This window comes from Augochlora pura, chromosome 3 (genome assembly GCF_028453695.1).
Source record: "Augochlora pura isolate Apur16 chromosome 3, APUR_v2.2.1, whole genome shotgun sequence".
NCBI classification, from domain to species: domain Eukaryota; kingdom Metazoa; phylum Arthropoda; class Insecta; order Hymenoptera; family Halictidae; genus Augochlora; species Augochlora pura.
The window spans coordinates 15,164,409-15,235,693 of record NC_135774.1 but is presented as its reverse complement, the minus strand read 5'-3'; the positions used below and the strand labels follow the sequence as shown (position 1 = coordinate 15,235,693).

Here is a 71,285-nt window from a genome sequence, read left to right as displayed (position 1 = left end):
CTCTCCCTTCTAACAAATTATATTTATTGAAAAATTCCTAATCGCAGTGACTGTGAAGAAAATGGTACGGCAAGGGTTTAATATTTTTAACATGTTCAAATTGGTACAATTCCTTTTATTTCTTAATATCTGTAAATTATCTAGAATTACAATTAATACCATTCTCATATTTGTTGAAGTACTTCTTTTGCCTTAAATCACATTTGATTTTCGCAATAAACGCTCGAAGTAATAATTACGAACCTAAGATCTAATAATTGCGAATCTAAAATCTAATAATTGCGAATCTAAAATCGAATAATCGCGAATCTAAAATCTTGAAATTCGCAGCGAGCTCCGAAACACTTTTCAATATCGTTCATACGTGATAGATAGCCTCTACGGGATAGGTTCTCGCCAGCTAGCCGATGCCTATTTCATCATCAGAGGGGGAGGGGTGGCGTCGCTATAGGGGTCGGAGATTCATGAACTGGCCGATGCCTATTTCATCAACGAAGCGCCGCTATGGGATAGGTTTTCGTGAACTAGCCGGTGTGCCTACTTCATCACGGAACCGTCCATTTCACGAGAAATGAATGAAATATTTCGTAAAAAGAAGCAACAGACTTCACGCCGAACCTTTACAACTGTTTAACCCTCACATTGCCGAGAACTCTTAACGAGACTTGATACACGTACTATTTGAAACCAATGCCAAGAGATTCGGTATATTTAAACTTCACGCGATTTCTATAACAGAGCGAGCTTAAATAGAGAAGTTTATTTGAGAACGTCTGCTAGAAACGTTTTTAAAATATCAGAATAAATTGTAATAAATATATATCATAGTAATATATATCATAATAATATATATATCGTAATATATCATAGTAAATCGGAAATCAATCAGTAGGATTTGTGACCATTTTCCGGCGCCATAATTCGCCTCTTTTCCTCAACCACCGTGACCTTTGCATTAATCTGAAGAAAATATATAATTCCTTCGATTCTTTATTAACCCCTTACCGTACTTTGACGAGTCCGACTCGCGATGGAAATTACTAGTAATAAATTATTAAGTATCGATGTTATTCTGTTCTTTAAAATTGGAATAAAATTCGAATCCCTTGTTATTAATATTTAATCATTCGAGTAAATTCAGGCACAGGATCAATGTTAATGTTCTGTCCATTCTAAGAAACTATGTCAATTGAAAGATTCGTGATCACGGTAACTGTGAAGAAAATGGTACGTCAAGGGGTTAAGAATACTGTTCTCTCGGTTTACCGTGCAACTCGATTTCGACCAAGAAAACGCGAATGATAATCGAAGAAACGTGGCACCGGGACACGACTCTCTATCCAACCGCTTCCACGTTTCGCTAGATCGGCAAACCGGCCTTAGATTAGGCGATTCAGCAGAAATAGAAAGGGCACTGACCTCGGCGACAAACAATTTTTCTGTTTCTCGCAGCAGCGAAATGAATCATAGGCGTCCATTAAGTCGTTGCGAAACAGGAAGATCCACATCGTCGGGGCAACAAATATCGGATCAGCAGATAGCGCGACCGAGATTTCACGGCGGCGATAAGCGGCGGACAAAAGATCCCGGTCGATAAGGGGGGCCGTTGTGTCGTAATCGCGGAGAAGCGGCGAGCGCCGCCGCACCGCCGCGTTTTTCTTTTCTTTTCACGGTTGGAAATCGCGGCGCGAAAATGCCGCCGCGGGCCGTTCCTCGGCCGAAAACGCTCGCTCGCGCCCGGATCGACCCAGTTAAGAGGCGTTTTGAAAAATAAGGGGGGAAGGGGGGGAGAGAAGGGGTCTAATTAAATTTAATGAGCGTCGGTGTCGGTCGTCGCCGAACAACCGTTCGGCGAGTCACGCTCGCTTCGACGACTAGTCGAATTTTTCGATGATAGTCCTCTCTCTCTCTCTCTCTCTCTCTCTTTCTCTCTGTGTGAGCAATCGCTCGCTCGCAATACGTGTACACAAAGAGAGAGAGAGAGAGAGAGAGAGACGATCGCGACGAACAAACACGTACACACGTACATCGTCGCCGGCCCGACTACGCGCAGGTATGCATGCACATAATCCGAATCGACCGATTAGATTAGACGCCTAGTAACTAGATTACGCGACGGCCGTGTTATCTGCGAAATTAGAGCCTGGCTTGAATACGTTATTTAGGCGAGCCGGATGCTAGAATAACAACGGCCTGGATTTAGCGGGCGACGCGATCTACGATCGTCCGAGATCGCCTTCGATCCACGCTCGCGTATCGTTTCTCGGTTTCGTTCGCCGCGCGAAACAATGACCGAGTCCTCAAGATCATATTCGGGCGATCGTTGCAAAAATTCTTACGTACGACAAATATTCTACGTACGACAAGATGGCGGCGTGTTCGTTAGAATTGGACACGACCGTCGGCCGGCCGATCGTATCGTCGCCCGATAAGGTCTAAGTTTAGAATAAAATGTTTAAAGCTTATCGGACAGGCCATTAATAAAAGCAGACTAGAGCGGCGTGCCGCAATTTGTCTCGCTGTCCGTGCACCGAGTTAGGGCCGCCGGCGAAAAAAAATTCGGTTGCCCTGCGCGAGCCCTTGCTGCGCGATCAATCCCCGCCGTCTTCGATTGACTAAAATTGGATATTACACCGGGGCATTGCAATATGCACGATCGTAACGGTTTTGATGTTCCACCGTCACTCCTCTGTCTGATACCCCCCGTCCCGCCTGTAAAAGTGTAGAGTTTCTCTGGGACGCGAACGATAACGAGCCGCCGAGCGTGTTTATATTTTTGGCCGGGGCACACTTCCACCCGACACGAATCCGATAGAAATTAATTGGAGTTTACTTAAAACGCTTGTACATTTATTCGCGAACGCCGCGAACGGCTGATTGGAAAGGAGGGATTATAAATATTTAGTAAAACCGGCGAAGACACGTAACGCGGACGCAAATAGTAGAGCGAAAGGAAAAAGAAAAGTGTTTGTTGTAATAAAAGCAAATGGAAGGGCCACGTGTCATTGACCCTTTGCAGTCGAAGCCATTTGAACCGGTGAACCAAAATTCTTCTTATTTCTGACCTGCGATGATACCTCCACTTTCTACCCGGCGTATTCTATATATATATATACGAATTTCATAACTCTCTCGACCAGTTTTTTCTTTTTGAAAACACAAACAAATTTGCGTAACGTTAAAAGTATTTTAAAACGCGATGTGCAATAGACTGCCCGTAACCACGACTCGACTGCAAAGGATTAATTTATATTTTTATATTCCTTTCGAATCGTATGGTAATGGCGGTTACTTATTCAAACATTTGATCAAAGTCCGGCCCCGTGAATAATCCCGTGAAAAATATCGAAAATTTTCGTCGGCCTTAATTCGACGGCAGATTTCTACGCGAGCGTCTCGTGGAGAGAGAGAGAGAGAGAGAGAGAGAGAGAGAGATAGAGAGACAGTGGTATTCGCGACGTCCTCGTCGATGGCGAAACTCACGATTAACCATGAATATATTTCGCGGACCATTTGGTAAATTTTTTTATCGGGGAACAAAGTCGGATACAATGGCGTCACACGGCCGGGCGTGCATTTCGCCCGGCGCTCATCGGGGATTCATCGCGCGGCACCGTGGAGGACTAGCCATTACGAGAAGCGGTGCGCCGGAGACACGAGGCGGCGGGCTGCGTTCGCAGGAAGGCGTGCGCGCGGCCGGCAGAATGCGTTTTTCGACGCGCGGCGTTGTTGCGCCGCCTAAGCGCGCTGCCGGCTTGTGTTTCGCCTCGCGGGCCGAAGGACATAGAAATCTGAATTTAAAATGCGCTCTCGGCGAACCGGGGTGGAGGGAAAGGGGGGGGGGGGGGGGCGGCGATGCGAATTCGCGCCTCCACGGCCTCACGCGGCGGAACTATTTTTTTCGACGGTGCGCAACGTCACGGAAACGTTCGCCGAAAGACGGAGCGAGGAGACGATCGTCAAGGTTGACGACGGCCGTCGCTCGCTCGCTCGCTCGCGCTCTCTGATCATCGACACCGGCGGGAATTCTTCGCGCGCGAACGCGGCCGGACGACGCGCGGAATCCCGATTAATTAGCGGCCGCGGCGGGCGTCGTGAAACGCGACGAATTCGAGGGAAGACAATGCCGAAGAGCGAGTGAAAGCGATAGGGAAAAAGAGAGAGAAAGCGATAGAGAAAAAGAGAGAGAAAGCGATAGAGAAAAAGAGAGAGAAAGACGAGGCGATGCATCGTTCGAAATCACAGCCGGGAAAAACCCGGGTATTCGCTCGCGATTCGCTCGAGCCCATCGCTACCGGCGAGAAAGCAGCCGGGTATTTATGCGAACGGCCGCGCGCGGTTCTTCCGTTGCTTCTTTGTTTCGCCGTGTGTACGCGCGCACATGTGCACCGCCGCGCACCCACTAACGGACCGATGGAAAAAAATGTCACCCGTTTGCTCTCGCTTCGACAGAGACGGGATCAAGAGACCGGCCGAGCGTGCAACCGTGCCGAACAGACGCGTGCCGTTTTCACGCGATCGAATTTCTCGCGGATCGAAAACTATCCTTGCGTTTAGTATTTGAAAATCTGAAACTAGCGAGAATCTAATTACGTCGGGGCAGTGCCTTTCTTTTTTGTTTCAGGGCACAATTAACCCTTTGAACACCGTTGTCCCCTCTCAGGGGACATCGTAATTCTAGTATATTACTAAACATTAAAGTTTATCAGCGATTTGCAACTATTTCTCGATGTCTATATATTCATATAAATCGAATATTATTATAACAATATTATGTATACTATATAATAATATAAATGTTCATAAGCGCTGGTAGGTAACATCAATGATGGCGCGGAGTGCAAAGGATTAACTTGATGATTATTCTGTCTCTTTTTGAATTAAAAAATATTCTCGTTCGCGTAGTTTGATTACTGAAACATTCTTTTATTTTAATGCCTGAAACAAGTTTTTTATTCTTGTATTTTCTCCATTTTTGAGTAAATAAAATGTAGTACGTCTTATTCGATAAATATGAAATTAATTGTGCTCAATTGATCGCTTCTCTTATTGCTCCATTGATCAAATAAGACGTTCTATATTTTTCTATTCAAAAATAAAAGTAACAAGATATATTAACCTGTCAGCTGCGTACGATGTATATACAAGGAAATGGTAATTTTATATCTTATAATAAATGTATTTCTACGGTTTATGACAGAATGCTTATAATAACATATTCGCAAATTTCGCACGCTTCAGGATAATTCTAGAACAATTACCAAGAAAACTATACTCGGTATAATTGATAAAACGCATAACAAAATTTATCTTCTAAATATATCGACGCAGCCAAGTGGTTAAAAGAATATAATATATCTATGAAGACACTTATGTCAGAAAAGAAACCAAAGACAGCAGAATTAAACCTTAACGTGACCGTCTCTTTAATCTCAATCGAATATTCGTCCGTAATTCGCGTTGGCCGTAGCAAGCGTGACTCGAGGCCGTCGCTGGAAGCGGTCCGGGTCGCTCGAGCGCCATTTACAGATCGGCAAGGGGAAAAAACGGCTCGTCCCTCGTCGGGTTCGCGCGGGCTTCGGGTTCAGCTGTGCCGGCCGCGCGGAGTAACGGTATCCTCGTGGAAGGTGCAAGAACGATTCGAAAGTCGATTGGCCGACGCAGTCGGTTGTGCATCGCCGGCTCCTCGCTTCCGGAATTCCGTGGAAACCGATCCCGCGGTTTTTGCCGGGAATCGGAGGAGCCGGGGAGCGAGAAAGGGAGAGAGAGAGAGAGAGAGAGAGAGAGAGAGAGAGGGAGAGAGAGAGAGTCAGGTTGTCCGTCCCGCCACCGGCTTGACTTAGCCGTCGACAAATTCGCCGTCTACGCAGATACGTCTGCGGCACAATTAAAAATACAACCGGCTGACCCATTTTCAGTATTTTTAAGCCGGTGGAGAGAATATATTCGACGGGAATATATATATTCGGCGGATCATCGTGTCTCGATTAACCGCGCGCGATGGAGAAGTAGGTCGTTGCGAGACACGCGGGGACAAACCCCGTCGGGGGAAACCGGCAGCCCGAATTTTTACCCCGAACCCGTCCCTACCGTCTTCCCTCTCTCCCTCTCTCTCTCTCTCTCTCTCTCCCGCCCGTTTGTTCTTCGCGGCTAATTCTATTAAGCAGCTCGTCTAAGGCTCGATCGATTCGTTCCGTCGTCGCAGGATTCCGCGGAGGATGCATTTCGAAGCACCGCGGACGGAGCGGCGTCGCAGACGCGCGTGCCGCGAGGCTGCAGTAGTCGGAGTGCACCGATAGTTGAACCGTAGTTGCAGTGGAACGGGACGATATGCACCGGCGGACTAGACACGCGCTAGACCCGACAAGTAGCGCGCGCCTAGTACTAGTCAGACAGGGAGACTGGCCCTTGCTGATCAGCCGCTGCGCTCTTCCCACGGATCTTCCACATTAACGCAGAGACATAATCGATTCTGATCCATCACAATTTCACTAAAACAGACTACAATAGATTCAAATAACACGAATATCTCGAAACGTCTTCTTCGCTTTCTTCTCAATTTTTTTCCTCGCTAATTTATCCCCATTTTCAACTTGGAAAATGTCTCGTAGCTTGGACTATCCCTCCGATTCATTTACTAATTTATTTATTTTATGCGAGGAAACCCATTAATGGAATATAGAGTGTAAATCATATCCAGTCGAGATACGCGGGCGCATTTTAGCTCAACAGGAGGTATCCAGCAATTTATTTCATTATTTCACGGGAAAAACCCATTAGCAGAATACAGAGTACAGATCATATCGAGTCGAAGTATGTAAACATTTTAGCTTAACCGGAGAGTGCAGATTACGGTTGACAAGGAAATTACGGGGACCTAAGATGTGACTGTAGTTTCGCGGTGCGATAGTGCTGGAAGAATAGATCTAAAGGGTTAGCCTTGTTTACGTTAACAAATCTTAAAGAATATAGCATTAAGCAATGTTAAAATCATATATTAACATAAAAACAAAAGAGTCTCTATAAAATTCTTTAAACGTACCGAAGAAGCCTAAGTTACCATTAGCCACTTTGCATTAAATTTATTTCGCATTGATAGCAAAACTTTGCTATTTATTATATTATTTTATAATTGAAAATATATATGATAAACCGCAAATTAAGGGACATTTACAAGCAATAAAAGGAAAGAAAGAGAAGAGAGTAGAGGCGAAAGAAAATAAGAAATGGGAGACAGAGGAACGAGCATTGCAACGAACAGTACGTCACATCGCGTTCGCCTAATCGTTCGTAGGCAGAGAGAAGTTGGAGGGCCCGTATGCCGGGTCCTCGACGGCTCTCGAACGATCGTGGAAAATGTGGGAACCCAATTCTTCTCTCTACCTGAACATCGGCCGAGGGAGAGAGAGTTTGTTCGATGACTAGCCGCTGACGCCACCGCCGGTTATTTTGGTTCGGTCAAACACTGGCCCGTCGTCATCCTCGTTGCTCGCTAAACAGCGAGGTGAGGAGACGGGAGGGGACGGGTCTCCGAGGGTTTCTCTAAGTCCACCGACTCGGTCAAGAAAGCCGGAGAGACAGAGAGAGAAAGAGAGAGAAGGAGAGAAAGAGAGAGAAGGAGATGGAGAGAAAGAGAGAGAAGGAGATAGAGAGAAAGAGAGAGAAGGAGATAGAGAGAAAGAGAGAGAAGGAGATAGAGCGAAAGAGACAGAGGGAATGGCAGAGCGCGAGAGCGTGAGAAAGAGCGAGAAATAGTCGGCCGAAGGAAATTGACCGAGCAATTCTCACCTGACGTCGCCGGTGCGTCGACGTCGGTGGCATCGGTGGCCTGGCCCCCTAACACATTCCCAGGTCGGCGTCGGTCGTCGTGGTGTATCGGCCCGGGACACCTACTCTACACCGACGAAAAGAAATAATTGGTTGTTTGGCTGTCGGCGGATTAGCCCGTTCGAGGTCAACGGCCGCCAAATGTTTGCGAATGCAGTGGCGGCGGAGGGACCCGTGGACGGCGCGGCGAGGGAAGGGGGGAGGGGGGCATACACACACACACGCGCGCGCGCGGGGGGACCAGCGGGGCGACGAGGGGAAGAAAAGGGTACCGGTTCGAACGAAACACTGGCGCGAGAGACCGGAGGGATGAGGAACGAGGGAGGTGACGGCAGGAGGTTGGTAGGGATCCGGCTCTCTCTCTCTCTGGCTCTCTTTCTCTCTCGGGGTGCGAGAGGGACGGGAAGGAAAAAGGTGGCGGGAGGGGAGAAAAGGCACGTACGATTGCGGCCGCGTGGAGACTCGAGGCCCCGCATATTCTTGCCCCTGCTCTGCCACACCGCCGCTCTGCCACCGCCGCCTTTGCCCTCCCGTCCTCTCGCCCTCCGGGGGTGAGCCCCTCGCGTGTGTACGGTGCATTTAGGACGCGCGTACACGCCGCCCGAAGAGGATGATATTCTTTATCGCTGCAGTTTCCGTCTATTGGGACGAATTCATGCGGCGCGTTCATCGTTGGCAGCCGCGTTACCCGGCAGGTGAGCCACGGTTTAATGAGCGGCCGCATGCATAGACACAACGAGCCACCGAGACCGCCGAAAAAAGGGCCGAGGGTGCCTGGCACGGAGCGAGCACTCCCTCGCGTAGGAATCGCCGTTTCTCGGGTGCTGGCGAAAGGATTGAGAAAGAATCGTCGATCGTGTCTCGATTGGTCGAAACAATCATCTGGCAACGAAAAAGATCTTCGAGTTTAAATCCCGATTTAGAGTGAATTCTCCCAAATCTCAGTATTGCAACCCTTTGCACTCGATGTCATTCTAACTGCAATGCCAAAGTGACTTTTCTGCCATGCAACATTTTATATGGCAAAGTATATTGTGTGTAAATTGAATCTTGTCACTCATGCAAGAACAGCTACACTTCTAATAATTATATAAATATAAATGTTCTTAATAGAAATATCATTTAGGAAAGCAATGTAAAAATTGCAGTGGTGCTTAAGAGTCACCACTCAAGGGTTAAAAAAATGTACAATCTAGCAGAAAGAAATACGATTACTCAAACCTTCAGATTCGTTTCTATAGTTTCGGAATATCGGTGATTGTAAAAGCGAGGCACGGATAATAGTATCTTCTATTCTCCAACTGTCCATTTCCTTTTTACAAGTCGCGAGATAATTCGAGAGAATTTACTGTATGCCCCGCCATTTTCTTCCACACTTATCCCTTCCTCTAATTGGTCCGACGTTTCCTCGAACGACCCTCCAGTTCCCGACTAGAGATTCTACTTAAAGATAGGTTGACAAGCTACCCAGGGTGTCCGGGCTAGAAGTCCCAGATTTTAGGAGGTGTCCGCCGCCAGGCCGAATGTGGAACACAAGGCGAGAGGAATAGGACGGGCGTGACGTAGTCTGTCGGGCGGAGGCAGTGCGTGCGAGTAGATGAAAAGGCCAGGGGCTGTTACGGGGTAGCGATCTCCGGGTGGTAGCCTTGAACTCGAACAACGGCACACACACGTCGTGTGCATTCTCTCCCGATGGAGGATCGGCAGAGCCGGCAATCCTCCTCTCTCTCTCCCTCTCTCCCTCTCTCTCTCTTTCTGTTCCACGACCGAGACACGACCGACTCTACTCTACCTCTCCCGATAATATAATTACCGGCGACCCGCTGCATTAAGATTCCAGACCACGCTGGAAATACGCTCGGGTTCCCCGTGGCGTTTCACGAGGACCTCGTGGGAAATGGGGCGGGTGTAAAAATAATTGAAACGGGCCGGATCAATCCGGTTCGGAAAATTTCGCGTCTCCTCGTCGGACGCGGCCGCCGGCGATCTACGACAACAGGACGCGGACGGAACCGAGACCCGGTGGCCGCGCGTTTCCACTTTCGCCGTCTCTCTCTCCACGGTTCGCGACATTAATTTTTCAAGCGCAGCCTCGATCCCGCGGACACGGCGAGAGCGCGGCTCACCGACGGCGACGCCGTTCCCGAGTATGCACGTTCAAGGCCAGCCGACTCATAGAACTCCTTCGCGGCCGTTTCCACAGGAATTCGAATGCAACGTCGCGCTCCGTCCGTCCGTCCGTCCGTCTGTCTGGCGGGGAGGACATCATCCTAGATCGGCCGGCGCGAGATCGGGGAACGGGATGGGCGAGAACGGTCCGACGAAACGGCCGGATAAAACGGTCGGGCAAAAACGGGCAAACAAAATGGTCGGACAAAGTGGGCAAACAAAATGGTCGGGCAAAAAGGGCGAACGAAACGCGCACGGCGGCGGCGGCGGCGGTGGCGAGGGAAGGTGAACTGGAGAGGATTCATCGCGCGCGCGGATAATTCTCATTATTTCGCGCGGAGTTACGCGAGCCGCGGCGAACGTTTCATTTAGAGGCGCGTGCACGGCCGCGCAATAAATTTCCGAGCGGATGGGATCAATATATCCGCGGCTCTTGTTCCTTTCGCGGCTTTTTATCCCGCAGGGGGGGTTCTCTCTCGCTCGGACTTATTCGGCCGCGGCGCCGAGCGGTGCGGTGTGGCGCAGCGTGGCGCGGATCGGGGCGCCGCGCGGAGCTGGTCCGAGCATCGGCCGCGAATTATTCGACCAAGGTCAATGGGAGCACGGCGGTGCCCGAAGGGGAGTCGCCGGCGAAAATGGAGAAAAAAAAGGGCCCGGGGCGTCCGCGAGGAAGCCTTTCTAGCCGATCTAGTCGAACGTATAGGCGGCACAGCCCTCAGCTTTGGCTCCTAGGAATCCAATCAATAAATATTACAATGGAACCCCTAGAGAAGTAGGGGAGCGTATCCTCCGCCCTCGTCCCCTGCCGCCCCTCGTCCTCCTCTTTCGCTCCGCCGGTAGGTACTGCTCTTCCTGTCGCGTCGGTGGAAAAAGGATCTGTCCTACGTCGCGCTCTCGCAGTCGCGTTCCTCGTCCTCGTTCGCCTCTCGTCCTCGGCTACGTCCGCGAAACTTTGCTCCTTCCTCTCTCTCTCTCCCTCTCTCTTTCTCCCCGTGTCTCCGTCTTTCCCTCGCTCTCTCGCTCCCGCACTCTCTCGGCTTCTCCAGCGAGTGAACGAGCGCGCGCCCTCTCACCCTTGCTCGCTTTTTCCCTCGCTTTACCCTACTCCTTTTTCTCCCTTTCTCTTTCCTCCCCGCCACCCTTGCCGCCCGTTACGTCTCCCTCGCCCCCGTCCTCCTTCCTCTCTCTCTCTCTCTCTAAGCCAGCAGCAGCAGCAGCAGCAGCAGCGACTCCCTCCTGCCCCGCGTCTCGCGCCCTCCAACCTCTCCCCCTCCGCCCCTGGGTTCCTCCTCGCCGTCGTCGTCGTCGTCGTCCCTCTCATCCAGCGGCGTTTACATTTTACTTTTCTAGTAGCGAATTAAAACCGCGTTCATGCGCAGCCCGCGGAAGGGCGTAATGATTTTTTGAGGGGCGAATCGAGTGGGGTCGCCTACAGCACCGGCGGAGGGGATAGTAGCTGCGGGCGCGAGCTTAGCAGGAGCAGGACGGGCAGAAGGGATCGCGAGACAGGCAGGCCGACTGTCGAATAGATGGATGGAAGCTAGAATCTAGCTCTCTCCGAGGAGAGGCGGAGAGAGCGAGCGAGCGAGAGAGAAAGAGAGAGAGAGAGAGAGAGGGCGAGGGAGCGAGACGGATGGGAAGGGACGAAGCGAGAACGGAGGGAGAGAAACCGAGCGAGATCTCTCCGGAGGGGAGAAGCGCAGGGGTGCGCGCTTCGAAATAGCAGCCAACGATTTTATGGATGTTCGGATGCCTAGGAATATTACTTCTGCGGGCAGCATTCTTCTCGGCTATCCGACGGCTAGAACCCGCGCGGCTTGGCCGCCCCTCGGTGAGACGGGCTGCTTTTTTTTCCAACCCCCGGAGCACAGGCTCCGACGACGAGGGGGAGGACCCAAATAGAACAAAAGGTGTCCTTCGTCGCGCTGCCGGTGACGTTAACAGGTTCGAGGGAAAAGTAACGGAAAGAACACCGTGCGCGATCATCTGGCCCGCCGGTTCGCCGCACCTCCTTGATCCTCGCGCTGATCTAGACGCGATCGCGATCGCGATCGCGGCGTTTCGGCGACGCCGCGGATTCCGGGCTCTAACGCTTTTAATTGGATATCGTTAGCTTTGCGCATTTTCGTCTCGTGGGTTAACGGATGAAGCGAGGTGGGTTTCGCGCACAAAAGCAAAAGATGGAGAGAGCGGCAGAGGGAGAGAGGGGGAGAGACAGGCCGAAGGAGAAGGCCAAGAGAGTTAGGGGGCGAGAAAGAAAGGGAGCGAGACCGAACGACAGGGGAGGGTTCGCGGAGGAAAAAGCGAGCCAGAGAGAAAAGGAGAGAGATGAGAGAAAGGGAGAGAGAGAGAGAGAGAGAGAGAGAGCGAAGGGAAGAGAAGAGGAGAAGAGAAAAGAGGTGGGCTGGACGACGGGGAGAGGGGTGGGCCGATGCGGCCACAGGCATAAAGCTCCCCACCATCATCGTAGCATTGGCTCTCTTTTCTCCGTTGCTCTTTCCTCTCCGCGGCCGGTTCGATCTTCGTTCCTCGGCTCGGGGTCTCCCTGTCTCTGTCCCTGCGTACGCACTATTTTTTAGTCCGCACTTATTACGACAGATGTCTCATGCTCCGATAAAGAATAACGGCGGCCGGCGGGCGCCGTTCCCCCCGCGTGTTCTCGCTAGTCCTAACCAGGCTCGGGAGCTGCAGCCCGTACTCTCGGCGCTTCTCGTGGCTCTCGCGGTGTCGTCGTGACACGCGGCACGACGCGACGCGACGCGACGCGGCAAGACGCGATACGGCACGGTTAACGTTACCTTACGTTTTACGCACACCTTCCTTTTTTTTCCTCCCCGATTCCTCTCACTCTCGCTCTCGCACGCGCGATCTCTTTTTCCCGCTTTCTCTCCCTCTCTCTCTCTCTCTCTCTCCTTCTCGCTTTGTCCACCCTCGCCTGGAGCGAGGGCTCCACCTCCTCCCTCTCTTACGCGCTCGGGACGTGTTGCGCCGCCGTGACAGTGACTTTGTTCCTCGACGTGTCAACGGCTGGCTGGCTTGGCTGGCTGGCTGACTGACTGACTGACTGACTGGCCGGTCCGGTGTGTGCCTATTCCGTTAACGCGATCGCTCGAGTGTCCACGCGAGCGAGACACCGCGCTGGTATTCTCTCTCTCTCTCTCTTTCTCCACCACTTTCTGTACCGCTTTCTCCCTCCCTCCATTTACCTCTCTCTCTCTCTTGTTCCCCCTGCCCCTTTCCTTCCTTTTCCCTCTATCTGTTCCCTCTGCATCGTCGCCGGCGTGTTCGACACAGTGGTGGGTGGTGGTGATGATATGTCTGGTTGGTGTCCGAGTGTGTGAAGCGGACCGGCAACAGATCCTTCGCATTCCGGAGAGCGTGGAGCGCGCGGCAATTTGCGTCACGGTGGCTGCCCGCATCCCGAACACAGTGAGAACACGTGGCTAGGTGGGTAGCTCTCGTGCGTGCGTGCTCTGCCTCCGCCTCTGGCTGCGCTGCCCCTGCGTGCCCAGTGACAACGTTCGAATTTCCCGCCCGTTCTGCCCTCGCCCGTCCGTTGGACCGCCGCCGTTTTCGTATTTCGCGGGATCCTGCGGAAGGACGGAACGGAGAGAGAGCCAGGCTGAACAAGGACCGAGCCCGAACGTAGCTAGAACCAACAAATTTATCTCTATCTTCTTCTGCGCCGTATATTCTTTCATCCGCGTACCGACGATGTCGACGAACGCGCGCGAGCCGGACGCGGAGCGCGCCGAAAAGCGGCTCGATTTTTAGGCGAATCGCTCCTGCCACCGCAACGACCGCAGATAAGCGAGCAGCGGCTGCGAGCCGGCCTTATTTGCATACGTAGGCCGCGCTAGATAGAGCAGGCTCGAGCCGAGATTGTTCCCTAGGGAGCGTTCTAGAACTCTGACAAGATTTAAGTAGATTCTGACGTTGTAGATCAAACGCGGATACGCGCCGAGACCGGGTTTCGTTCGAACCGGCGGCAACGAAATTGCTGAAATCTCAGTCGCGAGAAATATCCGCCGAGCTTTCGGCAGATCCGACGCGAAACGCTGATCACTCTGCTACGACTTTATCAACGTCGACGAAGCCGTTTCGTATTACGTCTCGTTCAGAAAGTTCCCTTCAGATTTCATTGTATTTATGCAGGAGATTTGAAACGAATTTTTGCGAGCAGCCTAATCGTGCGGATAGGAATAATGTATCAGGCGATATCCGAGTAGATCCATCCGGTCTAGGATCAGACACAGGTACGCAGCTTGGTCCACGGGGCTCCGGCTTTGCCTCGTCGAGAGCCGCGAAACCACGCCTACCCAGGACTCTTGCGATTAAGAGGGGGCAAGGTAGCTGTCTCTTATCTCTTCCTTGGCTGTTGAAGCAAATTCAGAGTACACTTTGCTCGCGGTTAGGTTAGAACAGAGACCGTGTTTCGGTTGCGTTTTCGAGTCTCGATCCACGGGATCGAGCGGACGTCTAGTTGGCCGTAGATCGAGTTAGCCGTCTCTATTTGGCGAACAGGTCCGCGTAGGGTTTAAGGAGGAGCGAATTCGATCCGGCGAAAATTCGAGACGCCCCGTCGTCGCTCCTCTCGACGATCCTCCGCCGAATCTCCTCTGGCAGGAGGCTCGCTCCCTCTCGGGTCCCTCCCGGTTCCCGCTCGGTTCCCTCCCGGCTCCGGCGCTCTCTCTTTTTTTCCTGCCGCTTCTTCTTCTTCTTCCTCCCTCTCGGCTGGCTAGTAGTCTCTCGGTGTGTCCCTCGTCGTCCCGCGTCGGTGTGCGCGTGCTCTTCCGTCGTGGTGTGCGCGGTACTCTCTCTCTCTCTCTCTCCCTCGCGTCTCTTTTTCTCTCTCCGGCCCTCTCGCGCGCGCACACACCGCCTCGTCCTACTCCATCTCTCTCTTTCTCTGTCGCACACGGTCTCTCCCTCCGTAGCGTCGCTCTCCGTCGTTCCCGCGCGCTCCTGTCGGTCGTTCTCGCTCGTCGTACCGGCGATCGCCGGCTTTTCGTACGTTTTCGTGCGGCCTCGCTGCCGCGCCGCGACGTACGCCCGCGTCGCGTCGTCGTCGACGACGGCACACAGCTGCACAGTCGTGACGTGACGTTTCGGGGGTTAGTTCGCACGGTATGTGACGGAGAACGAGGCCACCGGTGGACTTGCGCTGCTCGGCAACGTGTGTGCACACCGTTCAGACTCGAGACTCGAGTAGTCGTCGTCGTCGTTGACGTCTTCTTCTTCGTCGTGCTCGTGTCCTGGCGTTCGTGGTCCTCGCCGTCCTCGCCGTCCTCGCCGTCCTCGTAGTCCTGCGTTTCCGGTTTTCGAACGGTACGGGGAGATCGTGTGGTGCGCCGCGCGCGGCACTTCCCTTCCTCTCTTTTCGTCCTCTCTGCTCGTTCGCTCGTGTTCCTGTTCTCGCACGTCGTCGGCGCTCTCTCGTTCGTTGCTCTCTCGCGGCGCTCTGAGCGACATGTGATCCTTGCTCGCGATTCCCTCGATCAGCGGAATCGACGAATCGTAGCACGAGAGAAGCGGGAAACGACGGCGAGGGGCTTATCAATCCGACCGCCGCCGCCAGTGCGCTTTTTCTATCTCTTTCTCACTCTCTGTATCTCTTTCTCTCTTTCTCTCTCTCTCTTTCTCTTTCGCACTCTTTTTTTTCTCCGTCTCTTTGCTTTTCTCCTCGACACATTTTTTCTCGAGCCACGCGCGACTCCGCAAGCATCGACGGCGATCTGTTACGCGGCGGATCTGCTCGCGGCGATTTCAGCGCGGTTAATTTCGCACGGTGGGACACGATCGACGATAGACGATAGACGATAGACGATCGACGATCGACGATCGACGATCAACGATCGATCGCGCGCGCTCTATCTCGAGCCTCTTCGCGCCGACTACGCACAGAGAGAGATCCGAATCTCGACGAGCGGTTCACGCTCGAGTGTAGCCGGGGAATTCTCTGATCGATCGATAAACCCTCCGGTTTAAGATTTCCCGTGTTTGACGACGACGCGAGGATCGAACGAAGGAAGAGAGGGCACTGACGCACAGACGGACGCGCGGACAAACGTACGCGCGTACCGCACGGCGAGGAGAGGCGACGTGGTGTGCGCTCAGTCGATCGCGCCCCGATCGGCCCCCGTCGAGAATGACTTTCCGGCACGAACCAGCACTACTGGCCGAGTGTAGGGGACTTATTCGCGAACTTGTGAAGTGCGCACTTTTTTACGAGGTGGCGTTGTGGAGATAAAACGCGGACCAGTTTCAATTTCAGTTGATTGTTGCCGGTCATTAGCTTACGCGGCATGACGAGTGATAGGTGTGCTCACGCGATAACGCAGCCGCTCTTTTCGAACTGTGATTCCCGTCTGGATAGTGTGGTGGTGAATGTGCCTTAGAAATTACGTGGTATCGTAACAGCCATTTAGCCGCGGTCGCAAGGGAAAAGGTAATCATGTACACACCGACCGACCGACCGACGACGACGAGGACACCGGTCTCTCTGCTCGCGCGTCGCGTCTCGTCGCCTCTCTCACTATCTTTCTCGTTTTCCTTTTCTCCAGCGCGTTATACGTACGTGTGTATGTGTGCTATAGTGCAAAGAAGAGATCGTCGCCGCGATCTGGGTATAACCGGTGATTTTCGTGACCAGTTCCGAAAACGAAAGTAGAAAGGAAAAGCGACAGTTTCCAGCGGCGCTCGATCCATTATCCGGCCGCGGTAGTGCGGACAAAACGAAATCCCGTGACGTGAGAGTGTGCGTGCGTGCGTTACGTGCGTGTGTGGCTCTCGCGGATTTTTTGTTTTGCTGTGTTCTCTCGCTCACGGCGACGACGCGACACGGGCGCGGAAATGTATTTGGCGGCCGTGACGGTAAATAAACCGTCGACTTTCACGGTGCCGTCGTTGTCCTCGCCGTTGTCACACTCGCCGAATACATATCCGCGGCTTCTGACGGTACATAAACTGTACACGGGGGGACCTCTCTCTCTCTCTCTCTCTCTCTCCGTAACGCGAACGTCGCCGGCCCCATGGTCCGGCCGCCGCCACGGTTCTCTTTGCGGGTCTCTATCGTCCAGGATTTTCACGAGACCGCGAAACTTATCGCGCCGGACTCGTCACACATAAATTTAGCTGTGCGCTGATAGCGAACCCGAGGAGGAAACCAAAACGAAAAAATCGTAGGCCCGAAAACAGTTTTCGAATCGCCTCGACCGCACGATAAACAAATTCGTTTTTTTCCCCCCTTTCTTCTCGCGTCACCGTCGTCACTCCTCCTCTTTCTTTTAGACTCTCTCTCTCTCTCTCTCTCTCTCTCTTTTTCCCTCTCTCTAGCGCGCTCGAGCGAGCACGGTGCGTCCGTGATAATCGCGTACCCAAAATATTGCGGCGAAACGTAGGAATTGCGGGCACCCGGTCTCTCTCTCTCTCTCTCTCTCGCGTGCGCGCGCGCGCTCGTCCACTATTCTCGATTACTATTTTTTTCGTAGCGGAGGCCGGAGGCGTAAAAATACCTCTACGGGGGATTCTCGGCGATACGATTATCAACGGAAACGTTCCAAAATACTATGCGCGGCCAGCTTTATCGTAAATAACGCGGTTACAGAAGCGAGACGAGAAAGAGAGAAGAAAAAAAAAGGAACCGTGGCGAGAAAACAGGCGAAGAAGGAAAGGAAACCGCGGCTCCTTATCCGAGATCATTAATTCTATTCCGCTGTATCGAGGCTTTTGTCACGGCCCGGGGCCGGGCCGCACACGATCTCTCTCTCTCTCTCTCTCTCTCTCTCTCTCGCCCGCAACGAACCGCCGCGAAGACGCGCGGTTTCTGGCTACGCGGTGCGAGAGAGGGCTTCTTCGCCGCGAATCAGCCGGCACTGTAAATTTGTTTTAAGATCGTTCCGTTTCATTTCTCCGTTCCGTTTCGTTTTTCTTTTTTTTTTTTTTATCATTTCGCTAAGATAACACTATCAGCACACATTTAATGCCTGCGCTTTTATAAGTGGCGGAGAGAATTATTTAATCGTACGTTCTGGCTTCGCTCCAGCCTGGCGACCTAATTTTTTTTCTCGCATGGTGCAAAGCGAAAAAGCAGCGGCCGCGCGCGTGTGTATGTGTGCGCGTGTGCGTGTGTGTGTGTGTAACTCTTCTTTTCGCGGCGTAGTCTATTTTTATACACGGCCGCATGCACTCTTCAATTTCTTATTCGCCGGTAGAAAACGTCATCCGACCCGATTCCTAATATTCGCGCAACGGTTTTCGGTGGTTCCGCGACGAGGCGTCGCGCGGCGCGTCTCCGCGGCCGCTCTCTCTCTCTCTCTCTCTCTCTCTCGTGCGCGCCCGTCGCCCCGGTTGGATCCGCGCGAAGATCCGTCCGGGCGGATCGTCCGCGGCCGCGCGGCCCACGAACCAACGGGTGTGCGCGGCTCCCGCGAGTGAACCACACCACGGGCGTGGAGATCGTCGGCCGCCACGGGCCGGCGGCACGTAAAAATACCGCGCCGCGCGGCGGAATAACTCGGTTCTGCCCGAAGTGTGCGTTGTTTTGCAGCGGGTAGCACCGCCGACACGGAGCGGGGCAGAGAAGCGCGCGAGAGTCGCCGTCCGACAGACCGTATTTTTATTCGCTCGGAATTAACAACATATGTTCCGGAGCGCGAGCAGACACCTAACGCGCGGCGGCGGTGGAGGAGGAGGCGAAGGGGGAGGGGGCTGAGAAGGGGGCCCCGCGGCCGGCCGAATCCGCGGGATTAATTCGGCCGTTACATAAGTTTTCGGCGGCCCCGCTAAATTGACATGTGCTGGTCTAGCGTCGTCCCACCTATGCGCGGCCCCCCCCGCGGGTTGGCTCGGCTAATTGCTCCCGACGGCGAGACCGTCGCGCGACGTGTCCGTCGGAAAAAAATTTCGCCGACGGCCGTCTCTCCCTGTTGTGTGCACGCGCGCGCGCGCTCGCGACACCCAGGGCTCCGTTTGTTCGCGCGCGACGGCGTACTTCGGGCTCTCGGACGGGACACGGTTATCGAAAAAATTTATCGCCGGCTTATCGGCGATATCGTGCACCTAGAAAACTCGAGTCCTCTGATTTCGAGTCTCCTTCGCCGAGGACGCGGCCCGCGTCGCCGATTGGCTGCGGCCGCGAACGAAACGAGCGCCTCGGTCCGTCCCGAAAAACCGTCCCTCGGTCCGCGTCGGACCGGGCCGGGCGCGAGCGAGCGCGCGCTAGAGAGAGAGAGAGAGTGAGAGAGAGAGAGGCAGAAGAAATTTTATTCGAGCCCCGATAAGATAAGCCCGGTCACGGTTTATAATAGCGCACAATATTATTTTCTGATTATAGGTGAATAGATATAACGATGGTAGATACGCAACACTTTTGCCTGCGATGGAACAATTACCAAAGCAGTATCACGTCGGCGTTTGAGAACTTGAGGGACGATGAGGATTTCGTGGACGTCACACTGGCCTGCGATGGCAAGAGCCTCAAAGCGCATCGCGTCGTACTCTCCGCTTGCAGTCCCTACTTTAGAGAATTGCTCAAGGTAAGATAAACTCCCGTTGGTTTTCCCAACCCCTCTCGTCGTCATTGTTTCTCTTTCATTCTCCCTTTCTCTTTCTCTCTCTCTTTTTCTCTCTATTTCTCTCTCTCTCTCTCTCTCTCTCTCTCCCTTTTTCTCTCTTTCTCCCTGTCCCTATTCAACGAGGACAGACGGCCGCGTCTCATCCGGTTTTCTGTTCTTCTTATTTGTCTCCCCTCGTCGGCCCCCGACTCGATACGATCATCGAGTGGAACGTCAATGTTGAACTAATGCGAGAAAATGTCTCTTCTTGTCTCTCCTCCCCGCCAATCCCCGTTTTGCAGAGCACCCCGTGCAAACACCCGGTGATAGTACTTCAGGATGTAGCGTTCAGCGACTTGCACGCGCTGGTGGAGTTCATCTATCACGGGGAGGTGAACGTGCATCAGCGTTCCCTTAGCAGCTTCCTGAAGACCGCCGAGGTCCTCAGGGTATCGGGGCTCACGCAACAGGCGGACCAAACGGACAGGGACGAGGTAAGCTTTCTCTCTCTCTCTCTTTCACTTTACTCTCTCATCCTCTCTCTCTCTCTCTCTCACGCTCTGCCTCCCTTACTTTCTAACTCTCTCATTCTCTCTCTTTCGTCTCTCATCCTCCCCTCTGGTCTCTTATATCCTCTCTCTCTCCCTCTCTCTCTGTTTTTCTCCGTCTCTCAACATCTCTCGGAAACCCTTTCGCTCCACCGCCGTCGTCCCGGTGCCGCGCGCGGAAAAAAAAAAAAGAAAAATACCAGCGAGCACCGGCGCTCGTAGCTCGAGAGTCCTCTAATCTCGTCCACGGTCGAGCACACCGCGAAACGATCGGCCGCCATGCGTGTACACCGTCGTGTCGCATGCTCCCAGCTCGCGGATCGATTATGCTTTTGCATGTTATCTCTGATAGAGACGTGACTTTCGACTAAAGAGGCCCGTTATCTCGGTGCACAATGTATATCCATCTTGATCCCAATCCATAATTGTCATAGGTCAAGCAAACAAAGATAACCGTGGGGCCCCCGTTACAAATAGAAACCGGGCAATCGTAATCGGAGAAAGTGAAACGATTAAAACCGGCGGTGAAATATACGGTCGCGTATCGGTTGAATAGCGGAGGACCCGTTCGCCGGTTTACTTATTAACTGAACGCGGCCGCGTACGCGTCCTATAGAAGAGCCGCGGCGGCTATTTCAGCGGATCAGCCGGTGAATCCTTCGCTTCGATGCCCCGTCCTCATTCGCGTGAATATTGCAGAACCGTGTTACCGGGGCGACACCATTTACAAATTACAACGGACACCGACGACGCCGTCGCCGTCGCCGCCCCCCCCCCCCCCCCCTTTTAATATGTCAGAAATTTCGGCGCATCGAATTCTAAGGCGCAACCTTTCGGTAAACTGGGTCCCCTGTTCCGCGACCCTTTGATTACCGCGGCTGTCCAAATACTTTCGACGCGCTCGGTACATTTTTCGCGATTATTGGCGACTGGAAAAATTCGTCAGAAATTATTATTACTGGTGGAACTATGTAACGAAAAATACTGGTCCAGTTCGAAGAATAAATCACGATGCTTTTAACGAATAAAATTGTCAAAATTGTGGGGAATAGAAGTTAAATAGAAATGTTTTTCCTCTTTTATTAATTGTAGTAATTCGACCTGTCTATTTGCCATAAACGTATAAAATCTCAGTTCCTATCACCAATTAAGGTTTCAAATATTCAGAATACGCCGAGATTTAAAAATGCCTAATTCAAATATTCTTGAAAGACTCAATTAAAAATATTAAAAGATAGTTTAACATCCTTCTTTGCGATTCAAAATTGAAACAAAGCATTTCATTCCAGTAAACTAGTCCCTCTATCACCTGCAAGAAATATCAAGCCCCTTAGTCCAGTTTCAGAAAAGGTATTCCGCTTCGACCCTTCCAAGCTATTGGCTGTCTCACTTTCGACCCCGAGTATTTAGATGGCCCCCTTAATTACAGAATTTCCGGCAATTAACGCTAAACCGAGCGAGCGCTATCGATTACTCTATTTCGCTTGGTCCGTATCGACGGTTCGTTCCGCGACTAGGCCGCGATGGAATGGTTAACACCAGAGACGACAAATATCCTCTCGAAAAAAGGAGAAGGAGGGTGGTGGCCGTCCTCTTATCGTTAAATAGCACCAGTTTTCTTTGGTTTCTGTCCGGCAGCTGTCCCATGTGCGCACGCTGGCCGCCGGCGGCAACCATCTTCCGTTCCATGAGAAATTGGACGAGAGTTTCCCGCGTGGCGGCTCGCCGCCCACGCCGGTCACCCCGACGCCCACCACGGTCCAGCAGCTGCTCCGCAGGGCGCAGATCCGCAGGAGACGGACGCCGAGCCCCCACGACGAGTCGACGGACAAGAAGCTGAGGACGACGTCGCCGCCCCTGAACAACAACGACGCGACGCCGACGGACTTCTCGATGGTGAAGAACAACCATCTGTCGAGCAAGGTCGAGGGGAACGGCGTGCACGAGGAGAACAGCCCGCTGGGCGACAACATCAAGTGCGAGCCGCTCGAGCTGACCGGCGGCAACAGCGGGAACGGCGGCAACAACGAGGACTCGTCGGATTCGGGGGCCGCGGCGTCGGACCGGCCGCCGGCGTCCGCGAGCAGTAACGAGCACGAGCCAGAGTCCGAGCACACCTCCACAACCAATTTTTTACCCGACACGAAAATCTTCCCGCACACCGGAGGCTTTAATTTCAGTATGGCCGCGCTCGCCACGGAACACACGCCGTTGCCAGGTACGCCCGTACGATCCGCCGACAAGTCCTGGCCTGTACGCACCGACCAATTTCTCTTTTCATTTTGGCACACACGTCTCCCCTGACGCCCACACGCCCGACGGTAACCGTCGCGCCGACGATCGGAGAAGTTCGAAAACCCTTCTCGGATCCATCCGTCCCTCGACGGGGATTACCAGAGTCTATTTGGTCCGGAGCGATCCGAACGGGAGGGGGAGGGCCGGTTTCGAACCTCTCCGACAAAGGATTTTTAGTTCTCGCGGTTCTCCAATTATTATCATCGGGAGCAGAGGTGAGACGAGTGTCCGGCGGAACGCGCGGTTTCTAAAGGGAGAGAAGTTGCGCCGTCCGCGCCCTTTGTGCGCGGACGCTCCCGGATAGAGGATCGCATTGAGAATCGTGCCGCGCCGGGTCTCGAACATCGATTCGAGCTGGATTATCGAGAGAGACCGCCACCGAGAGCCATTCTTTCATTGTCAAGACACCGGCTCTCGTTCAATCGAGATCGGCTGTTTCGCCGCGCTCTCTCGGTCGCTGTCTCGCTCGATTTCTAGGTCGATCGGTTCGGCCGGATTCCGCGCGGCCAACAATTTCGCCGCGCGAACTCTCGGACCTCGTCGAACCTCTGCGACCCCTGCCCCCTCTCCGCACGTGTCCCCGTAGAAAAACTCAATTGCGATGTTGCGTACAGGCCGTTGATCGGTCGCTCGCCGAGCTCGAGCGTGCACTTCTACGTGTGACGATAGTGAAATTTCCAGGATTGGGCCACGGGTTGCAACCACCGGACTTGGCAGGAACTTCGCAAGGTAAGAACGATCACTATTTAGCTGCGTCCCGGCGGGATCAAAACGGCAGCGGAGGGACGGTCGAGCCCGCGGGAAGGGCCGTCTCGTCACGGCCCTGCGCCGGCGGACACGCGGTTCGATTTTGAGGGGAGAAAAAATAGGGTCCGCTCTCTCGACCCTCCTCCGCTCCTTTGACACCGCCACGGACGATTTTGTTACGCTACTCCATTATTCTCCTCCGACAGTCGATACATCGTGGCCGCAAATCGTCTGCGGTGTAGCGGTTCGCTCTAATAAAACAGAAAAGAAAAGGCAAAGTAACTAAAAAAAAAAAAAAAGAAAAAAAAACAAAAAAAGACTTGTGCAAATAATTTATATCAGAGACTAACAAAAAAAAGAATCACGGATCGCAGAAATGAGTATATATATATCTGTATATTTATATATATATATATTTCTCTACTGTTTATGAGTTTATATTTTTTTTTTCTTAATAATTTAATATTTAATTTTTAATATAATTTTAATATAATTTTAATATCATTTATTTGGTTGCGGTGAAAGAGCACTACTGTCTGCTTGGACGATTAAAACTTCTTCTAATTGGCATGCGTTTACAAAAATCATCCGATATCATCATCCCTTTATATGGTTGACCATTTACGATTCGCCTGCATATATTCGCATTCTCATGACGTCATATAATATGTACTCGCGCGAATTCGGCGAATTCACGAGGTTACGTGCCAGCGAGTTTATCCGGACGGTTTTTCAAATGATCCGCGCCCGAGCTTCGCCGAACGAGGCGAATGGAGAACGTCCTTTTCGACTGATTCAAGGGAAAGCGGATGAACTCGCGCGGGCCGCCGAATTCGCCGGGATCGCTCGGAAATTGGCACGCAGCGACGAGAAACAACGTGTGGAAAACGATAAGTCGCATCGATTCGCTCTGTACAAAAAACATTCTGCTCGCACGTTCATGTCTCCGCCGCGACCGCGTACGTAAACGCGTAGAACGCGCAGCTCTTCCACGCCCCGCGGAATACGCGCGGGACAGTAGCACGGCCGCGGAAGATGCCCGCGAACAAAGATGCAGAAAACGGCGGACCGTTCTCTTCTTCGCGCGCGCTAACATGCGAGACGTTCCGAGTCCGATCGAACCTTTTCGTCGACGTTCTCCGCGCGGATTCGATCGCGCGGATCGATCCGGTCGACGCGCATCACGCATACTCATTACACACGCGAACCGCCGCTGGGGCGCGTCGCCATTGTCTCGGCTGCGGAGGGCTTAAACTCTGTTGCAAAAAAAAAAAAAATAAAAAATCAGTGGAAAGGGTAAACCGTAACAGTTTACGCGACTCCCCGCGGCCGACCCCGTTCACCGGATAAACGAATTCCGCGCGCTTTTGATAATGAAATTCTTTCATTCTCTTTTTTTTTTTGTTTTGTTTTGCTGTTTTTTTTTTCCATACCGGCGCGGTATCAACTGCTCCGATGGAGATTATTCGGCAAATTAAGTTACAACAATGTTTGCAATTCGATAGAAAGATCGCGCCCCGATGGGTTGCGTGATTTTTTTTAAGCGACCCACAATCGTTTATGACCGATCGAGCCGGGTTAGTGTGCGTCGATCGACTGCCGTGCCTTTTGGCGTGTTTTCGAGCTCGAGTTATATTTATACTCTATGTTTATGGAATGAGGCACGCTAAGTCTGTTTTATTACTTTATTTTGCTGATTTTTGTGAATACGCATTATTCGACGAAAATATTAAGTATTTGCGAAAAAAATCGAAGCTACCGATAACTGATCGCTTCGTCTATCTTTACATTTATAAAATAAAACCTAATTAAAATTTTTTTTATTACAAGATAAGCAAAATAAAAATATACGATGTCTTGTTCGATAAACGTATGATTTATTACGTTCGAAAATAGACGAAAAGCACGGCGACTGTTTTGAACACGTAACCGGCTCGGCGGCAGCCCCATAAAAATCGTCGAAATTAGTATGTAGACCGAGAACAGGAGGGTCGGCGAAGCGATAAAGCAGCCAGTTGATTTTTCTGGCGCGTCTACGGGCGTCGCGTCGAGTAGAAACGGTAGGTCATGGACAGACGACGGCCTTTTCTCCTCCGACGATCTTCGACGTCCTCTGCCTTCGATGTCGCTCTTTCCACTGGCTTTCCGAACCCGGCGTTTACCCCTCCGTCCCGCAGATATTCAGCGCGGCCCCGTACATTCGCACGTGCCGTGCTCTCGTATTGTCCAAATTCTTCTCAGCGAAGTATTATTGTATCATTGTTGTCGTCGTCCCATTTAACGTTTGGTAACGGAATCTACACCGCCGCGATATCGCCGATACGAAAGCATTATGACATTGCTTACCAGTCTCTTTGCATTTGCGAGTGTGTACTTGTATCTCCCTAAAAACAGTCAGCACAAATGGTACCCGCGGCTATATATACAAACCAATCGCGTGTCGGCGTCTCTCTCTCGAATCGCTTGTCCCTCGCGTCGCTTCCGTCGAGAGGATTTTCGACGGGATACGTCGACGGTCGTGGACCGATTCCGAGAGACGGCCGTTCCGAAGACTCGCTGCGAACCGTGCGCGCGGAATTTCTAATCTGCTGATCACGAGACGGCACAGGCCGCTTATTTTCTCGCTCGCAGAGGATGTGATAGGTCAAGCCCGAAGTGTGACACACGTTCGAGAAGCGACCCTGTTATCGCGTTGGCTCCGCCGGCGCAGAGTCACCGCGACTTTTTAACGACCCTTCGATTCCGCGATTTCATGTTCCCCGAATCGCCTTGCATTGTTAATAATTATGCGCCGAATATAGGACACGGCTAATCGTCCGAAACGCTCGAAAAAGTCTCTTGGTTCCCGTCGAACCGAATGATCAGATCTGGATTTGTTCTTCTCGAGGGGGGTCCCCGTAGAACGCAGCGTCGCCGCGAGGCGAGGGGAGGGGGCTGTGGGCGTTTTAATAAACGGTTGTCCTGACAGCGGCGGAACACGCCGCAGGCATCGTCGTTAAGTAAATTCAGGTGTGGCTTCTCTCTCTCTCTCTCACTCTCGAGCGCCCGCGCGCGCGCCGCGTTCACGAATTAATATTTGAACGGCTGGCTTATACTAGGTTAGTACTGAAAAAGTTATCAGGGGCCGTCGATAAGGCCGCAGATGTTATCCGCGAAATTCAAGGTCCCTCTATCTCCGACGAACCAACGTGGCCAACTAAACATTGGCCTAAACTAAAAATACGACGACCTTGGTACGCCACTCACGTTCCTGCGGCGCACTGCGAATCATTAGACACATTAAATTATACGTGGCTCGTCGTTCGCGCGGCCCGTTCGACCCGCTCCGTCTAGCCCGCCGTTATTTTCACTCGTCTCCTTCCGAAAAATCTCTCTCTCTCTCGCTCTCTCTCTCTCTTTCTCTTCCGCTCTCTCGTCTTTAACGCGCCTCTCTTCTCCTCCCGCCGTAGATTCATTTCAGCGAACTCGCGCAAACCTTGCAAAATATTCTTAACCCACGAAATTTCCATTGTCGTGACGCACGCTAGCAGATTCCTTCTAAAAAAAATGCGACAGAAATCATCGTCGGTGCTCGCCGAAGTGACCAGCGAATTTATCATCGCGCATATATCCATGCGTCATATTTCTGTCGCCGGTACGACGTTATCGATTTCGACTTTTCTCTCCTATTGGCAAATCCGCGAGGTATTGTTATCGAGGCGGGAGAGAAACGGAATTAAGAAGTTTCAGCTATTTTTAGATCCTGCGGTTGCAGTAATAAGCACTCGCGTTATGCTCGACAAGGATGAATTTCTGTCGAACGAAGCAGTTTGCTCGTTCCTCCTTTTCTTTATTAGCGAGAACCTTTGTCCGCGGTAAACAATTTAGAGCATGCTCGTTTTGACGAAAGGGAAGCACGATTGTTAACATGTTCAATTATATCGAAATTTAAATCGCTTTTAATGATTTCGTATTTAAGTCTTAGCTGTATAAGAGAATAATTTTCGATTATACTGATTCTCTCTGTTGTCAACCCTTTCGCTATGGAGCGCGTTTCTGAGTAGTTGACACTGAGGTACGGAATGCTACGAAGTAGAAGTTTTGTTAGCTGAATTTTACAATGATATTTATTATATTTAGTAATATCATTTTTCTTTCCAAAAAAATAAAAGTTTGCGATCATAATTTATTTTTTTAAATGTTATAGACAACTGTTTGTTGATTAACAAAAGTATCTCTATACTAGTATATCAATAAAAATAGTAATAGAAAGGGTTAGTAAAAGCAAAATCTACGATAATAAATCGAACTACAATATTTTGCGCGTACGGAACATCTTTTCCATTTTAGTGCCATTTTGTAAGAAATCGGCGAGTCCTTTTGCCGAGGCTTTTCCGCGGCGAGTCCAAGGTTTTAAGATCAATCGGCTATTGTTACCATTTCGTTTCGCCCGGTAAAGGTCCGCGGGAAATTAAGAAGACAATGTTGCCATTGCGAGGCGAGGCGAGGCGAGGCGTCGAGAGACAAAACGCAACGCGCGGAGGCCGCGCTGCAGTCTGTTCCGGCGGCCTCAAAAATAGCCGGTGCTCGCGCCGTTAAAAACGCAACCGCGTACACCGGGAGATGCCCGCGCGATTCCGCTCTGCGTTTTCGCCCCGTAAATTCCTCGCGGGCGAGCAACCCCGGTGGATCGATCGCGCGCGCGTTTTTTCCCGTGCGAGAGCGGCGGCGTCCCCGATCGTCCGATCGATCCGTAATCGGTCATTTGCTCCGGCGTTCGCCGGCGAAACGGGCATTTGTTTTTCGCATTTTTTATCTCGCCAAGGTCCCCGCCGCGCGTATCTATCTATCGGCGGTAGCGGCGTCACAACCAGCAGCGCGCGCGCGGCGCGGACATTTTTCGGCGGCGAGAGCCGAACGGGATTGCAAGCCCCCGCGCGCGCGGTGATTTTTGGCAGCGTTTCAAGCAAACGGCTGGACGAGAGATAGTTGGTGTGTAGCAAGGGTCGTCGGTCTCCGCCAAACTTTCCACCTACTCCCCGGTTCGTTAACGACAATAACGTCCGAATTAAACGTTGTCGCCGGCCCGGTGTGTTTCGGCCGCGGGCTCGCCGCCTCTCGCACTCGGCCGCGTGCTCGCCGCCTCGTTACGCGAACTATCAGCTCGCCCGACGGCCGGTCCCCCCGCCCCGGTCTATTCTTTTTTGTTCGCCCGCGGAATTACGAGAGCGGAAAAGTTACCGGGGCCGCCGCGATACAGAATTTCCTGTCGAGTGGCCCCGTCTCGAGGACCACCAACGATCGACGTCAGATAGTAGTTGCCTAGTGGCCGCGATAGTTAGCGACGATCGTTATCGCGGGCCGACCGACCGACCGGCTGGCCGGCCGGAGGACGCGGCGGCTGGCAATCGGGCCGGGCAAGGTCTAGAAGTTTCGCCGGTCACGCAATTTAGAAAGCGCGTTATCGGGCCAGGGGCCGCGCCGACCCGATAAAGTGAAATTTTTATTCGCGTCTCGGCTCGGCGACGGAATCGCGCGATGTTTCACGGCTCGCCGCCGCCGTTGCCGCCGCCGCCCCCTCCGGCTCTTTAATCGTCTTCGGCTCGTAATGGCTGCTGCGGTTACGTAAAAACAAATCGCGCCCAGATAGAAAGTAGCAGCGCCGCGCGACCACTTGTCGCCGGAATCCGCTCCGTGCGAGGGCCGTGGCAGCTTCTTTGTTCGCTCGCGCGCTTCGCGGCCGATGCTTTCTGCAGACGCTGCCGTCTCTGATCTTTTTATTCCGAGCGGAGGAGGCCCGGCGCGGCGGCGGCTGCGAGCATATGCTCGCCAGTCCGCGCGTTTCTAGGCGGATTCGCCGCGGCGACGTCGAAAAATTTCGAGCCCGCGAACGGATTTCTTCGGCCGCGCGCCTCCTCCTCCTCCTCCTCCTCCATCTCCGCCTCCTCTCCTCCGGCTCTTTTTTTCGCTCGCTCGAACGATTCGAACAAATCGGTCGACTTGCGTCAGTTTGACTTTTTTTATTGCCACTGAATACGGTATTTTATAGAGCGGCTCCGGAACAATGGAAATTATGCGACCGATTTAGTTAACCTCTTGCACCCGTCTGTTATTTTTCTCCACGAATTTAGCGCGATCGTCGCGCATTTGAAATTGTAATAGCCGTCCGTGCCACTGCCCCGCGGCCGCGGTCTCGGGGTCTCTTCTGACCCGGCCCCGAAATCCAACGGGGGCTCCGTAATTCGCGCGCGGCCCGAAATATTTTCGCAGACGCCGGTTCGCGAACCGCGGTATTCTTTTCGGCACTTAGGAGCAGGCTGGCGATAGTCCCGCGGCATGCTGTTTATTGAGCGTGCGGGAGACGAGAAGAGAAAGAACTGGAGAGAGAGAGGAAGAGAGAAAGAGAGAGAGAGAGAGCGAAAGAGAATCTCAGCGGGCGAAGAAAGAGAGAGAAAGAAGTTTCGCATAGAGCCGACACACTCGGGAGAAAGATGCGTTTATCGCGGTCTAATTTTAAATCTATTCATTCTGTTCCTTTCTTTCTCTGGTTCTCTCCTCCCCTCCCTCTCTCTATCGTTCGTCTGGCTGGCTCTCGCTCTCGGCGAGCGACGTTTCTCTCGGTCTCTCGATGTCGTTATCGCAAAGAAAGCAGAAATTCGTTTCGCCGGGCCTAGATATATTCTTAGCCGGTTCCGTCGGCGAGCGCTAAAAATTGTTTTTAAAAAAACCGATACCTAGCAGCGGCCAACAGAGAAAGAGAGAAAGGTGGAAAGGTGGAAAGAGAGAGAAAGAAAGCGGGTCCCGCCGCAACGCGATTCCCTTTTCTCTTCTTTGGCCGAGCCCCCGATCCACACCCCAGCCCCCCCCCCCCCTCCGACGGTTTTTTCCTCTATTTCCTCCGTCCGTGGTTTTCTGCTCTTTTTCCGCGAACGCGCGGCGCTTGCATCCGCGGTAACCTGTTGTAAAATCCGGCCGCATAAAAATAGCGGGTGCCAGGCCGTTGCAGAGGCTCGTCGCGCGAGCACTTTATCCTCTCTCTCTCTCTCTCTCTCTCTCCCCCGGCACCGCGGCCCGCTCGCGTTCGCCCGCGCACTCGCGAGTGCTGCGTCTCTTTGTATCGAAGGGGCGCGTGTTGCAGCGCATCGAGCAAATATTTATTTCACGGGACGTTCCCGGTGCCGGACACCCGTTGCCTCCTCTCTCTCTCTTACTCTCATTCTCTCCTTCTCTCTCCCTCTTTCTCTTCTTTCCTCTCTCTCTCTCTCTTTGCTCCTCTTCTCGTTTTCCCTCCGACGTCCGTTTCCTCTTTTTTCCCCGCCCTCCACCTCCGCCGCCACTGCCAGCCGCTCGCCCGACGTAGCCGCTTTTTCGACGGCTGGCCGAATTCCTGCAACGGCAAACCCGCGCTCGACTTATGCCGGTCCAGTTTCGCGCGGCCGATCCCCCGCAATTCCGGAATCAATTTGCGGAAATCGACGCCGCGATTCCCGGTCGGTGTCCGCGACGCACGCATTCCGTTCCTCCGCTCGCGGACAACCGTCCCTGGCTATGGCTTTTTCGCGCGGTGCCGCTCTCTTTATTTTCGCGCGCGCGCGCGCGCGCGCGCGGTGACTCCGCGCGTTCGACCGCGTGACTCTCCAAACAGCGCGATCGGGCGCAACGAAAAAAAGAAAAAAAAAGTGTGACAATGCGCCCACATGTTTGTTTTACCGTGCAACAGCTCTCCGCGCGCGGACAGGGGGGAGCCCGCCGTAGACGCATCCGCGGCAACGGAGATACCGTAATTGCGGTTAAACGCGGCGAGGTACGCCCGCGTGCCGAACAAAGAATAGATCGGGGAGCGGGGTTGCGAGCGTAAAAAAAAAAAGGGGCGCGCGACGTGTCCCTCCTGCCGACCATTGTGCGTCGCGAATATCAAGGTTCGCGCGATCATTTGCAACGAATGCGAGTGCCGCGACGCGCCCGGACAATAGAGAACACGGTTCGAAAAGGGGGACACGCGCGACTTTCTTTCGTTGCGGCTCCGTTGTAACAAGGCTGGAGCGCGTTCCCGCAGATCCTCGCGAGGATCGATCGGTCGGTTTTCGTCCTCGCGATCGATAAACCTGTTCCCGCGGAAGACCGTCTCCGCCCGGCCGTTTCGGGTCTGCGGGACCGGAGAGGGGTGGGGGGGCCGGCGACGGCGAGGTTACGCGTTTTATATCGGGACTCGTGAAACTAGTCGAGGTAAAGAAATTTCGGGGTTACGTAACCCGGTTTGCTAATGGCCTGTTTGCGAAACGCGGAATTCATGCTGCCATCTGCCGACGTTGCCGATTCCGTCGGCGTGTGCGTGTCGGCGCGAGCTCGCTTGTGTGCGCGCGCTTGTAACCTACACCCAGTCTATCTCGCCCGTTCTCACTCTCTCTCTCTCTTTTTCGGTCGACGGTGCTCTCTCTCCGTCGCGAGAGAGCCGTCTCCTTGCGCGCATACATCTATTTACTCGATACTTAGTCATCTTCCCGTGTTCCCTCTTTCTCCGCGATTCCCCGTCTTTATCCGTCCGTCGCGTCGGTTTCGCGGATGCCGGCGTCGTTCGCCCGCCTCGTTTCGTTCCGTTTGGTTTCGGTAGCGGGCGATTCGCGCGCGCGCGCCGCTGCCAATTTACTTTCGTATGTCGCGCGCGCGCGCGAGCGCGAAGGCGAATGACGGCGAGGATGACGGGACGGGACGGGACGGGAGGCGGTGGGCGGAGGTGGCGGAGGCGCGGGGGCGCGCGCGGGCGAGGCGCCTGCCAAGGCCAAACGAAAGTTCGTTTCTGAACCAAATCCGACGGAATTTTTTATCTGTAGTATGTGTATTTATCGGGGACGCCCAGGTCTAGCTGCTTGTTTTCGCCTTGCCTGCGCTATTATCGATGATGAACTTGAGGTGACCTCGAAAAAACTGCGCAACAGTGAGAGCGCGGGTGTCGCGATCGGAGAGGGCCGTGTCGGTGCGACGGAGCTAGAGAAACCGCGGGGCTAGGAAGACGGGGGCAGGGAGAGGCAGGAGACTCGCGAAGATAGAGAAGGAACGTCCGAGACTGTTCGAGAGCGAAAGAGAAATAGAGAGAGCGAGAGAGAGAGAGAGAGCTGGGGCGTTTACACTTTCGCTCTATATCATTCGCTGTCGCGAGCCGCGATCTCTTTTTCTCCTTTTCCCCGGTTTCGCGACGCTTTCCGAAACGGCTCCCGCGGCACGCCGGTCTCCTCCTCGATCCTCCGCGGACACGTCGATTCCTCCTTTCGTATCGCCGTACGAGGTGAAAATCGCGGGACGCGTCTCTATCTATCTAGTCGCCGGACGGAATCGTAGATTCGAGCGGGTTACGTAAGAGCGTCGTGGCAAAAAATCGATCGTCGCGTTCCAGCCGTCGGGAACGGACTTTCTTTCGCCGCCCATTGGCGAACGGTTAACGGCGTGTTATCGCGGGATTTTCGACGAGCGCGATCGGAAATCAATAAAGCTTGTTTACGTTATTGACCGAATCGCGATCTCCGAGAGAGGCGTACTCTTTACTTGCTCTCTCCGTCTCTCTCTCTCTCTCTCTCTCTCTCTGCGAAGAGAGAAAGAGAGAGGCAAGGTGAAGGTCTACTCGGTCGCGGTGCTTAATTCATCGAGGCAGTTTAGTTTCGAGCCCCACCGCCAGTCTCCAGCAGCGGCCGAGAGCACAAGCGAGCCTCTCGCGAAGAAATTGGCCTTCGTCTCTCCTCCGTTTCTCGATCTCCTTCGCTCTCTCGATCGGGCCGGCGTGGCACCGCGAGCAAAAATCAGCGAGGCACCCGACACCCGTCGATCGTCGCGCAACGGGGATCGTGCCTCGCGTGAGTGCGACGGTCAAAAGCCCCGGGACCCAGAAGGAACCGGGCGAGAGTCGCTGGAACAGAGTTATCGGTTTGATCGCAGTGATTTCGCGAAACGCGCAACCGCATATCGAGGGAAAAGAGGGCCTGGGAGGGCCAAAGGGAGAGGCGGGGGGTGTGCTGGGGCGGCAGGGCGAGGAGCAAGTTCTTGCTCTCGTTCTCCTCCTTGCTTCGCGAGCGCCCCGTCTTCACCGCCCCCACCACTGTCCACGTAACTCTTTCAAAAAGTTCGTAAGACTCGCGTAACCAATCCGGAAGCTACTTAGATTTTTCCCTCCCCGCCGATCCCTCTGTCCCTCCGCGAGGGGGGCACCCCATCCACCCGGCAGAGCGGCCACCCTTCTCCACCCTCCTCAACCTTCTCCAGCTCTGGCTGTCCTCCTCCGGCATCCCTCGGCCTCGGCTTCTCTCCTTCGGGTGTTCCTCCTGTTCCCACTCATTCTTTCCGTCTCTGTCTCTTGGTTTCCCTCTTTGCCGGAGCCCCCCTTCGGCGCTCCCGGAGTTTCGTAGTCGCGCGGAGTGTAGCGGAGCTATCGATCGCCGTGGCTCTCCGCGCTTAGAGTCAACATCAGTCATAATACAGCGCAACGGCATACGGGGGGTTATTAAGAATAATACGCATCCTAGGTATATATCCCCTTCCCGGCGAGGCACCGCGGAAAAACAGGGGAAGGAGCGCGGCTCGTGGGGGGGTGGTTCCGTTGCTAGGGTAACCGGCTGGGTAAAATCCCGCAAAGAAGAAGCATCGCCCGTTATGTTCCTGTGTGCCGCGCTGTGTTGCTCTTGCTCTTGCTCTTGCTCCAGCTCCAGCTCTTGCCCCGGCTCCTACTCTTGCTCTTACACGCTCGCACGCCCGTTACCAGCGGCCGTTCCCTCTCCCGTTGTATCGACATCTCATCCTCAGCGGACGTTATACTGGCTTTTATGAGACGATGAATACTCGTACACTCGTCCTACCTTCTCGAGCAGCCACCCTCCAGGACCCTCCGCCCTTCGGATATCTCTCGCGGCCCTCGCCCCTTCGCCCGCGGTCCTTCGATACGGTATGTCCCCCGCGCTCCGCCTCGCCTCGCCTCACCTCGCCCACCGACTCTCGCCACCTTTTAGCCGACGATTAACAACGTCCGCGTCCGTTTAGCCGCGAGAAACGACCGCGGTTCATCTTTTTTTCTTTTGTCCGCCCCGGTGCCGTGCACACGCCCTCCTCCTCCTCCTCCTGCTGAACCCCGGCGGCCGCAGCCTCTCGACTACGCGAGGGACGCGAGAAGTCGCGGGGCGCTGCGAATCGCGTGCGCGATTAATTAATCCGCGGGACACCTCGGTTGGACTCAGCCCCCTCCTCTTTGGTTGCAGACCGGGAGGTCGCCGAGGAGGACGGGGGTTGGCAGTCCGCTACCAACGGAGACGGTCACAGGGATAGACCGGCCGACCAAGGTCAGGCAGGAGCTAGCCGGTGCGTGGTGGTGCAGGGACACCAGCAGCACCAGGATCTGCCGATAATCGATCTGTTAGACGACATAACCGATCAGATGCAGATCGTGCTCAAGTCGGAGCCACTGTCGCCGAAGATCGACGAGCTCGAGTCCTGTCTGCTCGGCGACCAGCTCGATCCCGTCGCGGATCGCGGCATGGATCGCGGAGCGGCCGCCGCGTCGTCGAACAGTCGCCGGCCCGGCGGCCAGCACCAGCCGGCGACGCGAACCTCGTCGCTGACCGAGACGAGCTTCACCGATCTACGCTGGCTGACGCAGAACGGCGGCCAGCAGGCCGGCCCAAAGTCCCGGGATCCCTTGCGCGGCAACGACCAAGAGACGAAATCGTCGTCGAACAATCGGTCGAGCAGCGGCACGTACTGCAACTTCTGCCAGAAGACGTTCTCGCGAGCCTGGTCCCTGCAGAGGCACCTGGCGGACACGCACTTTTACGTGCCGCAGTCGCTCTCCTGCGATCAATGCGGCAGGAGTTACAAGTCGAGGAACAGTTTGGTCAGCCACAAGAGCCAGTACCACGCGAGGAAGGAACGCAAGGAGCACGAGGAACAGTGCGAGGTCACTTATTGACCGGCGTCCGCGGTTTAGTGACCGAATTGCGCCGAGGACGACGCCTTCGCTACCGATCGCCCTCACCCTCCCCACCACCCACCCCCCTTAAGCGACCGCGTGGTTAGGCTTTTGTAAATACCGTGGAGACATCCTTCTTTTGTACATACATGCATACATACATATTTCCTAGACCAGGCGTGGGCGGCGTGCGACGGAGTCCGTCCTCGCTCTCCGCGCCGTAGGCGTGGCCTCGCGGCTCTCGCCGGAGCCTAAAGCCCCGCGGGGCCTTCTACTTTTTGGGCCCAGGCCTGCTCTAGCCGGTGCTTCGCTCATTCGCCATGCCCCCCTCCCCCACCCCTCTGCCCCCAAACGTTCTAGTCTTCCGACCGTGCGGAACGAGTTACCTCGATGCACGCCAAAGAGAAAGTATATACAGTTTAGTAGACGCGCGTACGAAGATCACGCACGCGAGTAGCCCAAGTTCGAGCGTGTCGCATTTTCGAAATGAGCTCCGCCATCTGGATGCTCCCCGGCGAGTTCCAGCGGCGGCATCCCACGGCCGAATCGATACGTCTCTCTTTCGGTAACTACCGTGCTCTTCTTCATCCACACACCCCCGCGGGCGCCGGCTCCGGGGGTAGTTCAACCCCCGCCGGCACGATAAAGCCGGCACACGCCGGTGTAGCTTTCTCCCTCCCCCCCGTCGATCAACCGGTGCTTGTTATCCGCCGGTGATCGGCCCCGGCCTTCGATCCGCTCGGATTTTTGCCGACCGAGCTCCCGCGCGCGAGCGCGCGCTGCCAAGGACGAACCTATTTATCGGACGACTGGACTGACAGAGATCCTATATCCGCGGGCCTCTCGCTCTCTTTCTCTCTCTCTAGAGAGAGAGAGAGATCATTCTCGCGGTTCGCGCGAGAGCCGCGCGCGACTCCGCCTCGTTCCGTCCCGCGTGCTCGAGCGCGCAGCGTGCCCGATTAAACCCGCCCGGTTATCCGTCGCTCGTCGCTTTACCGGGGATCGATCGCGTCAACGGCTTAAACCGCCGGACGAATGTTATTAGCGTGTAGCGTGGATGTCGTTAGAGCTGAATGAGAAAAATAAAGGACGATTCGAAAGGAAAAGAGGAGAGTCGTGTTGTTTTACCTGCAAACATACCAAATACCCGCGCCGACCACTTTCTACAGTCTCTGTCTCTCTCTCTCTCTCTCTCTCCTCCCTCTCGCGTGGAACTCTCTCTCTCTCTCTCGGATTCCTTCGTTAGATCGCATCTTTTCTCGCGAACGAAAATCGACGGACAACCGCTGCATAATTATATAATAATCAACCGTTCGCCTCATCGCATCATTCCGTTTAGGTCAAAAATATAATCATACCTCCTGTATAGATATATGTGTGTGTATCCTATGTACATATATTTATATATACATATATATATATATACATATATATATTGAGTCAAACACGTTATTATACCGCTCCAAGATATCTACTCTGCTCTCTGTCTTGCTGTAAATAATACGCATCGACATGGATTACATCTCTGGTGCTCTGAAAAACACTAACGTCATCGCTCACGATCGTTCACTGGAATCTTGGAAATTGCTTGCACTTCTACTATCGTAATGCGCTATCAAAAAAACAAAGAAACACGCCAAACGAGTCCCGTAACGTCGGAGCACAACGAATAACGAGTACCGGAAGTTAACGAACGGGTGTCTGGGGGCACACGCTGGTTACCTCGACGAGGGAAGAGTCTCCCGCCGAAACGACCGTCGCCATTGTCAGCACAAGTATCGTGGCTTAAATAAAAAATAAAAATAAAAAAACGAGATTGCGACGAGAAGGCAAACACGGATAGAAGCGAAAAACGAAATAAAAATATGTAGACGCGACGGTTCGACGCCGTTCGACGTCACGCGCGGCGGACACACGGCTAAACGAACTGACAATGGCGACCGCGAGAGAGGCTTGCGGACGCTCTTACCTCGGAGGGCTCTGGTGCAAGGACGGACCGTGGATACCGGTGTGCGTAACCGACGGAGGATGCTCTGTGGTAGGCGACTGCAAGCATTGTCACGTGTGGTTCGTCGCAAAATATATAAAAAAAAAAAAAACAACCGAACAGACAAACAAACAAACAATACCGAACAAATGTAAAAAAAAAACAAAAAAAACAGTATAACGCAACCGTAAAACAGACAGTTTTGAGCACGGCTTGGTCGGGTGACGGTGTGTGGCAAACGTGCGCGGACAAAAAAACTAATCGAGAAAATGGGCGCACGAATGTTTCTCTATCGGCTCGGCAAAAAAAAAAAAAAATAAAACAATCTTCTGCAAAACCAACAAAAAACGCAAAAAACATGTGGTGGTAGATGTGGTGGTGTTAACGAGTGAAAGCGAGACTAGCAAAAAAAAAAAAAAACATGTACAAACAAAAAAATTAAAAAAACATATATATCGAACCAACAAACAAAACAGTAGATGACGGTGTACCGTCGCCGCCGGACGTAGGGAGGCGCACACGCGGCTAGAGACAGAACGGAGGGACTTCTCTAGAGATGGCGGACGGGGAAAAGAAAGTAACTGGTCTGGTTTCCCCGTTTCCGCGGCTTCCCGTGCCCCCCCTGGGACCACGTGCTCCGGGTCCCGCCTATAAGTCCGGCGAACCGAACAAACAAACAAACAAACAAAATCAAAACCCCGAGCCTCGTGACAAAACCGAAAAAAAGTAACCCCCTGTGTCTGGTTCTGCCGCCAGGTCAGTTGGCCGGCAGCGGCGCGTCCGATGAGTTTCGATGCGAGCCTTGCAACAAAATCCTGACCTCCCTAACGCGGTTGAAGCGGCACATACAGAACGTGCACACCAGGCCCAGCAAGGAACCGATCTGTAACGTCTGCAAGCGGGTTTACTCGAGCCTGAACAGCCTGCGGAACCACAAGAGCATCTACCATCGGCAGCTCAGCAAGAACGAGCAGCAACGGAAGAAGATGGAACAGATGCGGGAGAGAGAGCAGAGAGAGCACACGGAGAGACCGAGCTCCCACCATCAGCCGCACCAACAACAACAACAACAACAACAGCAACAGTACCCGGATTACCAGCAACAGCCGCGATTAGGATAGGAGAGCCACCCGCGCGAAACCGCCGGGGCAGGCACGGGGGAGATCCCGATTGCGCACCCCCAGGGGGCCGGAGCGCACCTGATCTTGACGATCGCGAAACGGCCTGATTAGCTCTCCCAGGTGTCCGAGGGAGCCCCCCGGGGCCGGCAATCGGGTCCTCTCTCGCGTGGCTGCTCCCGCGGAAGGCCTCACTGCAGCTATATTAGACCGCGGCGAGGATCCGAAGCAGTTCGACACGCTTCGGCCACGTCCTTTCGACCGTGCGACGCGCACACTCGTTGAAGAATCTCCTTTAAAACAATGGTGTCGGATTTATCGGTATCGTTTGGGTTATCTGTTAGAACGTCGACGCTTCTGTCGCTCGCGATTACGCTATTGTCGGTTCGGTTTCGATCCGCGTGTACGTTCTCTAGCGTCGATCATTGGCTCGCACACACTCGCCCCGCAACCCACTCACCCAAACCCCCCACCCCTTCTCTCGCATGAACGACATGCGAGGAGGATGTCCTCCGGCCCTCGTCCCCCCTCTAAACTGTCTTCGAAATTCGAGTCGCGGGATATACTATGTGATAGACACGGCACTGTTATTATTCATTTTCGACTGGACTTCTCCGTTCGAGCGGATCGATAACAAAAAATTCAAACGAACGAAAGTGGGTTTATTCTAGAGAGCAGAAAGAGAGAGAGAGAGTGAGAGAGAGAGGAGGAGGAGGAGAGCAGGAGGAGATGACGACGATGATGATGACGATGATGACGAACGTGTTAGAGCGTCGAGGCCGACAAATTTAATTTTTCTACTAAGGTTATTAAGAGAGAGAGATTTATATGATTATATATATTATATATAAATATATATGTATACATGAACATAACGTCGCGCTACGTGTGAATAGAGTTGATAGATGTCGAGAGCCGCGGAATTCGTAGATGCTTGGAACCGCGCGCGCGCGCCCGCGTTTTCTTTGATCGGGCTCCGGGAGAAGAAAAAAGGGGGAGGGAAGAAATGATCAACGTTCACCGGGTTTTATTTTTATAATTGTTCGCGAGATGGGGGTGGTTTGCGCCTGGCTGGCAGGCGTCGCGGAGAGACGTCGCAGTACAAACCTGATGATAAAGCATAAGTTCAAACGTGTCCTAAGTTAGCGCGGTAACGCTCTCCGCGACCTTCAAACCGAGAGAGAGAGACGCCAGATCCCCCCGTTCTCCCAGATCCTAGGATCCCTCGATCAAGCTTCATCGACTAGATATATTCATCCCGACCTCCCCTCGGCCTCCATCCCCCATGGTCCTGTGGTGCGAGCAGCATGAAACGCCGACACCGAAATCGGCGCTACACAGCAACGCCGCCGTCTTTCGAAAGCCGCGTCCGGAAATATTCGCGTTTGATTTCTCGCTCGTGTTCAGTTTCCTCCCCCCCCCCCCCTCCCGCCCCGTGTTCGACTTTCGTTACGCGTGTCCGTTTCGCGTTACGTTGTTCCACGGGACGACTCGTGTTCCGAGACGCGCGGAATTGTGATAGAGAGAGAGACGGACAGAGAGCCTCTCCGCTCAACACCCCCCCCCCCCCCCCCGGGGGTCCGCGCCGAATATCGGCGCCGGGCGAAACCGATCGGCGGCCAGATCGATGCAGCATCTTCGCGCGTAGGTTTCTCTAGGCAAGCGTCGAGACGCGGCGAGCGTCGCCCGACCGTAGAATGTAAATAAAAAAGAATAAAAAAAAAAAGGAAAGGAATGTAGTAAGTTCGATCGGGTATAGACGGCGGCGCTTCTTCGTCCGCGTGCGACGCGCTTCTCTTGTACATATGTACGTAAGGAAAAACGTCTTTTATATTCGGGATTTATCGATAAACGGCGTGTCGCCGACGCGCGCGCAATATTATAACCCGCATGCACAAACGCAATATATACCGCGTATACCGTTCAACTTGTTTTTATCGTTAAATGTCGCGCCGTTTTCGCGTCCTTATTACTTTTTTTTTTTTTTGTTATCGGGTTCGAGGCTACGTGCGTGAGAGGGGGCAAGTCCGTGGGAACGCCGGTCCAGGCAGAGCGCGCGTCTCTTCCGCTTCCGCCTCGTCGTTAATTATCAATCGGAAACAAAATTATGCGCGAACGTCTTTTCGCTTTTACTAGAAGAGAGAGAAAGCGAAAGAGAGAAAGCGAGAGAGAGAGAGAGTGAGAGAGAGAGAGAGAGAGAGAGGAGAGATTCGTTCGCATTTGCAATTACTCTCACCACGATTATTTTTAAAAATGTTCTTATTATAAAATGATGCACGAACCACCATTATGTTTATTGCTATTATTACTGCTATTCTCACTATTATTTATGAATAAAATGTTTCTTTTGTACGCTGAGAGAGAGAAAGAAAGAAAGAGAGAGAGAGAACGGCACCCCCACCTCCAACGAACCCAGACCCCCTTCATCGCAACCCCACCTATACGGGAAACACCTCTCTCGCGGCGAGAAAGGTGTGTGTTCAGACCGCGCCGCGCGGCAACGCCGTGTGTGTGTGTGTGTGTGTGCCGCTCGTTAACCTTCGCCTGCGGTGATTACGCAACCTGCCGTGTCGCGCCGTGCGCCCGCCCGCCCGGCCCGCTTTTTGCATTTTCTTTTTCTGCGTTCCGTTTCGTTCCGTTCCGTTCCGTACGGAGCCGCCGTCCGTGTACGTTGCAGACACCTCGTTGCCCGGCGTGCGCTTCCGGTCGACCCACTTATATACACCACCCATACACCTCCGCCCCGTGATACTGCACTCTCTGTTGTACGCGCGCCCCAGACCCCGTGACACGCATACGCTCGGCCGAGATACACCTCTCGCCTCGCCTCGTCTCGCCTCGCCTCGCCACGTCCCCGAAGTCAATGGGTGCGCGTTTCACGCTCCGCGAAACCCGAGGGTCAGCCACCGTCAGGAATACGCCGTTACACCGGCGGGAACACCTTCGCCCCGCTCCTTCCTCCTCCTCGACCGACGAGGAGGAGCCCGACACGGCCTGTCGCGCGACCTCACTTCGGCCAGCTTTCGGCCACGCGGAATTACTACTACTCCTCGCGATTCCTGGATAACTGTCCCGTTCTCGCAGCCTATCGACAGCCGGCTGCGACGGCTGCTCGCCGACAGGTTCCAGCCGAGGATGATGGTCCAATTTTTTCGGGACGGGATCGAGGGAGACAGTTATCCGGGAATTACTGTGCAGCCTCTCTTCGCTTCGAGGACCTACCTCGTGCTCGTTAACAAAGCAATTCTCGACTGTCTCGAGGCTTTCTGGTCGGAATCTGGTCGAGTGCCCAGCGGTCGTGGAAATCTTGCGCAGGAAATTCGCGTTAACACATTACCGATCTTTGGACAGATAAACACAGGAACTTATATTCACTCGTCTAGCAGTTTTAACGCTAAACCTCTACCACGACTATCACAAAATCTTACTTTAATATTTTTGGTATCGTAGAGCAATTCTCGTAGGGTATCATTTAATAAATATTTTCAGTCAAGCGCACGGTATATTTTTAATGAAAAGGAAAGATTCCATCACGATGATTGCAAAGCGGAGCGGTCGGGAATGCGTTAAATCGCGCGTTGTAGTGAACGTACCTAAAATCGGCTCGATCCCGCAGAGCGATGCAACGGAACGAAAAATAACTGCGTTTAAGGGGTTAACGGAGCACCGTGGCCCAAGGCGCTGGTACTTTCGAATGTTCTACTTAGCGCGATCGCTCGGCGCTCGGGCCGGCGTGCCGGCGCGTTTGCTCCGGTGGTGGCCGATCGCGGAGAACGGGTGCCGCGCGCCCTGGGCTGGAGCAAACGTAGTCTGGAACGGGAAGACGGAGGAGAGAGCCTCGAATTGTGTTAAGCGTGTGTCCGCTCTCGACCGTCTCTACGAAGGATTAGAAGAACTCGGCGCCTCGAGGCGGCCGGTCACGGGAACCCGGCGGGAGAGAGACCCCGTCGGTTGCGGCGACGGCGGCGGCGACGATCGCCGATCGTTGCGTAACCCACGGCCAATGACAAACCAGAGCCCCGAGCCACACCTTTCTCTCTGCGATCGGAACCCGGTTGTGGAACAGATTCGGACAATTTCGACAAATACGATAGTTGGTCAGACCTAAATCGAGCGGCCGCAACCTCTATTTTATACGTGTTCTCGATCGTGGTTCGGGGGTTGTTCGGAGAGGAGCCAGAGAACAACAACGCTGCCACCACGGGCGATCGGCGGCAACCCCTCACGACGCATGTGTCTCCTTCCGCCCCAACACCCCCACCCCCCCAAAAACCCCCAGAAACCAACCCACCAAAACCAAAAGCCTCTCTTGATTCATACCTCGACACACGCGTCGATCCTTTCGCTGTATAAATCCCCCCCCCTCTGTCTCCGTCCAAATAATCCCGTGCCTTGTTAACGAGGTGTTTCCGTAATTCACCACACAACCATACATCACGCCACCCAAAAACCCAGCCCCCTGTTTCTCACACGACACACACAACCACCACCACCACCACCCTCTACCCCCCTCTTCTCAACCACCACTCACTCTGGCCCTGCGTATCGAAGAACACCATCAGCGTAAATACTAATCTTGTCCAGTGATATTAATGGCAGTCGTATCTTTGTTCTTGTTTGTTCCCGGTCCCGCTCGCTCGGCTATACGTTCGGCTCTGGTTCGTCATTGTTCTGTGTGTACCTACCCGCTACCTTCACGAACACGGACTTGCGCTGGGGGTCCATCCACAAACGTGGCTCTCCGTGTGCCTCCTCCTACGCCACAAATATTGGTTCGTAACGGAAAATATCTTTTCTTTTTAATTGGGTGTCGATTATTTAATAACGGACATATATATATACGTATATATATGTATATATATATATCTATATATATATTTATATATATATATTTTGGTGCTTGGTCTCTCTCTCTCTCTCTATTTTTCTCTCTGTCTCTGTCTCTCTGAATAATTCAACGTCGCATTTAATTCGCTGTTTCTGCTTCTATCTTGCCACCTAACTCTATTTTTTCGTTTACGCTGCTTTTTCTTCTATTCTTCCGTCTCTCGCTCTCATTCTGTTTCTCCCTCTCTAATTCTCTCCCTTTATTAATCTAACCAACTATCTGTCTATACATCTATCTAATTATTTATCTATCTATCTATCTAACCATCTATCTATCTATTTATTTATTTATCTATCTATCTGCCTAACAATTAATATCTCTGCCTCTCTCTCGCTCTCTCTCGCTCTCCGCTGTCCGCCTTCTAACCTTTCAAATCGCATATAATACAACGTTACCACCCGTAACGAAATGATCGTCGCTCGCCACGATAAGAATTCGTTTCGAACAATCGGATCGATCAAAAAGTCTATCCACCGTCCGCGATCCTCGCGATGCGACTGTCGCACCCGTTGCACGGCAGCCTGCTGCCGCAGGGGATCTTCACCTGCGACGTGTGCGGCAAGACCCTCTCGACGAAGCTCACCCTGAAACGGCACAAAGAGCAGCAACACTTCCAGCCGTTGAACAGCTCCGTGTGCGTGGTCTGCCACAAGACGTTCAGGACGCTGAACAGCCTGAACAATCACAAGAGCATCTACCATCGTAAACAGAAATAGAGCCGGTTATCGTCGCGCGAGGCTCGCGCCGAGCCGCGCCGTGGAACGCAGTGAGAAAACGAGCTTCGACGTAAAAAAAGGAAGAAAAAAAAAAGAAAAGGGGGTTTCTGCCGGCGCGTGCGACAGACGGGTGGAGGAACACGGGTGGAGGAACAAAGGAGAGGAACAAAACGGTGCCAATGGACGACGGCAGGGACCGGACACGAGCTCTCTCTCCGGGGAACGAGGAAAAACGGCCCGACGCGTGTCGACAGCATGTCCGCCCGATGAGGGAAACGCACGTTTGCATATAAGGGTGGAAAAGTTTCGCGAGCGCGAGCGCGAGCGCGCTCGCTTACTGTGTTCTTCTTCTCGTTTTATCGTTTTTTTCGTTGTTCGAGGCGCGGCGAGTTGTTGCGTTTGTTGGTCGTCCCTTGTGTTCGTCGTTTCGACGGGAGTGGCCGCGCCGATACGGAATTGTTGTTACACATTGTTAGTTATTAGGATCGGTTCTCGTTCGAACGCGTTCGTTGATCGGTCCGACGGTTCGACGGTACACGACGAATGGTGGTTCGGTCCGTCGACGGTTTTCCATGGGACCAGTTTGCAAAGTAAAACCGGACACTTCTCGCGACGGGTTGCTTCTTTGAACCGCGCCGGATGTGGGTTGGCTGGGAGGGGAGGGCGGTCGACGCAGCAGGGGTCGCACCGAAAAAAAAAAGGGTATAGAGTTAACCGGCGCGCATGCTGTCCACGATTCGCGGGATGATACGGCCGGAAGGACGGAGCGAGGAAGAGAGGAAGGAGGAACACGGTCCGAGGGGAACGGAAGCGTTGGACGATCGAAGAGGAGAGGGCTGCTCGAGGACGATCGTCACCGTGACGGAGGAGAATCAGTGCTTCCAAAAGGACGACGGACGCGCGGCGGTTACGTTTCGCCGGCGTCACGTTCAACGTTCTCACCCGGACGAGGAATTTTGTACCGACCTGCGAACAGAGTGACTCGGCCTCGGTCTTCTACACGGACTATGAAACGTCGTCGGGCGAGACTGCGGGGGGGAGTGGAAAGCGGGTAGAAGCGATCTCCCCGGACTTGTCCCGGAGCTTCGCGAACGTGTCACGAGATCCTTCGTTGCCACCGGTTCGAGCGCGCGATCGTTCCCGAACGCACCGCCGACGCGACCGAAAAAAAAAAAAGAAAAACCCCGTCTCGCGATCTCTATTCGCCGCGGAGACCGCGGGGAGACGCGATTGCGACGGCCAAGCCGCATAGCTATTTTCGTCTACTTTTATACCGCAATCCTCTCGGTCTTTCTACGATCCTCACGAGACAATTCGACGGTAGAATGTTCGACGAATCGCTCGAAGCCGCGGGGCCTCGGGCCGCTTCCCTCGTCAACGGCAACCGTTCGCGCTATCAAATAGCGGATGCGGCGATCCGCCTCAACAAAAAAACGTCGACGGGGCTCTCGAAAACTCTCACACTGGCCGGTTTCGAGGTTTCACGAACCGGAATGCCGAGGCGCGCGTTTTTGTGTTTCGCACAGCGACGGTGGCGATCGCCGCGAGACGCTAACGAGGGAAGCCGCGCTACCCGGAGCGCTCGACTGTTTCCCATCCGGAAGGACTGTTTTCCCGAGCGGACGATCACACCCGATCGAATCGCGCCGATCCGTCGGCGGTGCGTCCGCGCGACGATCGCTCGCCGGTGGCTGGCTTCGTCGTAGCTATCGTAGCGGCCGCGCAGGAGCCACGGGAACGCGCGCGGCCGATTTCGCACAAACCCAGCGACGCTCTCGAAGCTCGCTGAAACGTCCGTTCGCGCAAAACGAAATTACGGGCGCGCGCGCGTTCCCGCGACAGCCGCCGCCGCGGCGGCCGCGCTGCGACCGCTCTTCTTTCTGTAGCGACAGATATCGGCTTAAATCGCAGGCTATACACGGTAGGTTAGGCTTACGTATTTCGACTGGAGAAACGTGGAGGTGGAGGAGGAGGAGGAGGAGAAGGAGGAGGTTCTGTTAGCGAACGGGGATAAGGGAAAAGAAAAAAAAATGAATAAAAAGAATAAATACTTCCAGGTGTCCGAGACACCATCGTCCACAACTAACTTTAGGCGGGAAACGTGTCCGTTGCATGTTTCGACAAGACTGTAAAACGAATATTGATTAACCAAGAAGACTCGAGAATCTTTTAATTGTTTCGATGTTCGAGGGGGACGGGGGGGGAAAAACGGGCGGGTTCGGGGCTGGGGGGGTTGGGTTTTGCCGTGGGAGAAGATGCGGAAGAGCGGGGGGTTGGGGGGCGGGTCGGGGTTCGGGGGTTTTCACTGAAAAGTACACGCGATAGCAGCAAAAGGGGTGGGGGACGGGGGCGCGCGGGGTGTTCTTCTTCCGTCGCGGATCGATAACGATCGATAATACATGTACACGGACGTATACACACAGAGACACAGAGAGAGAGAGAGAGACATATACACGCGTACACACACGGCGAACGTGGGCTGTAAAAATGGTAGATAAAAGTTAGGAAATGTTACGTTAACGGGTCGGGGGCACTCGCGGCACAAAGGGTGGGGGGTAAAAGAGAGGAAGGGAGTGAGGTTAGAGAGAAAAAGAAATAGGGAGAGAGAGAGAGAGAGAGGAGAGAGAGAAAGAGAGTGAGAGAGGACGCGGGGGCTGTCCTGATCGATCCCTCCGAGACTCCGTTATCGTTTCGCGACGGACCGTGAGAAAGGACGTACATTGATATAATATAATATAATATATACGTATATATTTTATCTTAATATATTCATTCCATATTAAATGCTTTAGCGGGGGTACCTTGCACACAGACACATATTCATTTTTCAATGGTATATACCGGGCTTTACGTAAAGTACCTTATTTTTATGTTTATGATTATTACTATGATTACTACCCTTTTTTTTATTACGACTATTATCACACTACTCCTCTACTTTGTTCTATTTTTTATTATCACTGCTACTATACGTTCATTGCCACGATCGATTCTTGTGCACGAGGAACGATTCTCCACGAGATAGAGAGAGAGAGAGAGAGAGAGAGAGAGAAAGAGAGAGAGGGAGAGAGAGAGAATGAGTGAGAGAGAGACGCGTGTTTCGATGATTCGGTTGCAGTCGCATGCATCTTCCGCGATGCGCATCACGACGATACAACTCTTTTCCACGCAGGACAAACTATCGACCTAACACAGTTGCGCGTGTATACCTCCTCGATTCGGTTACCCTTTTCGCTGCTTCTTTTTTCGGTTCCCGCACATCTGTCGTCGCCAGGCTGTTCCTCTTCTCGTTCACCGTCGCCGTCGTCGTCCTCGTCGTAGTCGTCGTTTCTCGAAAGCCCGGCCTTCCACAATGCGCGGGGGCGTCCACCGCCTCAGCCGGGGAGGAAAGCTGAAAAGGAAGACGCTCGTCCGATCCTCCTCGCGGCCTTGACGCATTCATTTGCATAGGCGCGTGCGCGCACAGCGCTCCATTCTTCGCCGGTTATTCGCGCCTAACCGCGCCGCGTCTCCGCTTTCTTGCTCCGGCTTTCTCGTCTTTCCTTTTCTTTTTCCTCTTGCCGGCCCCGTAATCGCGACTACGACGACGACGACGACGCCGGCGACGCGGCGAAGTGGGGACGACAGGCCGCGGTGACGACATCCGTTTCACGGGAAGTCCGTTCGAGACGCGGCGGAAACCGCGCCGCGGTTTTCTGACGGCTCGGCCGATCCGCAGAGGAGAAACACGGTCCACCGACACACCGACACAGGTTTACTTATATTAAACTAAACGATAATAGCCATATACATATTACATACATATAACCGACTTACATAGCATATACCTATATTTTAGTAGAACTTTGATAAGCAACCGGTCGAGGACTTCCTGATGGTCGCGGGTCGTCGGACGATCACGCAACGCCTCGCGTCCGCGTCTCCGTTTTCTCTCTCGCGTTCTTTATCAAAGGCGAACCCAATATCTCCAGACGTCCTCTAATCGCCCGACGCTATACCGTAATCTACAGCGATCCTGCCAGGCCATAAGTTTCTTGCAACGAATACCATATTGCATCATAGCCGAGGATCCAGAGGATCGCTCCAATAAAATTCGCCAAATTTTCGGCGGGCCGTTCTTTCGATTACGCCACCGTTCCCCGCCTCTCTTTCCCCCCCCCCCGGGCGATCGCAATGTTTGCCGACCGCCGGACCCAAACCTTTATCAACGGCCTCGCCGGGTTTACTGACATCGCTGTATCGTTATCTCGTAGTGTGTACGACGCGGTCGTCTAGAACGTATCAGCTCGCCGTCAGGAAGGCTTCGAAACTCCCCGAACGATAAACATATAGACAGACTAGGTCCCGTCGTGCGTCGACATTCGTAGAAGATTGATCGCAAAGTAATTCGCGGAGCACACACGGAGGACATACAGACACGCGACACAGGCACACATACACACACGATATATATTTTGCAGCGTGTACCCGGGAACCCGTACACCGCGCATCCATTGTACAAACGGTGAACTCAGCCAGGCAGACAGACCCCGTTCATACAGATACAGACACTTGTACACAATACGTGTGTACACAGAATTGAGAGAGAGAGAGAGCGAGAGAGAGAGAGAGAGCGAGAGAGAGAGAGAGAGAGAAAGAGAGAAAAAGAGAGAGAGAAAAAGAGAGGGGAAGAGGGAGAGAGAAAGACATATAGAGAGACAAGCAGCAGCCTCGATATAGAAAATATTTGGCCGGCGCATACGAAATTGCTGTTTCGAGAGAGCGGCCCCGGAACGAACGCTGTCTTCCGCTTTCTATTTTATTCCCGATCGAATCAAATATTTGCCGTGCGACGAGAGGTGAAATTATACAAAGAGGACGCTTTCCGAATTCTCTTTCGTGCTAGCGCGCCCCGTCCGAAAAATAATTGCGCGAACCGCCCCGCGCGCCAACCCGGACCGAATCAAACCGAACAAGCGACGGGTCACGGTATTCGATGTTTTAATTGGTGCAATTTTCGGCACGGTCGTTTTATTTATTGTGCAATGACGTTCTCTCGCGGTCCATCGAAGCCGGCCGCGCCGCGCCGCGCGCTGCAGTTCTCTTTTCCGGTTCTTCTTTTTTTTTTTATATATATTTTGTTGGCCGTTTCGTATGCGCCGATGACCGGATACGTTTTATCGGCGTCCACGTTTTGTGACACGCGAGGGAGAGAGACACACACTTTGTACATCGTTTAGATAGGCTATGATAATTTACAAATTAGGTTGTATTCGGTTCAAGTGGGTCCGCGTCGCTCGCACCTCATACGTTCGAACTTCACCGCGGGAATCGGTTGTTTCTCCTTTCGTTGGGCTCGAGCGATCTCTGACTCGAGCTTGTCCCGTAGAAATTCGTAGAAATTCGATCGACACGGACTATCAGAAAGAGAGATAGAGCGAGAGAGAGAGAGAGATAGAAAGAAAGAAAGAAAGAGAGAGAATGCGCGAGCGAGTGCGTATACTTGGCAGCGAGAAAGAGATCGTTTAGCAGATTTTCTTTTGGCGCGCGATAATAAAAAAAAAAACTGTGCTCGACGCCGAGCGCGTTTATTAACGCGACTAAATAGGCGAGCCGTGGTGGGGTTCGCGGGACGAGATCGTAGCGTTTCTTTGTTCGGCCGGTGAAGAAGAAACGAAGAGGAACGAAGCTTTAAATTACGTGCGAACGAAAGAGAGAACGTATGCGTGCGTGCGAGAGAATGACAGCGTGCGAGCGTGTGCGTTCGCCGGGAGAGAGAGAGAGACAGATAGAATGCCGGAGAGAGTAACGAAACACAGTTTTATAGTAGTCAGGGACTGGAGAAAGAACTGATATTGATAATATTTAAACTAGTAGACTTATTCAAAGAAATTGATTTGTGACTACTGTAAAAATGGCCAAATATTGCGGAATATATATTCGCCTTCCGGACCGCGGTCGGCGCTATATTACGAGAATAATAAATTATTAATGAAATTAATATAAATTGAATGAAATATTTAACTGCAAATTATATATTAGTAGAGGTTTATATTCGAGTATCCTTTTTCTTTTTTTTTTTTTTGTTTGTTCTAACTTCGTTCGTTAATCTTCTTTTTAATTTCGCCTTACGTTGTACCCTAGATGAGTTGGGCTCGCGGTGCGCGAAACGTCCGTTCGCGATTCGATTGTTAATCGAATCGGATCGCCGATCGAGCTGAGAAAAGACTCGTGAGACAACTCTATAATTTTCCAAGCTTTCACATCGGTCTCCGAGGACCGCGTTCGCACTTCCGGTTAGGCTAAGGTGTCGACGAAATATCACGCGCTGCGATCAACGCGGACGTTTCACGCACGCTCGCCCAACCAGACGAAGATGGTCGCGATATTTTTTGCGGGAACGATGCCGGGACAAAAATTGCACCGTTCTCGGAGAGTTCGCGCTCTCTATGTTGGCCTCGCGAGACAACGCAAAATCGCGGGCAAGGAGAGGGAGAAAGAGGAGAGAAAGGAGAGCGAGAGATCGAGTGGTAGATAGGAGAACGAAAGTGAGAGAGAGAGAGAGAGAGAAAAAGATTTAAAGATAAAGAGCGAGAGAAAGAGAGGGAGAAAGAGAGTGACGGTGCTTCCTTTACCGATCTTAACGATTGGCCAGTGCAAAATACGAAAATCCGTTCGAAGGCCGGCTTCGAACAATTTTTCCGAAAGACTGAATCGTTGAATTTTTTGCGCGAGCTTTTGGTGTCGGTTGCGGATGGCAGCGCGCAGTGTTCACGGGGGTCGATGGTGGGGGTGGTGTTCGGTCGACTGTCGAAACCTAGGGGGGTGGGGGAGGAGGGAAAAAAAATAAAGTAGCGAAACGAAGGGCTCGAGACGCGTACCTGATTGCAATTAATTAGTTAGCCCGCCGCCATCCGCGACACCGTTCGCCGTCAGACTGAATTGGACTGATTAATTCTATTCTTTTTGTTTCCTCTTCTATGTATGTCTTTTTTTATTATTTTTTTTTTTTTTATTTTTCGTTCTACCATACGTTTTCTTTCCTTTATTGCTTTTCGTTTGTTCTTTTATTTTTGTTTCGTCGTTCTAATCAGAGTCGACTATTATTCACCATTGGACTGATCTTCGAACCTTGCTTTCATTGGACTGATGTTACCAAACGACGCGCGATTTTAAAACTAAACTAATTTCTAAGTTTCGTAAACACGGTTGGAGGGAATGCATTTCACGCTGACAAGCGACGAAATTGGCAGGGCACCGCTGGGCTTCGATTCGCCCGAGAAACAATGGGGTTGGGGGGGACTTAACAGATACGAAGATTGTTAGAGAGAGAGAGAGAGAGAGGAGAGATAGAGATCGAGAGTGTGATAGAGCGAGAGAGAGAGAGAGAAAGAGAGGGAGAAGTAAGGAGGAAAACTGGAATCTTGACGACGAACGTGTGTAAAGTGTTTCGTCGGTGCAGGATCAGGACTATTTCGTTTCGTTGGTAGAGCGCACGTGTTCTTTTTCCCGTCGCTTTTCTTGTTCTTCGATTATTGTTCTTAAGTATGCTATATACATATATATATATATCCGACACGTTGTCCACGTTTTCTTCGTTTGCTTCTCGTTTATTTGGTTTCCTTGTTCTTTTCTTAAATCGTTTCTTTTCGATTTTACTTTCTTGTAATTTCGTTCACTACACACAGCGATAGGCTTTTAGCGCACACACGTAACACGCACACACACGTACAAATACGATACTGTTTAATTTTTTTTCTACGGTCAGGGGCTAAGAGGTATAATCCATAGTTACGTACCATACACAGATACACTCGCAAGTGGGAAAGATAAATGGAGGGAGAAAGATAGGGAGAGAGAGGGAGAGATGAAAATAGGGAGAAAGATAGAAAGACAGAAAAAAAAGATGGACACGCACATATGCCGGACAGACGGACGACGAGATTCGTCTCTTCGCGTCCAATTAATTTTTCTTTCCCGTAATTATTAATCCGTAGGCTTACGCGACTAGGGACGATAGGGATATCATCGCGCACGTCGCTGTGCTCTATTATCGCCCGAGTTTTTCTCATACGTTTCCTTCGTTTTAACCGTTCGTTTTAACCGCGCGTGAAAGTGAGCGAAAAAACACACACACACCCACCCACACACACACACACACACACAGCTATTTACAAGCGCTGGCGGGGAGGAAACAGCTATCTTAAATATTGTAAACCGTAATTCCGTTTTAATTAAAACCCCGTACGATATAGAGTTAAAATTAGCGATCACCCACGGATACTGAGCAGACATACCACCATCGACGATTTTTAATCGATTCCATTTACCTGTGCGAGAAAAGAAAACAAAACGACATCGCGATACCGATGAATAGAATTATTTTGTGATTCCGAGTTGGGGGAAAGGAGGAGATAGCAAGGAAGCGAGAAAGAGAGAGAGAGAGAGAGAGAGTGAGAAAAAGAGAGGGAGAGAAAGAGAATGAGAGCGAGAGAGAACGAGAAGAACAAAATATTAAGCAAAGCAGTGAGAGCGAGCGAGAGAAAGGAAGGAAGAGAGAGAGAGAGAGAGAGAAAGAAAGAAAGAGAGAGAGAGAGCAAAACGAGCTTATTCGAAATTCGTCAGATATGTAAAAATTGTATTGAGAAATAAACGAAAAGAAAACCGGTGCCATGGGCTAAGAGACATCTCGATACGTGTCCGAGACAAACGGCAAAACAATGGAGAAAAGTCTGAATTCATTTCTTTTCGTGTCGATTAAAACACAAACGGCCGCGTGCCGGGTACAAAAATATTCGTTTCTTTTTTCAAGCTTATTCGAGCGAGTATGTCGAGCGTTACCGTGCTTACTTATTATTTGTTATCTGCCAAGGTGTTCTGGTTATAATATATATTTATTGACGACTATTATTATTATTATTATTATTACTATTAATATTATTACGATTATATAGTTATTATTTTTATTTTTAAGCAATGTCAAATGCATCTTAATATATTTTCACCCCATTTTTATATATATATATATATAAATATAAAGAATATATATATGTATATATATACATAGATATATATATGTATACATAGATACATATTTATGTGTATATATATATGTGTATAATACGACGATAAAAAAAAATGTACTATTTGGTTTAATAACTCGCTATCGCATTCTTTTATTTTCGTCGGACGTGCGAGTCGAAAACCTATCACATCCTCGAGAAGCCTTAAGCGGACAGAGCCGCCGCCTCGGAAAGAAAAACCAACCCATTTTTTTTAACGAGGCACAAACCTCGATTAACCGAACCGCCGTCTCGAAGCTCTCGCGAGCGATCTGAAGATGCTCGCACGGTTTGCGAAGAGATCGGAACGTTCGTCACCTTGTTTCGTTCTTTCAGTTAAGCCTTTCCGTTCGTTTCGTGACATTCTGCGCGCAGAAGTGCTCGTCGGCCCCAAGAGAGAGAGAAAGAGGGAAAGAGAAAGAGAAAGGGAAAGAAAGAAAAAAAGAGAGAGACAGAGACAGAGAGAGAGAGAGAGGGCAGAGTCGGTTTGCACAGGTCGCGTGACGCTTGTTTCTTTCAGCTGGAAGGTAAGTTGCACGACGATCCGATCGATGACACCCGTTGACACACGGCTCGCCCGTGGTCGGGCGATCATTCAATAAAATCGCAGCGGATACGGTTACCGATTCGCCGCTTCTCGCGAGCGAGCCAGGTCGCACGGAGGCCGAAGTAAGAACGTTTCAACCACTGGAGTGAACGGACGGGAGGTGGTCGTCCAGAGATTGTTTTGGGAGGACGTTTCCTCCCGGCGGGGGAGAACGCATTTTTCGCCCGCACGAAGGAGACACGGTGAGGTGAACACCGATGGTACCACACGGGATCCTCTCGACGGCCATGTACGTGGATGGCGCGGGACGATCTTTCGAAAACGCGCCGGGCAAAAAATAATAATAAAAAAAAAAATTACAAAGTATAAAACGAACAAAAAAAAAAAACAAAAAAAAAAAAAAAAAAAGAAAAAGAGAGAACGATTAAGCCGCCACGCCGCTCGCCAGGCTCACACGCATAATTACTACTACGTTCACCTCGAATCTGCATGCTTTAAGTGTCACCCAGAATGCTCAGTGTTTCCTTCTCGTCGTCTCCTTTATTTCTCTTCTACATTATATTACATACGTTTGATTTTACCGTTGATTTATCTCGGTTCGCTATTATTTTGATTTCGTACAATATATATTCCGCCCCGCCCCACTCGTCACCGTCCGTCGGCCGTCCCGACGGTGAAGCGAAGAGAGAAAAGAGTCCGACGTTGCTCTGCGCTCTCCCCCCTCCCCTACGCCCGTATTGTCCCGTATTCCAACCAACCACCCGCCCTGCCCCCCCGGTGCACCACTCGGATCGCGTCGAGCGGGGTCTCCCTTTATCAGCGCGAGTGTTTTGCTGCGCGAGTGCTGGAAAGAGTGGGAAAACATCCGCGGCAGTGTGGCTGTGTGCGTGCAAGGAAAAACGTATAGACGAGTCGAAACGATCTGCGGATCGGGTCTTGCTCATCAGCGAGGAGGCTGGCCGCTTTCAACCCCGGTTCCTTTCGGCGGCGGTTTAACGAGACACGGGGGCAGCACGAGAAATTGGATAAAAAGCTTTTTCTTCCGGCCGAATGGGGGAGCCCGGTGGGACTCCATTCGCGTTCGATTACGAGGCCGCGTGCGTGGCCGATGGAGAAACGCGCGCGCGGTGGAGAGAAGCGGCGGCGTCCGGAGCGCCGAGTTTTCAATTAATTGTGAAATTAACGAGGACGTCACAAGTGAACCGCGGGCCGCGCCTCGCCTCCTTATTGAGGGCTCCGGGCTCGTCCCCCGTGTCCGCGGCTCGCTCTCTCCGTTCTTCCTCCCCACCCACCCCGAACCCCTTTCTCCTTTTCTGCCCCTTTCTCTCGGGCCAGCCCTCTTTATCCGGGTTGCATACGGCGACGATTTCAATGAGCACGCGGGCACGCCGCGCGACGCGGCCGAGACGCGCGCGGCGAAAACCGCGCTCCGCTTGTTCCACGACTCACGGAACACAACCAGCTCTCCCGGTCCGCGCCGCGCGTCTTGAACCCTTCTCAGCCTTTTGGTAACGGCGGTCCGAAGAAAAGACTGGCATTGAATGTTCTTACTTCGCTCCCCCGAATGGCGACCAGGCGTACACTTCCGAGATCGTCGAAGAGTTTCAAACGCACCACACCACCGGAACGAACAGCCCCTCGCCACCGCCACCCGCCACCCCCCCCCCTTCTTTCTATCCGGCGTATCCCTTTTCTGTTTTTTTTTTTACCGGTCTCGAGAGCACGCCATCGAACGCGCGGCGACGGAGCCCGCCCGGCGCTCCGCCGTTGATCCTTTCACCCGGTTTTGTTTCTCCGCGAACGTTCGTCTCGTTTACAAAAAGAAAGGAACGGCCGCGTGCATCGGCGGAACCGCGAGGCCGATTTTGTTCCGCAGAATGGGAAACGCGATCGCGACCGATGAAAAACGCGCGAGGGGAGAGAGAGAGAGCAGCCCGCGTGTCTCGACCGGAACAACCCCTTGACGGAGTCGAATGGGCGGGACCAGGGGTTGGGGGGTCGGGGGGCAGGGGCGAGGAGCAACGTCTGCGATCGAACGTCTCTCTGCGAGAAGAAATGGATCCGGAGCAAGCGGTTCGTTGTTTCCCCTCTGCAGGGAGAGGAGTCGCTAGGGATGATGATGCTGATGCCTTCTTTCGGACCTGCTACCTGTTGTGTCGACTTGTCGGGAGGATTGCGAGCCAAAGAGACTGTAGAGTACTCGGGACCAGTGATTTCGCAACGTTTCGCGGACGAAGCGCGTGGGTCAGGCTGTGAAGTGTTCGGGGCTAAGGGTGTCCGCTTCTCGGAGGAGCCTCGAGATCGGAGTTGCAAAGATTAATCCTCGGATAACAGGGTCATTTGGACTCGGAGTTACGAACGTTTAAATTCTGTGCTAGTAATATACAATTGTTAACTATTAATATTAAATACGAAGGAAAAGATTAACTTCGGTATCGCGACACGGAATGAGAAAAGTTTAACTCGCGGCTGGGGTGCGTACGATCGGAACGCAATCCGCCTCTGAACGGACGGCCTATGAAGTATTATAAATATACCCGGTACATCGTCGAATCGCCTTCTAATTTTACATTCACGATCTCGAGTCCCCGTCGCGGTAGACACCACGCTGAATACATCGGTCTTGACACGCGTGTTTCGTGTATCAAACGTTGCGAACGTAGATGGAGCGAAAGGGAGGGAGAGGAAGGCGAGGAGAGACTGTGAGAAGTGGATGCTGAGAGAGAAAGAGAGGGAGAGAGAGAGAGAGAGAGAGAGAGAGAGACAGGGCTCGAATTATAAAAAGAAAGAGTTTATCGCTTGCGTCACCCTTTGATACTAGGGCTAGGGTATAAAGAAGTGTGGGGGTTGCAGCTGCACGAGGTGCATTGTTGTGTTTCAGTGCTCACCTCTATGACGGGGCTGACCTTGAACTCCCTGAACACCCAGTCAGCGAAGAAGCTATTCCGCTGCCAGCTGTGCAACAAGGAGCTGTGCAGCAAAGCATCCTTGAAACGCCACGTTGCCGACAAGCACGCCGTGCGACAGGAGGAGTACAGATGCGTCATCTGCGAGCGGATATACTGCTCCCGTAACTCCCTGATGACCCATATATATACCTATCATAAGAGCAGACCCGGCGACATTGACATTAAGTTCTTTTGAAGGTTTAGATAAGGTAGGGCAACACGCAAACAAATCCTTTCTCTGAACAGAACTCAAAAAAAAAAACTCAATCGCCTCTCTAAAGAAAAAAAAAAAAAAAAGAATAAAACAATACAAATTCGACCAAGAAAGTACCGTGTACACACGGCTATACGCGTCTCTCACACCGGCTGTTTCATTCTCTCGCGCGATTATACTAACACTACTTCTCTCGATCTAATAATAATTACTACCGATGCTTCCCTCCATACGTACACGTACACACATACACACATACACGCACACACATGTCTCTGCATTCTTCTATACTTGTACGTATATTTACATATCGATATTCTCTCTTCTCTCTGTGTTGACACCCAGCTCCTTTCAACCGCGGCCCGCAAATCGCGGGGAAAACTCGTCGTTGGAACGCCCGCGGAGGTCGCGATCGCATAATCGTTGCCTCGCAACGACCTCGGCTTCCTCGTCAACGGTGCCCTCCCTCTTCCGCTTTCCGGTATTCCCCCTGTTCCTGTTCCTCCTCCTCCTCCTCCCCCCAAGAAGAGTGTGCATGCCAGAGAAACCGGTCCCGCCGACTCCCACGTGTTCACGACCCTTGGTTCTCCTCCTCCTCCTCCTCCTCTTCTTCTTCTTGTTCTACTTATTCTTCTTCCTCTTCTTATATCTCTTCTTCTTACACGTCTTCTTCTTCTTCTTCTTCTTCCACCGTTGGGCCACTCGCGGCACACGGAGCTTTCGTTCCACCGTTCTCAAGTTCATTCCACCGTGCTCTCCACCCGCGGAACCGCTTTTCCCTCCTCTCCTCCGGTCGTCCTTCGCTCGCAGCCGGTACCGTACGGTCGCCGATCCGAGCTCTTCCGGTACTCGCGGCTCCGTTATGCCACTCCTACTCCCCTCGTCGGCGGACACGGGACCCCGTGGAATCGCCGTATCCCCGAGACATCCTCCGCGGCGATCCTCGCCGACCACCGTCGACGGTGTCGATCGCCGCACAGAACGGTCTCGATCGCGGCCGATCGACTCCGCAAACGATTCTCACACGCTTCGGTGTCCCCCTCCTTCCTCCCCCCCTTTCCACTAACACACATAGCTCACTTGACTCTTTTCCGTTTCTTTTCTGTTTCTTTTTTTCGTTTCCAGATCAGTTTCGTTTTGGCAGCACGCACGATCCTCTCGCCCGCCGTCCACCCACGCTTTCTTCCACTGGTTATATATATATATAAATATATTTATATGTTCTTCCTCGTTTCACGTTTCTCGGTTCTCTCTGTCGTTTTCGCTTCTCGATGTTCGATGTTGTGTGCATGCTCATGTGTATCGTCGCTTGTCAGCCGCGGCTTCTTCGATCCGGGACGCCGCGATCCTTCTTACGCGGTGCATGAACGTATACGCGCGCGTCTCTCGGTCGCCGCATCAGGACGCGCTCGATCGTCCTCGTGCAATCGTCGCGACTCGGTGTGATACGACGGCGACTGCCGGTCTCTACCGTGGCACGACCGCAATCCTTTCGCACTGCACGCTGCTTCGCTACGAGACGGATCGCGTAAACGCCGAGCGCGATCTCGACGTGTGCGCCGCGCGGCTGCAGCCTATTGCACGTCTATCTGCACACTATCCGGTCCGAAGGACGGTTCTTGCTCTGGAATCGACCGGGTCGATATCGAATCGACCAGATCGATATCGGATCGACCAGGTTCGTTACAGAATCTCGACAGTTTCTACGTTGCGAGAACCGTCCCACGGACCGTCTTCCGGTTTGCTGTTTCCTCGCTCGACGATCTCGCGGCCGAATTCTCCGGATGTTCGACCTATATCGCGGAAAACGACTACGCGGTCTGGCATGGTGGTTTTGGTCCTCTTCATCTCTACTCGCTCGACTAATAATTACAAGACTCTCTCGGCCCGATTAACGACATATATACTACCTGTCCAGTCGCATGGGATCGCTTGCGATTCAATCCGACACGCTCCGACGCACCGATCGATGTATGCGGCGTCGAAGGCTGGCACACACGCAGTCTTCGATCGTACCCCCGAAGAGTACACAGGGTTGGAAGCCGAGGTCGCTATTTCCAGGCCGGTGGTGCCTCGATCGACGGAGCGATCGAGACGAATCTAGCGGTTGTTCCAACGACTTGCGAAAATTCGACACCCCCCTTTTTTTTCTCCTTCCGAATGTAACGATCTCTGTCGTCTTCGCGCGGGAACAGTCTATCGTGGTTGCGAGAAACTTTCGTTGAATTTCGCTTAACTTAATTAAGGGTAGACAGCCATTTCTGTGATAATAGAATTGCAAAATGTCTGTTTTTCACTTAGAATGACAGAGGACAGTAAATTTTTATTTCATCGTACACTGTACTTTTTTAAACAGAATTTACTTAATATAATTTACAGTGTCACATACTGTAATTTTACAATGTTATTATAGTCGTATCTATCTATTCTAAAATTCCGTGAATTTGTACAATTTTATATCTAATGATTAATTAGTACAAATTCAACGAATAGACGAATAAATTGGGTAATCCATTTATGAAAACTAGATATTCAATTTTAAAGAATTGGCTGTAAATATGTCTACCTTGTCGCTGTTATATTTAACAAATCGAACTACCCTGTAGAAAGGTTCTATCATGATAAATCTCGACGAATAGAACGTGAGTCTCAAGGTCAGTGATTTCAACGAACCGACAGGGTAGCTTCCACGTGGCCGTGAAACGCGAAGAAAGTTCGATGGGGAGAGGACGAGACTGTTCCCGCGTGCGTAGACGAACCGATTCACTGAAACGATGAGAAATCTGACGTGTGACGGACGGTTTTCAGGTACGGGCAACGGGATGCATCCAGCACCGTCGACGCCTCCCTCTGCCATGTACCGGATGCCGACGCCGACGGCGGGCAGCATAAACGAGTCACCGGAGTGCCCGTACTGCCGTCGCAACTACTCATGCTACTACTCCCTGAAGCGTCATTTCCAGGACAAGCACAAGAAGTCGGACACCCTGCACGTGTGCGAGTTCTGCAACCGGAGCTACAGCACCAAGAACTCGCTCACGACGCACAAGAGCATACAGCACCGCGGCTACTCGGGCAGGCTGAAGAAGCTGCTCAAGGCCCAGATGCAGCAGCAGCCGCAATGAAAATTTCGGAACCGTCTTACAGTGACCCCGTCCCGGGCCCTCGGAACCGTCGCCAGCGGCGTCCGCGCCACCGACGGCGCCCGCCCGTCGTCGCCGTCATCATCGTCATCGTCAACGCCATCCGGTTCTTCGCTGCTCACCGTCGCCATCCGCATCCGCGCCGTCAACGATCGTCGCCGCGCGTCCACCGCCGGGCGCGCCACGATCCCGTCGATCGTCGACGCGGCAACAACGACCGGTCTCGGAACCCGGTAGGCTCTCTCCCCGCACCCCCGAAAGAAAAACCCGCGCGCCTCTTCGCGAACCGCGATCCGAACTCGTTGCCGAAACCGTCGCGCCGCGGTCCCCTCGAGTAAGACTGCGATCGATCCAAAGAATACACGAGAGTTAATCGACTGAGACGCGCGATTCCGTCGTTGCCGCGCTCCCATCCGCGTGGAAGAGACCACGTGGTACGCGAGCCGGATGGGAGCGCGGCACCGGGAATCGCCGTCGCGAATCGCGAGGGCTCGGACACGGGCCCGTGAACACATTCCACTGGCTTATCGAGGTTTTCTACGAGCTCCAGGGACTGGGTCGCCGGCCGACGATCGCGACGATCGCGGAGATGATCGCGAGAGTGATTGATCGAGTCTTGCGAACCGACCGGTCCCACGAATCATGTCAATTCTGTAACAAGGACGCGAGCGTCGACGAGGTCCGTGTAAGAGGAGGAAAGGGTTTCGCGAAGGGAGAGAGAGAGAGAGAGAGTGAGAAGGATGAAAATGTGATTGGCAGAGCTGTCGCGAGACAGCTCGAACGTTAGGGGATGGTGCGCCGCGCCGAGCTGGGAAGACGATCGACGGAGGGTAGATCGGCGATCATAAATCGAATCGTCCAAAATCGAGGATCGGGTCGTCGAATAGGTAGATCGAAGGTCGGCCGTCTTGCCAGCTCGGTGGTAGATCGGAGAACCTTAGGCCTAAGTGAAATTCAATTATCAATGCGAACATGTGCTCAAATTTCGGGAACCGGGACGAGGGTGACGACGAGTGGTCGCCAATGGGGGTTCGGGGAGGACGTGGGTGTGTCCGCGGGCCAGAAAGTAGGGTAGCTCGCGGGGGGAGTGAACAGCGTCGGGGGCCGAAACACGGCGGGGATTTAGGATGGCGGAGTATAGGAGGCGCGTAGAAAAGTGCAAGTAGAAGTTAAATGGGGGGGGCTCTTACACGTGTACAGGTCCGTCGTGCGCGCAAATTACACAGACTATATTTTTAACTCTTTAAAAATAATATTTTGAGCTGTAAATATATATATATAAATATTATATATATTATATTCGTACGATATAATTGATAACGATGATATTCTCTTGTTCAGGTTTTATAAGTGGGGGTGAGATACGAGAACGGGGAGGGAAGCGTGTGTGCGGGGGTAACGAATAGAGGAAACGATTACGGGGAAGCGTGGCTCGACTTGGGTTGGAACTGCGCGCGGGGGTGGGACAAACGGCGGTTACACGGCTTGTCTTCGAATTCGTATCGGCCTCGGACCGAGCGGAACGCGCGCGAAATGAGGAGGGGGATTTTTTAACGCGCTCCCTGCCGCGCCGAATTTCCTCGGTTCGATCGTCGCGGAGCGTTTCGCGGATCGGGAAATTCCCATTGTGCACACGGATCGGGAAACTCCATTGTACGCGCGCGAATATCGATCGATTTGGACAGGTCCAAAGACAGTTGTTTCGAAGGCGGGTTAAAATTTCGCTCGGAGAGCGACGGCACGGCTGGGAGCCCGTTAATTGACGCGTCTCATCGGCGAATGTGCAATATTACGAGTAAGGGGTAAATTTCCAATTGTTTCCGTTCGATCAGGCCAAAGAAGCGCGGCCGCCCGTTCCGATCTCGCCGCGCGGATCGGGGATCGATCGACGCCGCCGCGACCTGTCCCGCCCTCGCGAACGAATATCTTCGACGCGTCCGTGCTTCGGCGAACGTGCGAGGCTAACGCGAGTAGGAGGAGCGACGGAACGGGGAGGGGGGAGGCGGGAGGGACAGGCCCAACAAAGTTGTTCGTCGCGCAACGTATTCGGGTTTAGAGCTCACCGGCAGAGAGAAACTTTATCGCGAGGGTGGGGGGGCAGGGTTCGTGAGGTTGCAACACGCGTACACACATTACACACACGAGAGAGAGAGAAAGAAGGGGGGAAAGAGAAAGATAGAGAAAGAGAACGGGGAAGAGATTGGTAGTGGGAAAAATGAAACAAACGCCATTATTAACTAACGATCAAGTACAAATTATTTGTGGGGGAGTACGAGTGAAACAAATTACGTCTACGTCTAATTCTTAGGTTCCGTAGTCGCGGGAGAGAAAACAAAAAATATGGGGGTCGGAGAAAAGTATTTAAAACGAGCTGACGAGCTAGAGAGACGGAGGGGGGTGGGGTGGGTACGACGGCGGGGGGCACGCGATGATCGGTCGTGCGCGTATTTTCTCGGGTCTCGGGGTCGGCGGCACGGGAGTTTTCGATTTGGGGGGGGGGGGGGGGGGGGGGGGGGGGGGGCGGAGGGGTTTTCCAAAAAAAAAAACATATCTTCGCGAGAACGAGAGGTATACCGTGAATGAGAAATTATACGATTTTAGATTTAGGTGTCTTCCGATGGCGGGAGTTTTTAACATATTGCGTATACATTCGTAGAGATAATTGGGAAGAAAGAGAGAGAGAACGAGAGAGAGTGAGAGTGAGATTTGGGAGGAAAAGTTTTTCCGCGGCCGGACAAAGCATAATGTGGAGAGAAAAAAAAAGGGAGAACTATCGGGGCTGGGGGTTCGGGGTGGGGCAACTTTGCGCGTGGACATCTTTGCTTTCCGAAAAAATTTCTTTTCGACAAATGGAAAGGCTTGAAGATAGAATTCGTTAGTGAAAATTAAACTAGTCATTTTGGAAACCTTTTAATAATTCTGTGATATACTGACGCGAACGAGCATCAAAGTATGGATATAATATATTCGGCGCTGCAAAAACGAAACCGGGGTGGGGTTGGGGGAGCGGGGGAGGGGGGGGGGGGGAATTATCGAAAGAGGGAAAGAGCGACGGAGAAGGAGAGGGAGGAGAAGTATCGAACAGTAGAGTCGGAAGGGAAACGTTCCACATTATGATTGCCGGCGTGTGCGCAGAATCGCGTGAAGGGGGCTAGGGAGGGGGGAGAAAAAGTAATTAATTGGTTAATTGAATATCGGGAAATTCTGTGATGTCCTTCAGTTGGGTATACTAGAACGAGAATATTAGAGATATATGGAGAAACCAGAAAAAAAGTATACGGAATTAGATCGATGTTCGGTGTTGTGTAAGTTAATTGTAAAAGTAACAAAAAAAAAATGGGGAGGGGGGCAGCAGGCGGAGATACGGGGAAGGGGTTTGGGAGGTGGTAGAACGCGTGGGGGAGGGATGAAGATGTAAACGAGAGAGCCGAGAGACGAGTCTCCTTTACGCCGAGAAAATTGATTCGGACGCCGCGGCGATCTCCGACGATCGATCCCGGACGACCCTCGATCCCGAAATCGATTAGACTGCGGGCGAATAAAAAGAAAAAAAAAATAAAATATGGGAAATCCCGCCGGGAAAACAGCACGCCCCGGGAAAAAAGTCGAGGAAAATCGGTACGATACCAAAGTGGATTTGACTGTTGTTTGCGATTAGATTTTATTTGTTTCCGCGTTCGTTTTCTATTATTTCGTTTTTCCCTTTTCTTTGTCTTCTATTTTCTCGTCGTTTTTTTTTTAAGCGAGACCAAAGCGGGAGGAGCCTTTCCCGGCGTGCCCGGCTATTTTTCGCGGTCGACGGTCGCCCCGCGGGGATCGACGGTCGGGGGATCCGATTTTTTTTCGCACACGGCGGTTCCCGAACCAATGGATAAAAAAAAAACATATCTCTTCAGGGTACTCGACCCATTCGCGGGCACCGTCGCAAATCACGGTGTCGCCGGATGCGAGCAAAAAGATAAACGAGAGCGAGGATCGACGGGGGACACGCGACATACACGCGCTCACACACATGTACACACCACAGAGACACAGAAATCTATTCCAATGTGCCAACGTCTTCGAAACAAGGAATTTTAGGTCTTTTACTATTTACACGGGAAAAGAGAAAGAGACAGATAGAGAGAGATAGAGAGAGAGAGAGCGCGAGAAAGAGATGGAATGAAACAAGAAAGTGGATGGAATATAGGAGCAGAAAAGAAAATGGAGAAAATGTAGTTAGGGCGGCGCGTCGCATCTTCTTTCGAGAAACGAATATTACCAACATTATTACTATTGCTACTAATCGTTCTAGGATTTAAAGCGAACATTATTGTACGAAATATTATCGAAGAACTTTTTTCTGAACTCTAATGCATGGATTTTTGTCTCGTATGCTATCACAGGGAGGAAACAAAAAAGAAGGGAGCTCTAAACGGAGAGAGAGAGAGAGGCGGGAGAGAAAGTCGGTAGAAAGAGAGAGAGAGAGAGAGAGAGAGAGAGCGAAAGAGTGAACGAGCAAGAGTGGGAGAGGGAGCGAGAGAGCGCGCGAATGCGAGAGTGAGAGGGAGGGAGAGAGAGAAGATATTTTAAACTATCTATTTTTATTTGCATTCTAAATATCACGTGCGTGTAAATATTAAATATCGATAATGTAAGGTAACGTGTACCTCTGACGTGTGCGAATCCACAGAGGAGAACGATTATGTCGTCGTGTGCGAGTTTTTGGTATAGACGTTTTAGAATCGTATGGAGTGGGGCGAAATCCGTGCTGGACTTGGACGTTGGTGTTACGGCTCCGCTTAAATTCAATTGGGGAAAACGGCGCGACTCGTGGCTTCCTTCATTTCCGTTTCGCGATCCGCGACGCAACAAGTCGGCGTTCGGTTTTTGCTATCGCGCGAGCCCCGGCGGCGAACACGAGTCGCATAATCGCGGGAGCAGAGTGCCGGTCGAGGACTCGCCCTATGCAAAAGGGTTACGGTACCGACGGGCCTCTCGACGCGGGGAACCGTGTCCCGTCAACGAAAAGCAAGCGTTTCCAGTTCTTCCGTTCGGACAACTTGCTTGATAAAAAAGAAAAAAAAAACGTTCAACCGATGCTTCGTGCTCTTCGTGTTTTTCTCTTTTGCTTTGACGAACGAGAAAACGATGATGATGATGATGATGATGATGATGATGATGACGATGATGATGATTTCCTGGCGCTGTGACGAAAAACAAACGAAACTGAAACGCGATTATTTCTTTTTGTTTTATCATCGAGAAGGCTGATTTTGTATAATTTTAAAAGGGGGAAGGATATACGCCGGCACGCGCGCGGTTTAAATTAAGGTGTCAAATTTATACTTTATAGTTTCCAAACTCTTTTTCTTCCTTTTCTATTGTTTCGTTTTTTTCTTTTTTTTTTTAAAAAGGAACGATCCCCGACGGTCTCGGGGAGACATCGACTGATTAGATTGTTTGTGTGTCTTATTTTTTCTTTTTTTTTTTTTTTATTAATTCGATTGGTTTTAAAAAAACTTGTTCTTGATCATTGTGATATTGTCTTACCAAAGAGCATCGGGAAAATCGCGGCGGCTTCTCGGGCACTCGCGGCCGGTATCCAGCCGGGGAGGGGGGAGACGATTCGCGGCGGAGGGGGGAAAAAAGAATTCGACGGAGAAAACAGAGTCTTTTTTATCGTACTTTAAGTGGGGGGAAAAAAACCGTTCCATTTCGCATTTATTGCGTCAACGATCTCGTGCAATCTCGGGTCGGATCGATCCCGGCCGCCGCTGGATACCTGCGCGATGTCCCGATCACGCGGCCGCGGGATGATATATTATTATTCACGAGAACGGACGTTTGTTCGGTTCGTGGTTTCCGAAAGGGATACGAAATTCTTTCGCGTTTATTTCTTTTTATTTTTATTGTTTTCCAAAAGGGCGATTCGAAAACGTGGAACTACGAGAAGAGAAAGAAAGAGATTGAGAGAGGGAGAGAGAGAGAGAGAGAGAGCGAGAGAGAAAGATAGAGAGAGAAAGAGAGAGAGAGAATGAAGGGGTTAAAAGGAATAAGAGAAACAAGGGAGCGCGTTCTTTGAAAAAAAAAAAATGAGACGCCGTCGTTCGAACGGCGACGATGTAATTAACGTGGAGAGAAAATGAAATTGAGATAGAAAAAGTAAGAAACGAACGAAAAAAAAAAAAAAATAATAAGTGAAAAATACTGTCGAGCATATAGGAGAAAGACTACTTAGATTTATTTTTATTATGTCTTCAAAAAGACTTTAAATATAATATTTATATTGTGCCATAATTAATATTAAAAGAAAAGAAGCAAAAAAAAAAAGAACAGAAAAACCTTAAGTATAAATTAATTGTTACGAAAGTTTTTAAATTTATCGGAACGGGGCAAATTTGCGAAGAAAAAGCACGCGAGGATGACGGCAAGCGAAAACAGGACGAGACGGGGGTTGGGGAGAAACGCGCTGCGCGCCGCGAAGAAATCAACTGACGGCGGGCGAAAACGCGCGTTAACGAAAAGCAAGGGAGGGAAGAAGAGAGAGAGAGGGAGAGAGAGAGAGAGAGAGAGAGAGAAACAAAAAAACCACAAGAAAGGAAAGATATCACTTAAACTGTCTTATCGATTTAATTAACCGTAACGGTAGTACGTAAGGAGGTGGGAAGAGTCCGCGTCATTTTTAAGCGGAGCACCGCATTTACAAGAGAAGCTAGGATTAAAACAAAACGATAGGAAACAGGTCGATTCACCTCTCCGCTCATCATTGTCGAACACTATTGTAACGCGTAGCGTGCGTCTTTTTATCACACTTCTGTCCGAAAGCAAAGTAAACAGGAAAATTTGTAAAAAGGAACCGATGGAGACGAGAACAGTGAGAAAGAGAGCGAACGAGATAGAGCTAAAGAGAGAGAGAGAGAGAATGTGAGAGTGAGAGAAAGGAAGTCGCCGTTCTTCCGGGATGAATTCGCGCGAACAGCGAACACAGCGCGAGTATGCGGCGTCTCGATTCGAGCAACGATCGCCGGCGATCCGTCGACACCGCTTCTTGCCAGTCTTTTACCGAGAAGTTTGTTCATCGACAAAAATTCCTCCGCACAGAATCAGCCGTCCCTGAATGGAAGTAATCACGAGAGAAAACGTGCGGGTCGGCGATCGCCGGTCGTCGATGGCTCGGCGAGCAACGCGCCGCGGAGAATGATCGCGAGCGAGAGGAACGGAGGCGGGAGAGCTGCTGCGTTCAGCTGCGAGGAACAGCGATGATTGTTCGCGGCTCGCATCGTAGGGTTAGGAACATATCGAGGATGTTGTGGAGCGAAGATGCAAAGATTGAGAGATAAAGAGAGAGAGAGAGAGATTTTACGTAAAAAGTGTCCGCGAGAGGTGGGAGAAGCGTCTCGGACGCCTCCGTTCGGTGTGCAGCGCGCGACACGCGAATATCATCGTTTCATTTCGATTCTACATATCGTCTGTGAGTGTGTACTTTCCATATGGATGGTGCGGATCCCGCGTGTCGATGATGCACGCGCACGCATACGCGCACGCACGTACGCACGCACACGCAAACGGCGCGCGTGCGGGAAAAATTACGATTTTTCCGTCGTTCTGCTCTCCGTGTATTATTGTGTACGAATTTTCGTCTGTACTGTCGAGTCTTCTGCCTGTTCAACGTTAATTATAATATTATACACGTCGGTGATATTTGTTGTCATATCGGTCGGCCATCGAGGGATGATTGCATCGATCCGGTTCTTTTACCGGCTGGGACGAGGGTGGTGGAGCGATCGACAGATCGAAGGGAGAACGGATACGACGATAGAGAAAGTGTGTGTACGATATTTGGCGAGGAGTCGATGGCACGTTATGTTAACTTTTTATGTACATAAATATATATATACAGATATGTACGTATATACATGCATAACACGCATAAAATATTATATATATGTGTATATACATATATTCATATATATATATATACATATACATATATAAATATTATACATATGTAGGCCTATTTTGTAAGGATTCTCCTTGGTTTTATTTTTATGTTAATCTTTTTGTCAATTTGTTACAGCGATTTAAGAGAGTGATTGTTTAAACGCGTTGAGGAGAACTTACTGGATACTTATTATTATTATTATTATTATTACTAAATTTATTATTATTATTATTATTAAATTTATTATTATAATTATTTTATTATCATTAATAATATTATTATTATTATCATTATCACAATTATTGCTATTATAATCATATTACTGCTATTATTATTATTACTCTTATAATTATTGTAATAATAATTATTAGTACTAGAATTATTATTTCTTGATTAATTTGATCACGATCACAGTCTTTCGTTTGTCTTTCTTCATTTCTCGTCAATTCAATATATATCGGAGACCGCGATCGATCGCGATGCGTGCGCGAACACACTCGTGCCGCGCCACACAATTAGCCGTTTCCTGGTGCCGAGTTTGAAGACTGATCGATCAGCCGTTATCGCGAGATTACCGCATCCAAATTCGTTTATCAGCGCCGCGATCGCACGTAATCGGTCACTATCCGCGACACTTACGAGACCACGCGGATCCGTCGCGAACACGTTTTTATCGCTGACCTTTGGCACGTCTCGGAATTCATCGTCGATCGAACAGAACTCCGGAATACCTTTACCCGTCGTCCGCGCGTAAGCAGCGAAATCTTTACGAGCTGCGAAGGAAACGGGTCGCGGAGAGTCGGCCACGTGTCGGCGAAAAATCACATGGACCGTGGCGCTGGTTACGTTCGCCGACACGTGTGCACGTGTCCCGCCGCTCCACGTGAAGCGGAGACCTTTGAACGGCGCACCTGTTCGCGCGATCACGCCCACGCATCGCGAGCTCGCGACCGCCGCTCTACGTTTTCCTCGGCTCGGTGCGCGTGTGCGTCCGTGTGTGTTTGCGTGTGCTCTTTTTGCGGTCCGCTCTATCGCGCGTCACGGAACGCTCGCGCGCGCGCGGTTTCCGCGTGTTCTTTCATTCCCGAGACCTCGAGATAGAAGAGATCGTCCGTTCCGCGAGCGGCCGCGCGATCATTTGCAAACCATTAACGAGGCACAAATTGTTGGGAGACTCTAGACAGCGCCGGGTCGTCGGGCAAGCAGAAGGATCTCCACGTGTTGCAAGCGTCCAATCAGAGTTTCTACGCACGGTTTACATCGATCGATTTCTTTGTTTTCTTCCATCGATGTTCGACTTTCTCAGTTTCTTCGCCGAGGGCTACCGAACGGAATTATTCCACAAATTATTACTTCGTACGTGCGTGCTCCACGCGGATTGATACGGTTCTCAAAAATTACGGTTCGCGATAATAAAGAAAAGAAAAACGGTCCCCGGGCCGAGCGTTATTACCGCGGCCGCACTCGATTCCTTGTCACGTGCTCGCTTTCCGATCGCTCGTCCGGCTCCAATCGTTCGCGATCGTACGAGTATTGTGCATCGCGTCGAGAATCAAAGAGAGCGAGAGAGAGACAGAGAAAAAGTGAACGAAAGAGAACGAGAGAAAGAGCGCGAGAGAAAGTGTGAGAAAGGTGTCGAGAGAAAGGGAGCGAAAGGTAGGAAAGAAAGTAAGAATCCGCGCGGAGGATGCAAGAAAGAAAAATGGAAAACACATGAAAGAACCATTCGCGACGTTGTGGAATCTTTCGTGGACAATCACGGCCCGACTATAATTGTAATTGTAAACAAAGTGCAACACGCTGCCTTGCTGAACAGTACAAGTACAAAACGAATACAAATACATAAAAGAAAAAAAAAAACATGTCTTCGATTAAATGATTCCGGTAGTTAAGATATCAAAAAAAAAAAAAGTAAAAAAGAGTAAAACGTGAGTGTGAGAGAGGGGAGGGAGGTTGAAAAAAAAACAAAGTAATTTAGCGAAAAATAAAACGCGAAAGTGAGAGAGAGAGAGAGAAAGAGAGGGAAAGAGAGAAAGAAAGAGAGAGAGAAAGAAAGAGAGAGAGAAAGAAAGAAAGAGAGAAAGTGGGATGAAAGGGTTGGAAGAATGAGGAAGCAAACAAAGAGCGTTTAATCGTATTAAGGGAAAACGGGAGTGACGAAACGAGCCTGCGCTCCGTTTGTAAGCAGAGAAAGAAAAAGAGAGAGAGAGAGAGAGAAATAGAGATGGAGATTGAGAGAGAGCGCCGTTGTTCGCAGGGGAGAGCGTGAGAGAGGAGAGCGCGACACGGCGTGCGTTCGTTCACAAAATACCTCAGTTGCCGCGGCCTCAGACAAATTTGCGAGAAAAGCGTCAGACACGTTTCACCGCGATCGTCCGTCGCAAGAATCACTCGCCGGACGCGGCAACGTGCTCGATGACGCCTGGTGCGGCCTCCCAGGAGACAACGGTGGGGGTGCCAGGGCCCTGATCAGGGGCCAGGCGATAGGTCGAGGGTCGCGGCGCTCGCCGCGGACCGTTCGTCCGAAGCAAGACGTTCACTGCCAAAAAAAAAAATAAAAGAATTTACCGTCGAGGCTTTCTCGACGACGACCGGAAGTCCCCGGAGCGACACGCGCCATGTGGAAGGGGACGACGGTGCGTGGGAGGCAACGCGCCGCGTCTGAGGCTCGGCAACAACAGATTCTCATCTAAGCTACAATAGTTGTTGTACTTACTTGTCTTCTATTTTGTCACTACATTGTCTCTGGGTATTAAACGCGAGCGGAGCGGCGCGGGCCGCGTTCCACACTCATCCGGGGATCGCGCGAATCCGCCGGGCGCGCTGCTCGAGCAGTCCTCGCTGTGCTCCGACCGCGGCGCTCGAGGCGAGACTCGCGGCTTCCTGCTCGCGCGTAACGCTCGAAAGTCGACGGAAACGCCTCGACCGCGTCGATTTATGTACATCAGATCGCGAGCCGCGAGTTCGCACGAGCCGCGACCCGCGGCGCGGAATTGATCGCACTCGCCGATCGGCCGGAGCGCCGCGCGGCCATCCGGGAACATTTGGGAACCGACCGCGAGCGATTCCGCGGCGATCGTTCGACGCGGGTGAGCTTTGATTTCGCGATCGTTTGGCAAGAGGAATTTTCACTATTTCGGTTCTGCGGACAGCGCCGGAAAGTATATCTCTGCGCATATATACGTTCTATTTGCGTAGAGGATCGTTTCCGGGAATCGCCGCGATGGAGGGGAGAAGGGTTGTTACGGTTCCCGCGTGGAACGGGGCGCGCGTGCTCTGCTCGCCTAAACAGTCGCCGTATTATTCTATTTTACAGAATGCAAAGTATAGATATATAAAATAAATGCGAATAAATAAATGAAAGCTATATATATTGTTCCGTTATCGCCGTTATACCATCCGTGTAACATAGAACATTGCGAATAAATTTGCAGTTTATTAACCGACGCGAGAGAACAAACAAAGGGAAATCTTCTTCAGTGTGCTCTGTAAACGAAAATGAAAATGAAAAGAAAAGGAAAACGATTTTAACGAGCTTCTTTTTTCCGTGTATCCAATGATATTCCATAATATATTCGCGTAAACGCATTAATATACAGATAAACGAATGGATGAATGAATATATATATATATATATACACAAATATATATATGAGAGTAAAATAAATAAATAAATAAATAAAGTAAATAAATGAA

At 51.8% G+C, this 71,285-nt stretch overlaps 3 protein-coding genes across 3 annotated transcripts; all 3 read left to right on the top strand.

Annotated features, from left to right (window-relative positions):
- The first annotated feature begins 13,322 nt into the window (after window positions 1-13,322).
- On the top strand, window positions 13,323-59,844 carry LOC144467774 (uncharacterized). The gene is made up of 6 exons (XM_078176713.1): window positions 13,323-13,443; window positions 19,331-19,532; window positions 19,853-20,044; window positions 21,737-22,316; window positions 23,075-23,122; window positions 59,331-59,844. The coding sequence occupies exons 2-6, from the start codon at window positions 19,347-19,349 to the stop codon at window positions 59,645-59,647; spliced, it is 1,323 nt and encodes a 440-aa protein (XP_078032839.1). The 5' UTR covers window positions 13,323-13,443; window positions 19,331-19,346; the 3' UTR covers window positions 59,648-59,844.
- Window positions 37,668-38,171, top strand: LOC144467539 (uncharacterized; the record flags this gene model as incomplete). The annotated part of the gene is made up of 1 exon (XM_078176390.1): window positions 37,668-38,171. A coding segment is annotated over one exon (504 nt), but the record flags the coding sequence as incomplete, so codon positions are not given.
- LOC144467775 (broad-complex core protein-like) lies at window positions 43,537-44,117 on the top strand. Its single transcript, XM_078176714.1, has one exon. It carries the CDS (start codon window positions 43,548-43,550, stop codon window positions 43,770-43,772), a length of 225 nt encoding a protein of 74 aa, XP_078032840.1. The 5' UTR covers window positions 43,537-43,547; the 3' UTR covers window positions 43,773-44,117.
- Window positions 59,845-71,285: the final 11,441 nt, after the last annotated feature.

Bases quoted from the DNA above. Each gene is read 5' to 3' on its own strand.
- LOC144467775 (XM_078176714.1), top strand. From the start codon at position 43,548: ATGCGACTGTCGCACCCGTTGCACGGCAGCCTGCTGCCGCAGGGGATC.
- LOC144467774 (XM_078176713.1), top strand. From the start codon at position 19,347: ATGGTAGATACGCAACACTTTTGCCTGCGATGGAACAATTACCAAAGC. The intron at 20,045-21,736 runs GTAAGCTTTCTC...TCTGTCCGGCAG, and splicing joins ACCAAACGGACAGGGACGAG to CTGTCCCATGTGCGCACGCT. The intron at 23,123-59,330 runs GTAAGAACGATC...GACGGTTTTCAG, and splicing joins CTTGGCAGGAACTTCGCAAG to GTACGGGCAACGGGATGCAT.